We start from the raw sequence: 72,089 nt of genomic DNA on the forward strand, positions 1-72,089 counted from the left end.
GAATGATTTTGGCCTGAATGGCCATTACTCATTCCACTAGCTATGTGAGCCCTTCAAACAACACCATTATTCATAAGAATTTCGCTTTGGCCTGGGCAAAGACACAGTTGTTTTTGTTTATCATTGCACCAACATCCTGTAGGCACATAAAAACTTGGCATAGACGTTTTTTATGCTGGTTTAATGACTGTGAAGAGACTAAAATGTTGTCCATATAACAAAATAAACAGTTGAGTCTACAGAGTACCTGGTGAATGAAATGCTGCCTCATTAGTGCATTACATGCATTGTAGAACTTATGTCCACAAAATTAATTTACACATTATATACTCTGATCTTCTGTACCTTGCACATAGAGTCTTGATTATTTGAGGTTGTTTTATAGGGTGTGCACCTCAAGTCTTAATCATGTTGCCCATAACATGAAACATGAACTACCCCATCCCACCCACCCATAGCTGACTCTACTACCAGTCTTAGTTTGCTGTATGAGACAGAGGTAGTCAGTATGAATTTCTTTAGTCAGCACACTTATTTTGGTGGTAGCTAAAGATGCGCAAGTGCTCTGTCTGAATATTGTTACTCTAATCTTAATGAAATTTGTTATTAAAATGACATCTGAAGTGACTGGATGGTATCTTATTACTGAGAGAGTATTTAGCTTGATAGACAATTAGATCTGAGTTGTGCTTCATAAAATATTAGTAAATGAAAATTACAGATTTTTTTGAGCTGGCTCCCATGCTGATAGCCAGTCTGATTATCCTCCTCCTAAACTGGTAGAATTTCTCACAGAATTGGTACCCTCTGTACCATCTGTCATTTGCCTCTCACTCCACTTCCTACATTACCCATCAGCTAAAACAGTCTCAACCAATCTAGAAATGAAGCCTGAGTTGGAATATCATGGCTTCTAAAGCCATCACAAGGATCAGTTCAAACAGGGATGGCCTCAGCTGACAACACCTGGAAAGAAGACCATATTTTGCTAGGTATAAGTATGTGTGGAAATTTGGAGCAATGACTTGGTGGATGCAACAGTAAACTGGGCTGGCTCTAGGGTTGGTGAATTGTGCCACTGCCCACGGTGACAGGTTTTTGGGAACGCAAAATCTTAAATTTTAATATGGCTCCAAAAGAATGAATTAAACAGAACAATGAAAGTTTTGCATAGAAATAGAATTGTGAGAATAACTTGTAAATACATATAATTCATAAGATCTAGTGTCTCACTGAACATTATCTACAGTATTCTGAAACAGATGACTGATGAAGTGCTGAAGTTGGTCACTTTGGCAAGATAGCAAAGGTCACTAGGGGCAGTGTTGCCAACTCATTTTGTACCAAGTGCCTAAACAATACTTCAGGTGTACCTAATGTCAGCCTTAAAACCCTTACAGCACAAGGAACTTAATAATAAAGAAATAAAGATAAATACCAGCATATGATGGAGTAACAGTTCCTATACAGCAATCCCAAACACTTATAGCAATATTGCTAAGAACAACATTCTGTAACAAATAAATAAATAATAAATTAAATATGAAGTGCACATCACATGCCATAGAGTTTTGAACTCAGACATTGTGAACAAATGCTGTTTACACACAAATATCCATGGTACCTTTTCCCCACCACCCCGTCGTCTTTGTATCTGGCTTTAATACAGTTCATACTCTTCTTCTTATCGTTGCACTCTTATAAATTAATTTTTTCTGCTTTGTCTGTAAGTTCTTTTAAGTTTTTCCTCATTGCCTTTTTCTTTCTTGGTGTTGAAGCCATAATAAACATATATTAATATTAAGATCATATGGAAAAAAACCTATCAAACCTTATTTTGTGGCTGAAGCAACTAAACTGCACTGCACAAGGTGTTTATCCAGTTTTGTCACGTGTCAAACTGTTTTCATTCCAGCTACTTTGTTTCGGATGTAATTACTATTTTTTGCATCAAAAATGAAAGGGCTTTCAAAGCTGCTTGTTTTGAGGCATAAGTGATGGTCATGGCATGTTGGAAAGCATACCTTTTCAATATCTGACTATAGCCAATTTTCCTTTATGTGCTACAGACACACTAAATATGCTCTGTCAATTTATACACTTTTTTCAGCAAATAAAGCAATTACATGTAAGTCCACTCACTTTCCATTTCATACAGAAGGAGTGCCAACAATACCACTGACAATGCAATGCTGTGCTGGTTGCTACAGGTCTCAAGCACAACTGCTGTCTTGGTACTCTCACTCTGTCCACACTGAGGCATTACAAACTCTCCTCGCCCGATTGACAGTAGCCAATGGTTGGCAGTTTCAAAGTAGAGAAACAGTTTTTGAATGCTATATTTGTTAATCCTCCCCCCATGAACCATGGACCTTCCTGTTGGTGGGGAGGCTTGTGTGCCTCAACGATACAGATGGCCGTACCGTAGGTGCAACCACAACGGAGGGGTATCTGTTGAGAGCCCAGACAAACATGTGGTTCCTGAAGAGGGGCAGAAGCCTTTTCAGTAGTTGCAGGGGCAACAGTCTGGATGATTGACTGATCTGACCTTGTAACACTAACCAAAATGGCCTTGCTGTGCTGGTACTGTGAACGGCTGAAAGCAAAGGGAAACTACGGCCGTAATTTTTCAAGAGGACATGCAGCTTTACTGTATGGTTAAATGATGATGGCATCCTCTTGGGTAAAATATTCTGGAGGTAAAATAGTCCCCCATTCAGATCTCCGGGCGGGGACTACTCAAGAGGATGTCATTATCAGGAAAAAGAAAACTGGCGTTCAACGGATCGGAGCATGGAATGTCAGATCCCTTAATCAGGCAGGTAGGTTAGACAATTTAAAAAGGGAAATGGATAGGTTAAAGTTGGATAGAGTGGGAATTAGTGAAGTAAGGTGTCAGGAGGAACAAGACTTTTTGTCAGGTGAATACAGGGTTATAAATACAAAATCAAATAGGGGTAATGCAGGAGTAGATTTAATAATGAATAAAAAAAATAGGTGTGCGGGTAAGCTACTACAAACAGCACAGTGAACACATTATTGTGGTCAAGATAGACACAAAGACCACGCCTGCTACAGTAGTACAAGTTTATATCCCAACTAGCTCTGCAGATGACGAAGAAATTGATGAAATGTATGATGAGATAAAAGAAATTATTCAGATGGTGAAGGGATACGAAAATTTAATAGTCATGGGTGACTGGAATTTGAGAGTAGGAAAAGGGAGAGAAGGAAACATAGCAGGAGAATACGGATTGGAGGTAAGAAATGAAAGAGGAAGCCGCCTGGTAGAGTTTTGCACAGAGCATAACTTAATCATAGCTAACACTTTGTTCAAGAATCATGAAAGAAGGTTGTATACATGGAAAAATCCTGGGAATACTAGAAGGTATCAGATAGATTATATAGTGGTAAGACAGAGATTTAGGAACCAGGTATTAAATTGTAAGACATTTCCAGGGGCAGATGTGGACTCTGACCACAACCTATTGGTTATGAACTGAAGATTAAAACTGAAGAAACTGCAAAAAGGCGGGAATTTAAGAAGACAGGACCTGGATAAATTGACTAAACCAGAGGTTGTACAGAGTTTCAGGGAGAGCATAAGAGAACAATTGACAGGAATGGGGGAAAGAAGTACAATAGAAGAAGAATGGGTAGCTTTGAGGGACGAAGTAGTGAAGGCAGCAGAGGATCAAGTAGGTAAAAAGACGAGGGCTAGTAGAAATCCTTGGGTAACAGAAGAAATATTGAATTTAATTGATGAAAGGAGAAAATATAAAAATGCAGTAAATGAAGTAGACAAAAAGGAATACAAACGTCTCAAAAAAGAGATCGACAGGAAGTGCAAAATGGCTAAGCAGGGATGGCTAGTGGACAAATGTAAGGATGTAGAGGCTTATCTCACTAGGGGTCAGATAGATACTGTCTACAGGAAAATTAAAGAGACCTTTCGAGAAAAGAGAACCACTTGTACGAATATCAAGAGCTCAGATGGAAACCCAGTTCTAAGCAAAGAAGGGAAAGCAGAAAGGTGGAAGGAGTATATAGAGGGTCTATACAAGGGCAATGTACTTGAGGACAATATTATGGAAATGGAAGAGGATGTAGATGAAGATCAAACGTGAGATACGATACTGCGTGAAGAATTTGACAGAGCACTGAAAGACCTGAGTCGAAACAAGGCCCCAGGAGTAGACAACATTCCATTAGAACTACTGATGGCCTTGGGATCACCAGTCCTGACAAACCTCTACCATCTGGTGAGCAAGATGTATGAGACAGGCGAAATACCCTCAGACTTCAAGAAGAATTTAATAATGCCAATCCCAAAGAAAGCAGGTGTTGACAGATGTGGAAATTAGCGAACTATCAGTTTAATAAGTCACAGCTGCAAAACACTTAACATGAATTCTTTACAGATGAATGGAAAAACTGGTAGAAGCCGACCTTGGGGAAGATCAGTTTGGATTCCGTAGAAATATTGGAACACGTGAGGCAATACTGACCTTACGACTTATCTTAGAAGAAAGATTAAGGAAAGGAAAACCTACATTTCTAACATTTGTAGACTTAGAGGAAGATTTTGACAATGTTGACTGGAATACTCCCTTTCAAATTCTAAAGGTGGCAGGGGTAAAATACAGAGAGCAAAAGGCTATTTACAATTTGTAGAGAAACCAGATGGCAGTAATAAGAATCGAGGGGCATAAAAGGGAAGCAGTGGTTGGGAAGGGAGTGAGACAGGGTTGTAGCCTTTCCCTGATGTTATTCAATCTGTATATTGAGCAAGCAGTAAAGAAAACTAAAGAAAAATTCGGAGTAGGTTTTAACATCCATGGAAAAGAAATAAAAACTTTGAGGTTCGCCGATGACAATGTAATTCTATCAGAGACAGCAAAGGACTTGGAAGAGCAATTGAATGGAATGGACAGTGTCTTGAAAGGAGGATATAAGATGAACATCAACAAAAGTAAAACTAGGATAATGGAATGTAGTCGAATTAAGTTGGGTGATGCTGAGGGAATTAGATTCGGAAATGAGACACTTAAAGTAGTTAAGGAGTTTTGCTATTTGGGGAGCAAAATAACTGAAGGTGGTCAAAGTAGAGAAGATATAAAATGTAGACTTGCAATGGCAAGGAAAGCGTTTCTGAAGAAGAAAAATTTGTTAACATCGAGTATAGATTTAAGTGTCAGGAAGTCGTTTCTGAAAGTATTTGTATGGAGTGTAGCCATGTATGGAAGTGAAACATGGACGATAATTAGTTTAGACAAGAAGAGAATAGAAGTTTTCGAAATGTGGTGCTACAGAAGAATGCTGAAGATTAGATGGGTAGATCACATAACTAATGATGAAGTATTGAACAGAATTGGGGAGAAGAGGAGTTTGTGGCACAGCTTGACAAAAAGAAGGGACCGGTTAGTAGGACATGTTCTGAGGCATCAAGGGATCACAAATTTAGCATTGAAGGGCAGTGTGGAGGGTAAAAATCATAGAGGGAGATCAAGAGATGAATACACTAAGCAGATTCAGAAGGATGTAGGTTGCAGTAAGTACTGGGAGATGAAGAAGCTTGCACAGGTTAGGGTAGCATGGAGAGCTGCATCAAACCAGTGTCAGGGCTGAAGACCACAACAACAACAACAACAACAACAACAACAACATGTTTGTTAATAGACTACAACTGATAGTTAAATAGAAAATGAAGTGTGCTATAGTGGTCAAACTGTGGTTTGTGTCACTAATATGGGTCTGTGAGTGCTGTGCTTGTTAGAAACATATTTCATTTTCCACACACAATTTATTTTTATTTACTAACTTTCAATAGTAATCATGTAGGTGAAGAAGATTTTTTCACTGGTCTTATCACTCCTGTTGTAGGCTGTCCAGTGAAGATGGCAGTAATGATTGTGTCAAAAGTTAATATGTATACGTTCAGCTGATAATATCAATGGATTATTGGTTTAATGTAAAAAAGTGTTTCTCACTGTAATTTGACATATTTTAATTTACGCTATGTTGTGAATGTTATAAGCTCTTACAATCCCTGATGGCAGAAAGGGCCTCAGTATAAGACAAGGTGAGCTGAAAGGGAAAATATACATGGAAAATTGAAATTTTCATTAGATACATTTTTTAAATCTAGAGAAGGTTTTGATCAAGATGATGCATGCATGAATGCAGATACAGACATACAATGATGTGACAAAAGTCATGGGAAAGTGATATGCATTTATACAGATGGCAGTAGTATTGCGCACACAAGATATAAATGGACAGTGCATTGATGGAACAGTAACTTGTACTCAGGTGATTCATGTGAGATGGTTTATGACATGATTATGGCTGCAGAATGGGGATTAACAGATTTTGAACACAGAATGGTAGTTGGAACTGTACACATGGCACAGTCCATTTCAGAAATTGTAGGGAATTAAATACTCTGAGATCCACAGTGTCCAGAGTGTGCTGAGAATACCAGAATTCAGTTATTACCTCTTACCATGTACAATGCAGTGGCTGACAGCCTCACTTAATGACTGATAGCAGCAGCATTTGTGTAGAGATGTCAGTACTAACAGACAAGTAAAACTACATGAAATAACCACAGAAATCTGTGTGGGCCATATGATGGCTATGACAGTAGATGACCGATGCAACTGTCTTTACTAACAGCATGACATCACCTGTAGAGCCTCCCCTAGGCTCATAACCATATTGGTTGAACCCTAGATGACTGGAAAACCATGGCCTGGTCAGATGAGTCCTGATTTCCATTGGTAAGAGCCGAAGGTGGGGTTAAAGTGTGGTGCAGACCCCATGAAGCCACGAAGCCAAGTGGCACTGTGCAAGCTGGTGGTGGTTCCATAATGGTGTGTTCTGTGTTTACTTGGAATTGACTGGGTCCTCTGGTCCAACTGAACAAATCATTGGCTGGAAGTGGTTATGTTCAGCTACTTTGAGGCCATTTGCAGCCATGTTTGGACTTCATATTCCCAAACAATGGTGGAATTTTTATGGATGACAACGTGCCATGTCACTGTACCACAGATGTTCATGACTGCTTTGAAGAACATTCTTGACAATTCAAGAGAAAGATTAGATCACCCTTCAAACATTTATGGGACACAATCTAGAGGTCAGTTCATTCACAAAATCTTGCACCAGCAACACTTTCACTGTGAGGATGGCTATAGAGGAAGCATGGCTCAATATGTATGCAAGGGACTTCCAGTGAATTGTTTAGTCCATGTCACGTCAAGATGCTGTACTACCTGACACAAAAGGAGGTCTAATATGATGTTAGGAGATATCCCATGACTTTTGTCACCTCAGTGGAAATTAGGGTAAGCCTTCAGTAGATGAATTTGTACCTTCAGTGTCATAAGGTAAGTTGGACATTGTGTGCAAGCTCTGTAATGAATGTGAAATGGTTTCAGCTCAGTCTAGCAACTGCATATCTCACACTCAAATTAAAAGTTATGTAGCTGATTCAGATCCCACAAAATGGCCCAGCAAAATAGACAATTTTATTAGGACAATCTTAGCCAAAAGACACCCTCCAGAACAAATAACTGAATTTGACAGCTGTGCTAGAGATGATTCTTATCTTCATTTTACTTCTAAAAATTACAATGAGACTTTATACTATGGTGAAATTGTTCGGAGAAATGGTTAGTTTATTCAAAAAGTGAAGATTTTTTGGTGCAAATTCTTTTCTACTTTTAAAATATTACTCACTTTAGGTGTTGGCAGTAACTGGTGGCACATTTCTGAGACATTACCTAGCCACAGTAGGTCCAAAGAGCACTAAAAATTGCACCAGAAGTGAACAGAGCTCTCCAGAAGATTAAAATGTGGCAGTCTTGTCGATACAGTTGCTCTGCAGGTATTAAATTCAGGAACCTGGAAATGGAAAGGTGTAATCGAACACCTTATAGCAGTTATTCATTTTTTTGCTAGTTAGTATCTTCCTTTAAGAGGAAGTTCAGATAAACCTTTTACTCACAACAAAAAGTGAATTTCTTACAGTTTGTCAACTTATTTGGAAAGTTTCAAGGAGAACGTAAAATTTTGGACTGGTGTTGAGAAAATGACAGTGATAGTGCATTTCATTAATGTGAATTCTGCTGATGTTGACATTTGTCATGCAAATACTTGTAGACATTTTCTTGACTTTGTGATTATAAGATATACATCTGGTTTGGGGCTTACAGAGGTAATGTTAAAACAGTAAAAGGGAATGAAAATACCTTCGGAGGACATGAGGGGGCAAGGCTATGATAATTGTTTGAATATGAAAGGCAAGAATTTAGGATAGTCAAAGCAGATTTTAAATATAAATCCTAAGGCATTTTATAAGGTAAATGGATAGAAAAATATCTACTCTCCAAGTGGCAGTAGGGAAACACACACACGAAAGGATTTAACTTTTACAGGCTTTCAGAGCCAGTGGCTCCTTCTTCTGTCAGAAGAGTTGAACGGCAAGGAAGAGGAGTGAAGGAAAAGGACTTGAGAGGTTTAGGGAAAGAGGAATAGTTCAGAAAAGTCACCCAGAACTCTGGGTCTGGGGAGACTTATCGAACAGGATGAGAAGAAAAGACTAATTGTTGGGGACTGCACCGGATGAGATTTGAAAACCTGAGAGCTTAAAGTTGGAAGACAGGGTAATATACAAGACAAGATTACTACTAAAACATCATGCATGAGTTAATAAGAGTGAAAATCTAAGTGCATTGTATGTAACAGAGGTGGGATGTGGGATGGCGAAAAATAGACAAGTCAGAAATAGAACATGTAGGAAACTAAAATGGAGTGCAGAAAGGAGTAGTTACTGTGGAGAAATGCTGTGATTGAAGGAATTGAAGTAAATTAAGGCCAGGTGGGTGACAAGAACTGAGTACATGCCGTAGTGCTAGTTCCCACCTCTGGAGTTCTGAGAAACTGGTGACTGGGGAAAGAATCATGATGGCGTGCGTGGTGGAACAGGCATCAAGATACAGCATGCTCTGCAATAGGATATTGTATTTTGCCTGTATACACCCTCTGCCTACACCCATTCATCCTCACTGATAACTGGGTGGTACTAATGCCAATGTAAAAGGCTGGTGTATGACGTTTCATTTCACAGATGGCTCTCCCTATCACAGTATATCTTTTGCCAGTTGTTTGCTGTCTTCCACCTTTAATCTCTCAGGTTTTCAAACATCATCTAGTGCAACCCCAGCAATTAGTCTTTCCTTCTCATCCCATCTGGTAAGTCTTCCCAGGCTCAGGGTTCTGGGTGACTTTTCCAAAATACATCCCTTTCCCTTCACCCCTCTTCCTTCCCCTTCGATTCTTCTGGCAGAAGAAGGAGTTACTGGCTCTGAAAGCTTATGGAAGCTAAATCCTTTTCTGCCTGTGTTCCCCTTCTGCTGCTTGGTTAGTAGATTTTTTTGTCTGTCCTTTTACATTATGTTATCAATAATTGGTTATTTTCATTGTTTTATTAGCCCCTAAGACATTTTATGTTTCATGCAGTAGTCCTTCCCAAATCTAGCTGTGAATGATGCTGAAAAGGCACATGAATATGCTGTTTCACTCTTTCATTTGGTAAGGAAAATTTATAATTTCTTTTCTGTATCCACACAACTCTGGGATGTCTTGAATAGTCACATATCTGCCCTAATAATGAAGCCACTGGATACAACAAAATGGGGAAGTAGGATTGACGCAGGAGAGGTCTGTTATTCACTGGCTGAAATAAGCGAAGTCAAAAATGTGGACAGAATGGTTGCACATGAGGCTGACAGCTTGGCAGACCTTGAATGTGGATTTAACACTCCTCTCTTCAGTGATGACATCATGTGATATATTACTCCACATTAATGCTGTCAGCAGAAACCTACAAAGTATTACTACAGATAAATGAAAAGCAACTGACTTACTGAAAAAGACAACAGAGTATTTCACAAACTGCATGGAGGACCTCACATTCCATGATTATCTACTAGAAGCTAAAGGACTGGCAACCCAGTTCAGTACATAAAAACCAAGGCAGGTATGAAAGCAGTCCTTGAAGAAGTAGTTCCAGTATAAGGGAGAAGATTAGAAAGTTGAAGATCCAGAAATGCAGTACAAAATAGATTCTTACTTTAAAGTACTGAATGTTATATGTGCTATCAGTGAGAGATTTCATCAGCTTAAAAGTCACTGTGTTCTTTTTGATTTTCTGTACAACATTAATATAATTAAAGACATTTTACCAGACATTGTTAGTGACATAGGTTCCAAGCTATGATCTCAAGGGTGGTAAAGCCTGGTGGCTTGCCAGTTGAAACAACGAAACTCATAGAAGTGTATCACTTTGTGCACAATGTAAGTGTAGCCTTAGTAATTTTGCTAACCCAATTGTTGACAGTGGCAAGTGGAGAAAGAAGTTCTTCATAGCTTAAACTGATTAAAATGTACCTGTGGTCAAAAATGGGTCAGGCATGACTGTGTGGGCTAGCAACAATGCTGACTGGGCATGAGCTAGCTGAATGTTCGGATTTCAACAAAGTCATACAGGCGTTTTCTGATACCAGTGCAAGAAAAATATCTGTAATATAAGTGTAAATGTATGTTTATAATGAATTGTAATTTTTATTTATTTGTGTACGTCATGTTTTTTCATTAATTTACTTAATTTGCTGCAGGGTAGGCCCACATTTGTTTTGTCTAACAGCCAAATAGTTTTCCACATATCATCCTCCTGTGAAAACCCATTGCTGGAGGTGCTGTGTCATGTACAATTGTCTACTTAATTTTTCTTTTTCCCTGAAACCCATAGTTCTGCTCGGAATTCATTAACTTGACATGAAATGTTTTGTGCCTTTTGCAACTTCTGCTAGTGCTTGCAGTCCACCATTGTTCAGTGTTGCCAGGAACAGACATTTGTTTTTTTGCCTTTGTGGATTGCTATGAATAAGTACCGCATATGAAGTAAATGTCTATGTAAATACACACTTTTACAAAATTTGTCTCTCCTACACAGCATTTTCACCAGAGTGAGCCATTGGTATGAAGCACAAACCATGAGCTTTTGAAGTACTGTGAGAACTCTGCAGCAGTTATGGTGCTCCTCCCTCCGCATTGGATGCTCCTCTCTGCTCAGTAAACAGGAAAAATTAAACAGATTCTAGTTATTATCTAGTTATTATTCTAGTTATTATCTATTAATTTTGTAATTATAACTCTAAATGCATTACACTGGAAACTTCTGAATTCTGTTTTACTGACTGGTGATCAATCTCTGGCTCTGGCCTTGAAGATGAATTCATATCAGAAAGACATATGAGTAAGCATGACATGTGAAAATAAGATGTCATGGGTGAATGACATTGTGAAAAATATTGACTATGTCTGAAAATGCAAGGGAGAGGAAGAGAGGTGCTTGAAATTTTAGCACTTCACAGGAAAACCCTGGCCCTGGCCCTGGCAGTAAAGCAGGCAAACAAGGCTATGCAGTAATCAAATATAAAGTCGTCTTATTTGCAATTGCCTCTCTGCTTAGGGAAGGCCCTTGCATCACTGGGAGGAAGAATGGTTGGAACTGAGGAATAGCCGCCTGCTGTGGCCGAGCGGTTCTAGGCGCTTCAGACAGGAACCGCACTGCTGCTATCGTCACAGGTTTGAATCCTGCCTCGGGCATGGATGTGTGTGATGTCCTTAGGTTAGTTAGGTTTAAGTAGTTCTAATTCTAGGGGACTGATGACCTCAGATATTAAGTCCCTTAGTGCTTAGAGCCACTTGAACCGAGCAATAACAAGCTGTTGTTGGTGATGTCTATTATCTGGCAGGAGGATAACTCTTCACAGACACTAAGGATAGGGCAGTCATTGTTTGGATGGGGATCTGCCCCCTTTTTAGGTTATTACTCTCAAAGTGTGACATGCCGAATATGTACTTGCTTCTTCTCTCACCTTTTATACAAAATGTAGGGTACTAAAACATAGTTTGATTGTTGGACATGTTTTAACCAATCAGATTTTCGCATTTAAAGGGTTTTGTTATTGACCGCAACATTTCATGTATCTCTCTTTCTAACATTTTTGCTAACTTATCTGTTATTATTTTTTATTTATCTGTTTTTTTATTTCTTGTTTTTTCCCCATGATATACTTCCTTGGTGACTTATTAATATGTTGTTTGCCTTTAACACAAGACAACAATAAATTACCTTCAAAGTCATCTTGTGGCATGTTTTTCAAGTAAATTGTTAAGCCAGTCTGCGACTTGTGAGCCACGTTGAGAATTTATATTGCTACAGGATTAGCACTCATAAACCAGTCCACATCTTGAGAACCACGGGTTTACCAAATACACTTCTGGAAATTGAAATAAGAACACCGTGAATTCATTGTCCCAGGAAGGGGAAACTTTATTGACACATTCCTGGGGTCAGATACATCACATGATCACACTGACAGAACCACAGGCACATAGACACAGGCAACAGAGCATGCACAATGTCGGCACTAGTACAGTGTGTATCCACCTTTCGCAGCAATGCAGGCTGCTATTCTCCCATGGAGACGATCGTAGAGATGCTGGATGTGGTCCTGTGGAACGGCTTGCCATGCCATTTCCACCTGGCGCCTCAGTTGGACCAGCGTTCGTGCTGGACGTGCAGACCGCGTGAGACGACGCTTCATCCAGTCCCAAACATGCTCAATGGGGGACAGATCCGGAGATCTTGCTGGCCAGGGTAGTTCACTTACACCTTCTAGAGCACGTTGGGTGGCACGGGATACATGCGGACGTGCATTGTCCTGTTGGAACAACAAGTTCCCTTGCTGGTCTAGGAATGGTAGAACGATAGGTTCGATGACGGTTTGGATGTACCGTGCACTATTCAGTGTCCCCTCGACGATCACCAGTGGTGTACGGCCAGTGTAGGAGATCGCTCCCCACACCATGATGCCGGGTGTTGGCCCTGTGTGCCTCGGTCGTATGCAGTCCTGATTGTGGCGCTCACCTGCATGGCGCCAAACACGCATACGACCACCATTGGCACCAAGGCAGAAGCGACTCTCATCGCTGAAGACGACATGTCTCCATTCGTCCCTCCATTCACGCCTGTCGCGACACCACTGGAGGCGGGCTGCACGATGTTGGGGCGTGAGCGGAAGACGGCCTAACGGTGTGCGGGACCGTAGCCCAGCTTCATGGAGACGGTTGCGAATGGTCCTCGCCGATACCCCAGGAGCAACAGTGTCCCTAATTTGCTGGGAAGTGGTGGTGCGGTCCCCTACGGCACTGCGTAGGATCCTACGGTCTTGGCGTGCATCCGTGCGTCGCTGCGGTCCGGTCCCAGGTCGACGGGCACGTGCACCTTCCGCCGACCACTGGCGACAACATCGATGTACTGTGGAGACCTCACGCCCCACGTGTTGAGCAATTCGGCGGTACGTCCACCCAGCCTCCCGCATGCCCACTATACGCCCTCGCTCAAAGTCTGTCAACTGCACATACGGTTCACGTCCACGCTGTCGCGGCATGCTACCAGTGTTAAAGACTGCGACGGAGCTCCGTATGCCACGGCAAACTGGCTGACACTGACGGCGGCGGTGCACAAATGCTGCGCAGCTAGCGCCACTCGATGGCCAACACCGCGGTTTCTGGTGTGTCCGCTGTGCCGTGCGTGTGATCATTGCTTGTACAGCCCTCTCGCAGTGTCCGGAGCAAGTATGGTGGGTCTGACACACCGGTGTCAATGTGTTCTTTTTTCCATTTCCAGGAGTGTATATACCAAAGCAGGACCAAGTTTCCCAAGTTGCCTGCACTGTATACATATGGAATGGTGTTGGAAACCTTATCTTGTGATGAATTGGTTAGAGTCTGAAACTTGTTTCTACTGAATGTTAGGCCAGCTCCTATTTCTCTAACAGAAATTATGTTATTTTATCCATGCTGGATCTTGTCAATTCTGTGACTGAGAATAATGTGTTGTTGTAAGGCATATTTTTATGTACATTTTTGTGAAGGATAGTTCTGACACCTACAGTATAGAATGGTGGCCTGTAGAAAATTTGTTAGGATTTTGTGGGTACTGCTGTACTTGTTAGTTACCACACTCTTTCACACTTTCATGATGAATCTGACGTCTGCTGTCTAGCAATTGCGCGTAGGTGAAACAAGGACCTATGTGGTACTAAATGCTTTGGTGTGGCCTTGTGGCTACTGTGTGGATTTTTATAGTGAATACTGAAGCAGGAGTTATATTCTAAGAAATGGTAGAAAGCAGATGAATGAGTAAGGGGGCTCATTGTAACACTGATGTTGCCTGGAATGCTCACTAGTAAATGCCCACTGGTCTGTAGGTGTTAATCCTGTAGCAATATAAATTCTCAAAATGGGGATGCAAAAAAGTCACCGGGGAATCTTATAGGAAGCAAAAATAATCATGAGGTAGTAAATATAAAAAGGGAACAAGGGTGAACACAGTATTTCAAAATCAATAAAAGAAAATTTAACACAATCACAAACTGATGGACCATTAATACATTTATTCAGCACCAGTAATCTCTCAGATGTTTATTTATATTCAAATTTTATACAAAATCAGTGAGTTCTCATATCATGACATTAAATGTAGATACTCTGCATATGACTCGGATATCTGGATCCATACTTATCCTCCAATAATGTAAGGACGACCACCAAACAATGCTTCAAACAATGGCACATAGGTTTGCACATACTACAAACAGAAAGAAACAATATATATACACATTACCAACTGATGATTCCATTCACACAATAAATCATTTCCAAAATTAAAAAAGGAAGTCATTTACCTGAGATGCGTTCACTGGCTGTGAGGGAAACACCAAGTAGCGACTCTGAAGCTGTAACAGATTTCTTGGTTTTAAACAACGAATAACAGAAGGCAAGTAATAAAGTTAACACAGTTCCTAGATGAATTTGTATGCTAATTTATTTTACCATGATTACAGTAATGATTCATCTTTGATGTACATCTAATGGACACGTGAGACATTATTATGTAGAATGATTATTCTATGCATCTACTTTTTTCACATTTCCATTATGGCAAACAAATTTATGGAGACTCAGTTACTTGGATAGAATGCTGCATTACACATAATGGACTCTAGGACTGATAGGGATTCTGAACATGTATGAAGAAGGATGACACGAATGGTCACAGGTTTGCTTGACTCATGGAAAGTGTGATGGAAATGTTAAAAAAGCTGGAGTGGTAGATGCTTGAAAACAGACACCAATTATCCCACAAAAGCCCACTTAAAAATATGCAAGAGCAAGTATTAAGTAAAAATTATGGAGATATTTTTCATCCTTCTTCATGTTAGTCCCTTAGGGACAGTGAAGATGAGGTTACATTAATTACTGCATGCACAAAGGCATTTCAGCAATACTTTTTTCCAGACCTTAGACATGATTGGAACAAGAAGAAACTGTAACATATAGTGCCATGTAAGTAACTTCTGACATTCACTTCTCAATGATTTTCTGAGTATGTATCTGTATGTAGAAAAGTGCTTGATTTATATGGCTACTGAGCAAATACAAATGGCTGGTCACTAACCTGCTCTGCAAACAGCATGGTGTATACTAGTCTGCTACCCACTAAATCAACTATATCAGTGTTGATGCAGACTAAGTAACTGTCAAGTGCAATGTTGTTGAAGACTTACTGGCTCTGCCGGAATCTGTCAGCTCATGAACTGGTCATGTCGATCCCAGACTATGAGATTAAAAGGTACTCAGATCTACTATGTTCATAGCTCTGCTAAGATGTAAACTCATGTGCCTCACCAATATTTTTAAGCCCTATTAAGTTAGTGCGCCATGCATAATGCTGTCATACACCCTATAATCATGTATAAGATCCTGTGACACTTGTGTTATGACCCAGGTGGAAGAATACTGAGAAGTAAAAATATTACACAAACTGAAGGAGTCTTAGACAGAACAGCAACATGTGTAACCCCAGCATGCTGGGTAATGTGGTACAGCAACTCATTTTAGATTATGATGCAAGAGGAGACAGCCAGAGTTGCAACTAAAATGGATGTTTATTTAGTTGATGATTGATTTCAGTTATGCGCATTCTCAAACTAACTAATGTTTGCAAAATAATGTGTCTGTCCAAAATAGCAGTAAATAAAGTGGGTACATATGTGTATGGTCCAACTAATGTTTGTTATTGACACTGCTTTAAGCAACACTTGGTAATAACATTGTTAGTTACAAATAACCAACTTCTCTAGTGACTCATTGCTTCAGTTGGTCAGCATACAAAGTGCTGCATGGCCACATGTAACTTGAATTATGGGATAGGTGTAATGAAATTCTGAAAATTTGTGTGTTCGCTAACACTATAGAAACTTTAACTTATCAACATTTTTAAGCTGATTTTTAAAACTATACTACTTGTTAAATTCTAAAGGGAAGAACAATATTAAGAATTGTGGGATAATATATTGTACTCTTGTGACACTGGGCTTTCTTATTTGCTTCTCTACGAAAATAATTAGTTTGTCTTTTTCGATAGTATAGAACACACTGTTTAAAGAAGAAAAATCAGACCATTTCATAGATATAAGTGGATAGAAGAGTCATAATTTTAAATTCCTTAAAAATTTTTGTACAGGAATTTGTAGATGCAGTCCCCTTTTGTTATTCTTATTGCACATTTTTGGATAGTGAATGAGCATTTTGCTGAGCTTGAATTACCCCAAAATAAGATACCATCTCACAACAGACTGTGCCTAAATGCGTAATACAAATACAAATGTTTTATTCCATCTTTGAGCATATTTACATGCAATTGGTGTCGTCAGTGTTAACACAATAATATTAATGATAATAATAATATAAACTTGGACACATCTCATTAACTACAATATACTATCCAAGATGGATATAATACAAATGTATGCAAATGTCAATAACAACAATAAGTTTCCTGACAGATCAGTTACAAGATAAATGAACCACATAGTTCAGTGAAAGACAAATAAATAATCAAATAGATAATTAACAAGAAGTCATGAAACAGTAATAAAAAAGTTGCACGGTGTAGCATATGTATAGTTTGCAGTTAATTTATTGTTCATTCTTAATAGGATAGTGGGTCATTTCACATTACTGTTTGTTCACTGCAGTAGTTTTTAAGCATTCTAAATACATAGGAGCCTTTAATTAGCTTTTTATGGAGTACTTCTTAATGTTTATCTCACTTTACATTCTCATGTAAACAAATTCCTAAAAATTTTGTGTTTGTAATTTGTAATTCTTCACAATTATATTGTGTTTTGTATTATTTTATATGTGGCTGATATTCATTCATTTTTTTCTCATTTAAAAATAAACAGTTACCCCTAAACTATTTATCTGCTTCTTCTGTTGTTTTTTCTATTTTTTGTGCAAGTCAGTCTCATTCTGAGCTTCAGTAAATGACTTGTCCTGTCAGCAAAAACTACAGTATCAGTTTTTATGAAATAGCTTGACAAGTCATTCATGAATATCGAGAACAATGTGAGTCCCAGCACCAACCCTTAGGGTACTAAGTAACTTTCTTATAACCAGAAAAATGAGTTACCATTGTGAACTATTTCTACTTTCTGGTATCCGCCAAATAAGTATGATGTAAACCGTGTGTGAGCAGTACCATGAACTACAGAGCAATAGTTGAGGAATATTTTATGATAAATAACATCAAATGCCTTGGATCAATCTAAAAACATCCACAGTTGATATTATTATGAACTATGGAATTTAGAACAACTTTTAGGAAATCATATGAGTAATGTAGTCCAAAAGAACAGATACCATCTTCATATAGTTAAGGCTAACTGGCCATTGACCTTCTTCTTGTGTACTGTACTGGATGCACACGTATTGCCTGAATTCTTACAGGACTCGGTAAGATTGCCTGCTGCGAGTAATGAGTGTAGTGGGCAGGGGCGCTACGAATGTAATGTGTGGACATTGTGTTGGGAATGTGGGTCTCACGGTGAGTGCACAAGGGATAAATCCCTGCAGTTGCACTATCCTCTGTGCTCTCCGTGGCTTAGATGTATAGAGCGTCTGCCATGTAAGCAGGAGATCCCGGGTTTGAGTCCTGGTTGGGGCACACATTTTCAATTTCCCCATTGATGTATATCAACACCTGTCGACAGCTTAGGGTCTTGAGTTAATTATCATTTCATTTTAGGAAATTGTGTATGGATTTTACAATTGATCTATTTTTTCTAAAGCCAGTTTGTTGACTGACAAATATTTTACCTGCGTTCAGGAAAGCAGAGTCTTTTGTTCATTACTCTAGCTAATTTTTGTGAAATAAGATAACATTGTATTTTTTTACATCCTAAGGATCACTGTTTTTATATAATGGTTCTATAACTGAAACCTTAAGTTTTCTAGGGAAAGTATCAGTGCTGAAAGAAGTATTAATTACATCTACAAGCAGAAAAGCAATACATTTGCTGTGTTTACTGACTCTATCTGGCAAGCCATCAGTGCCACCAAACAATTTATTCTTTAGTTTGCTGACTGTGTTTTCTACATCTTGTATGATTAAAGCATCTGAAAACATAGTTTTAAGATATGTAGAGATGTTATGATTAATTGTATTATGACTTTGCATTTCTATAAGTTTTTGTACTACACATTGTAGCGCGACTTTGAATTTCGCCGCGCTACATTCGTTCCCTCAGATAAAAATATCCCGTCGCAACGGTATGAGCGCTCGACGGCAGAGAGAAAATACTAAAATTGTTAACTCTTTTTTGTTTTTTATTCCGTTTCAATTGTCTCTTGATAGCGGTAGCTTAAGGCAGACGTGAGCTGATTAAGACGAAAAAACTTATTAATGTGTAGACATTGTGGAAGTTGTGAGAAATTCGGAGGATGGAGAGAAGCAACTAAAATAAATTGCATTTAATAGCAAGACGGTTTTGTGTACATTAGAAATTCCTGGACAATGAAACTTACTGCAAGATTTCAGAGCAGATTTTTCACGTTGAAATGAAGGAGATTTTTGAAGACCGGGACGCCGCCCGAAAGAAGATAACCTGGTAAAGGATGATCTCTCATCTACGCCATTTCCCCCTGTCAGTTACTTTTGTTGTTCTCTGTTCTTTTTCAAAAATTTGTGTAGTGGAAATTGGTTTAACTTTTGCTCAAAAACGCCACAAGGATCACCCCAACTATAGCTTTTCCGAATAACGAAGTCCGATAGCTTTTCTGTAATACAAAGTCCGATTTGCTTTTCATTCTTTCCCTTTTTCACGGTCTCTCTTCTCACATTTATCATTTTTTTATTAAACACTACAACTGGCGACCGTGACAGGACGCAATTTTCGGATGTGTCGTTTTTGAGCAAATTTGAAACTTTAATTTGTATTTTTTCCCAACAGAGAATAACCAAAAATCCTGAACTTTAAAGGGTAACTAAAACACCAACTTTATTGTACCTAAGCAAATGATACCACAATATTGTAAAGAATTTTTGTAACTAATTCAATCTGTTTTCTTTTCATGGCATATATTGATGCAAAACTGTTATTGTGAGACCTTTTGGTGATTATCCGATGGAGATGTATTAAGAAAATCCATATTTTGACGAATACGATTTACGCAGAAGTGATTGACCAGCCGCTGCAGGACAGAAAATTTAATGGTGAGTCACACAATTATGTTTCATTCAAGCATTCAATAGCCAACTGCAGAATCCATTTTTCCCTTTCCACACATCCTGTAGTTTTCTTCTTGATTTTTCCAAAATTATCTATCTCTATTGTAGTTTGTGGTAATTATAGTATTGTTGTAGCTGCATATGAAGATCGTGAATTTGACCGCCAAACAGTCATTTGTTACGACAAATTTTGTCCGCCCTGCTGCATCTTTCTCAACCATTGTTTGCAATAGAGCAATCATTTACATTGACGAGAAAATATTTCATCCTAAATTTGAGTCAAATCTTTATTAATCAGACTTATATTATTCCCTTTTTGACTTACAATTATACATTCTATTACAATGGAACGTGGTAAGGTAGAGAGAGTTTCGGCAGATGAGTTAAGTGAAGTAGATTCATCTTTCAACGAACAAGAAAGTCCGCGTTTCCCTCCATGGACGAGTTCACAGATTAATGCAATGATTTTGCCTCAAACTCGCAACATTTGTGATAATACACAGATGGCGACTTTAAATGACGAAATTTTGTAATGGACGCGAGACTAGACCGTCAGCGCCATTGTTAACATCAATGTCAGAACCGAATATGAGACAAATTCAGCAATGTGACACAAATCGGACACAGGAAACTGACAAACTGGACCGACTATTCGAGTTATTTGCAGACATGAAACGAGACGTTAGTCAGAAAATTGACGCAAAACTGGACGCACTTGGTCAGGACTTTAAACAAAGGCTAGATAAAAGCGACGAAAAATTTGAGGTATTAAACCGTACTATGACCGAAAATTTTGAACGAACGACAAAACAGATGACTGAATTAAATAACACCACTCAAAAGCTCAGCCAGCGATTTGAGACGTTGTCCGATCGAGTCACTAAACAGGAAGAAACTTTGGTTACATTCACACATGAAACAAAAAACAATATTGCCCGATGTGAGACTCAGTTAACTCAAATAGTTAATGTGCAGCAGGAAGTGAACACTCGTGTGGAAGAGTTAGCTCAGGCTCAAACTTCAGCTAGCTCCACCCAAGAAAACCTGACTGAAGAAGTGGGAAATATTACTCATCAGCTCACAATGGTAGTTCTTGAACAAACCCACCTCAAAGAAAAGATAGAAAAATTAGAAGATCGAGCGGACCTCGCGTCACTAAACAACGACACCAACATGGCCGAAAGAATCGTACATGAATGTAAATTGTGTGACGACTATCTGGACAAAAAACTTGAAACAATTACAGAAGACATACTTTCAAAAACAAAGACACATGTTAAAGATGAGACAAAACACATAGAAGACGAAGTGACAAAATTACGAGACAATGTTGTGCCGTGTTTGGCGATTGGTGCAAATGCATCGTCAGGGAACAACAAAACAGCTAAAACCATGGCTAATGACACAGACAGAACACCTATTGTGGAATCACCTATTTCCAATCAAAACTACAATGTGCCGCTTTCTTTTCCACCAAACGAGCAATATTACGGTACGACACCTAGAGTAGCAAGTGACACAAACTACGTCAATACAGTTATGCCAACCGGCATGGCCGATGACACGTTTGTAAGACATGGGTATTTCCAGACATTTTCCAGTGAGGACAAGCACAAAGTCCACCCTATTGTGTTTATTAGATCATTTGACGGTGTTTTTCCACGTAGTTGGTCAGAAGTCGATAAAATCAGATACGTCACCAATCTCATGAGAGGACGAGCAGCTAAGTGGGGTGCCGCTATGAAACGGCGGTGCCTTACGTTTGATCAGTTCGAACAAGCCTTCTTGGACGAATTCTGGTCCGAGAATGAGCAACAGAGTCTAAGGAGAGAAGTGTGCAACCCCAAGACCTATGACCCTAAAAAAGAGACGTTAAGACAATACTTTGAGAGGTACCTAGACAAGACACTGTACTGGTCCAAACCAGCCGACTTGCCAGCTATAATTGACACTTTAAAGAGCCACTTACCCTTTCCATACCGAGACAAATTAATAGGAGTACCGGAGAATGACGTTAAGACTTTCTTAAACTTCTTAGATCAAATGGACGTAGTTTACAGAGGCGATTCACGCCATTCAAATTTTACGCATATTAGTAAACAAAATCAGTACCCACCCCAAAGGAATCGTAGTGACGGTGGTTGGTGGAACCATCCGTCTGCGCCGCGACACAATACGATGCCTGCGCGCGAAACATACTCAAATGGAAACGTGTATGACAGTAGGAACAACCGCAGATATTCGTGGAATAATAACAATAACAATAATTATCACCCATATCAAAATGGTAACTACATGCAAAATGAAAATCACAGACAGTACAACAACAACAGCAATAGGAGACGTGAGAATAACAGGTTCAACCCGGGCTACTTTGACAGGAACATGACATATAACAGACATAATTACCACCAAAACAATAACAATCCCAACAATCACCGACAGAATATGTGGAACACACAAAATTCACGCATGACAAATCATAACCCTCCACGGAATCCGCCGCCGTTCCCCAGTACAGTTATGAACTCCCCGCCACAAAGTAGCAATAACAATTGCGCCGCGCCATCAGCTGACGCGTGGGCGCCAACCGGCTGGAATGTAAACATAGTGGAGCTGGTCAATGAACCCGGCCAAACACAGCAGACGATGGAAAACAGTCGACGACCGAGCTAAGCGCTCGTGATTCGGTCGTGAGGTGTTGTAAGAGCGCAACGGCTGAGACGATTTGTTTCCTCAGGTACGACGACAGAATGACAGCAGAACAGGAATTAACAAACCTATCAGGTTGATGACCTTGTTCTTTTGCGTTCACATCCCAAGTCTACAAAGTTAAAACAACTGAACAGAAAATGGCAGCTATTATATTCAGGACCTTTCAGAATAGCAAGCATACCTCACCCAGGTTGTTACTCCCTCGAATATCCGTTATCTCACAAGCCGAGGGGGCTGCATCCCCACAGACATTTGAAACACTTTGTGCACTAAATCAACATAATATAATGATAACTAAGTTGAACATGAGCAAGTTGCTGTGAAAACGAGATCGTAAATATTTGTATTGAATACACGAACATTAAGTTAAACAGCCTAAGAACACAAACGTTAATTTATGGAAATTATATACTGCAGTTACACTTGTACACATAATTATGAAGAGAATGTAAACTCAAGTGAGTACACTTACTGAATGAGAAAAGATATTCATATGGGAATGAGATCTACACAGGTTACATTTGTTGTTAATTGTAAATTATAAGGTGAATCAACAATTAGTTAGTTATTTCAAGGCACTCTAATGACGGGAGATAATAGCTATTGAGATCAGTAATGACGTTGGTATGTAACAGAATGAATGAGGACGTAAGAATGAATGATCAGTATGAATGAGTTAATATTTAGGTTAATATAAGAAGGTAAGTTACTGTGAAGTAGTCGATGGAGACAAGAGATTATTTGAGGAAGATGATATTGGAGTTTTATGAGAATGGAAGTGCCAGATGGCCCACATATGTGATATATTAATGTTTGATGAGGAATATGTTTAATGTATAAGAATATATATATTATGATGAAATTGTGAGTAAGGAATGAGTGAGAATGTTTTGGTAATATTGTGCTACATAGAGAAGTGAGTAAACAGTCAACATCTTTAAGATTACGTAAGAATTTCAGTTGGAAAGAAAACATTGGTGATGAGTTAGAACACGTGAGTACAAGACGTTAAATGTGAATCTATTTACAGTGCCCTTGAAAATGAATGAATGCAAGAAAAGCAGAGTGAACATAATGATGATTACAGCTGTGGAGATAAGTGTGATAAGAACGTAGCTTGGAAACACATTAGCTTTAATTTATTGCAGAAGTGTAACTTGGTAACCTTTTGTTAAGTTTTGTTAAGCTACTGTGTGGAAGAAAACATTTATAGTTTGTGTTCAGACAGGAGAATGATATTTTAAGGAACTTAAAAGTTGAAATATAGTTTTTACACAGCCCTCATGTGAATACATTTGTATAGAAAAAAATTTTTTTTACACAAGACAGAAAACCCTGAGGAAGCAAAAGATAGAGTTATTAAGGCCGTTTTGCGATTCGTACAACACCTCCACTTTAACGAACAGATGACAAAATTACATCTACAATGAAGACATTTGACTTTTCAGGCTATGCAAGGTAAGTGCAAAGGAGCAGTGACCATCCGTGCAGCCGACATTGAGCAACGGACACTGAGAAAGAGACATTTTACTGTCAATTATAATACTATGTTCTTTATTTGTGTTTTATACAAAGAAATGATATATATACACCACATACATGATGTTTAACCTTCACTAAAGTAGAAGAAAGTTCATGGTTGAACTCTTAAAGGAAATTTGATATGTTATTATGTAATACACATTATGAGAGAAACAATCTCTGTGAGATATATTTTCCATTTGTATAGACGGTATCCACAAGAAGTGGAGATATCGAGGAAGTACTGAGCAGCTATGTGATTTACTCATGCAAGGATTTGTTAATGTATAATACACTTAGTCTTATGAACAGTCAGAACACAAACACAGAATCTGTCATGATGTTACACTACACAGACTTGACCAACGGACACTTACATTTACCCATGATTTGGTAAATTGTAAGCACCTCCTTTCATACACCCTATGAAGGTGATCCAAATGTTATAATGTATTATGTTCTCTTTTATGTAGTAGCTGTAGGATTTGGTAGTTTATAGGTAGTGAATAGTTTCTTCCAGTCTATCTTTATTTCTTTCTCCGTTATCCTACCACCTCCTGCAGCTGGGTATTGTTTGTTTATGGAATGTAAGAATATAATGTATGACAGTAAACTTTCAGGTATGAATAAAAAGACATGAATATTAATGGCATTACAAGCCTGGTTAACCACTAGCCAGCCAAGATATGGAATCAAAAGAAAGAAAGAAATAATAAATGAAGGAAAGCCCGTGCTTTAAACATTAAGTCTTATATCCCTTGGCAAGTGAAAACCTTAATAAAGAAAATCAAAATGACCATAAACCCCAATAAAAGAAAGCCAATGGGACTTAGTATAATTTTTTAGTGTAAATATTTCACGTGTATATTCTTGTAAATTTATATGTATTTGTATATGTGTTAAAACTTTGCATATTGTCAACATATTTTGAAATGTGAGCACGAAATGTAAGTTTTCATAATTAACGATGTAAACATGCTTGGACAAAGTGAACTGTTAAAATGTAAATATTGCAAAAAAGTGTTGCAAACTGTGAACGTTATAAACGATGAATTTTGTGTTGTTTGTGAAACTTATGGTGCATAAACCAAATAACTGTTTGTAAATCAATATAAACTGCAATTTACTTCGACGATAATGAGGATTTTCACACTGTAAATGAACGTTTGTTGGCAAGTGTAAACAACGTGGTGAAACACCTACCTTTGCGAACATCGACGCCGTTGTTCCTGGCCGGCCTTCAGATGCTTTAGAGACAATAAACTCAGCACCTGTCGTAGGCGATGTGGAGGCTAAAAAACTACATCGACCATATATGCCCCGGGAACAAGAGTCATGAAAACGCACAAGGACCTGGAGTGTTGTGTCGTAACAGAAGACATGGACGTTGCTTCAGATCACGCACACGCTCAATCTTATGGTGTCACCGGACTTAACACGCCAATTATGCTGGAATAACAACTTGTAATGAACACTATGTGAAAGTGAATACTGTGCAAGATTGTCATAACACAGCGATTTTGAAACTGCCGCACGCGAAATTCAGTAATGCTATTGCGCATGCGCAAAGACTACGTGCTGCCAGAGATGCATTGGGAAACCAACGCTGGAAGCGCACAACATGAACTGCACAATGGCGAACAGCTTGTTCAAACAAACTGTATGTAAATATATATTAATTGTGTAAAAAGGATCAAAACTGTAACAATTGAATGTAGTATATAGATTTAGAAACCAAGTATTGACAAATATAATCCTCTAAGTATGCACGTGGCGTTTCCTGGGAACATATGTATAATAGACATTTAGGTGTATCTATTCTATTGTTTGCTAGCCTGCCACGCTAAATGTTTTAGCGTGACAGTCGAGGGGGCGATGTAGCGGGACTTAGAATTTCGCCGCGCTACATTCGTTCCCTCAGATAAAAATATCCCGTCGCAGCGGTATGAGCGCTCGACGGCAGAGAGAAAATACTAAAATTGTTAACTCTTTTTTGTTTTTTATTCCGTTTCAATTGTCTCTTGATAGCGGTAGCTTAAGGCAGACGTGAGCTGATTAAGACGAAAAAACTTATTAATGTGTAGACATTGTGGAAGTTGTGAGAAATTCGGAGGATGGAGAGAAGCAACTAAAATAAATTGCATTTAATAGCAAGACGGTTTTGTGTACATTAGAAATTCCTGGACAATGAAACTTACTGCAAGATTTCGGAGCAGATTTTTCACGCTGAAATGAAGGAGATTTTTGAAGACCGGGACGCCGCCCGAAAGAAGATAACCTGGTAAAGGATGATCTCTCATCTACGCCATTTCCCGCTGTCAGTTACATTTTGTTGTTCTCTGTTCTTTTTCAAAAATTTGTGTAGTGGAAATTGGTTTAACTTTTGCTCAAAAACGCCACAAGGATCACCCCAACTATAGCTTTTCCGAATAACGAAGTCCGATAGCTTTTCTGTAATACAAAGTCCGATTTGCTTTTCATTCTTTCCCTTTTTCACGGTCTCTCTTCTCACATTTATCATTTTTTTATTAAACACTACAACATGTATAATAACAGTTGAATATATTGGTAATCTGTAAAGGAACCTTAATAATTTTTTTTGCCCTAACTATTAATAACTGTGCTTTTGTTTTTATTTTGATTTTAGTTAGATTTATACTGACTACTTTCTAAACTGATTTCATTTTTTGTTACCCTTGTTTCCACTAATATATGAATCATTCTTTAACTTTTTTTGCTGTAGTAATTACTTTCTTGTACAATTTCCTGTAACAGTGAACATTCTGTTTCAGAGCTAGATTTAGCTTTGCTAAATTACCTAACTTTCTGTCACTCTCTAAATTTTATTATCCTCAAGGTTATCTTTGTCTTAGTTCTGCTTTTAGTTTCATTTTCTTAAGATGGAATTCAGTTTTACAGTTATATTTGTAACAAGTTAAAATTACCTCGAACTTGGTTTATACATTGTCATGTTTATTCAAACCCAGTTTAAATTTTTCAATAAAGAATTAAAAATTCTAATGTTGTCCTCATTAATACATTTCCTGTCAATGTATTTCTCATTTTGTACTGAATATATTATTTCTACTAAGTTTTAAACGTTTTATTGCTTTGTGATCTGTGAATCCAGTGTCAATAACTTCTATAACATAATCTACTTTTTTCCAAATCAAGAACTATTTGATCAATTATGGTTCCAGAGCTCTTTCCATGTCTACATTCATACACATGTACATCTTATTCCTCTGAAACACAATAGAGAAAGTTTGTTTATGCAGATTATCTTGCTTTGACCACTCAACACAGAAGTACTGAAGCTGGTGAAGGAATAGTATCTGAAGATCTAAGTAAAATGCATGGATATTTCAAAAGTGGAGATTAACACCAAATCCAACAAAGGCTGAAGTTAGCCACTTTCATCTTAACAATAGAATGGCCAATGCAAAGTTACATGCCACCATTAACAGTCAAGTCTTCCACCACCAAGATTTCCCAAAGTATCTAGGAATAGCTCTTGACAGAACTTTGTTGTACAAGAAACACATAGAAAACACCACAGCAAATCTGAGATCATGCAGTAAAATCAAATAACAGTTTAATGGTACTTGATGGGGTGCAAGTGCTACAATACTAAGATGTTCTTCCTTAGGATTCATCTACTCTGCTGCTGAATGCTGTGTCTTAATAGTTCACATCTGACAAAAATCAATGTTTGGCTAAATGTGGCAATGAGGACAATAACAAGTGCATTAGATCTACTCCTCTTCACTGGTTACCAACTCTAAGCCACACAGCATTACCAGATCTTAAAGCCCTTCTCAAGGAGAATGAAAAATTAATTAAAATCCCACAGTTCCCAATCCACTCTGATGTGCCTGCACTTAAAATAAGTCAATTCAAATCCACTTGCCTATCATAGTGGCAGAATCAGTGCAAGTAGTGGATTTCAACTAGAGCAGCATTATATACATGGAATAATATTGCCCATGAGGAATATCAAATTCTCATAAGACATCACAAGACCAGCCAGCATGGAATTACCATGATGTGCTTGGAAAACAATTAATAGGGTTCATACAGGTATGACACCTGTGCAAAAAATCTCTGTCAATTGGCAAAGGCTTCACCTTCTCAATATGCCCGCAGTAATGAACATCAGACAATCAAACACATTGTAATAAGCTACAGCAGATGAACTTATGCTGGAAATCTAGAAGATTTCTTCAAAGTGACGAATATTAATTTGTAGATTTAATTGTTTAATTTTCTTTGTTTTGTAAAAGTGTGCGATTCTTGAATATTAGTTGCAGTTCCTTTTGTACTGCCATATGTTAAAAAAATAAATATAATGGGACCAGCTGAAAATGATAAGGGTGTTTAGTAAATGAAGGAGATATTTATGTCAAGTCGACAGCACATGTGATCTGTGGAGATGACAGATGGCACAGTAACTAACACAGCAAAATTGTCCTAGCATTCCAAGATTTCTCAGTTTTAGTTTAGTTCAAGATACGGATCAGGAACAAGGCAAGTAAATAACAAAAATAATGACAGTTTGGAATTAATGTCAGATGAGATATATTGGATTTCTCTCCTAAGAGCTGTTAAGTGCATTTCTCTGGCATTTTGGCTATATTTGGAATTTCATTTTTGCAATAGATAGCTGGTGTCAACCCAGACAAATACTACCCATTACATATGACATGCAATGCCCAGCATCAGTGGAAAAAGTCGATTTGTTTCTTGTACAAAAGAATTTTTTGAAATGGAATTTTATGTTCTGGACAACAGAGTAGTTTCTAAATACAGCAATATTTAGCTTAGTAGCAACAGCAAAACACAAGGAATAACCAGTAATACAACAACAGTTGAGTAGTACTACCACATTATGGCAGAAAAAGGGCAGCACTACAGTCAAGAGATCAGTCTACACTGACAAAATTCAACTCCCATATGACAGTAGCACTGGGATGGACAATTTTAAATTCAAGTCATTGATTACTTAATTCAATGAATCCTTCCTAACAGTAACTAAAAATACAGGGGAAAAAGGTATTATCAAAAGCAGATCTATTAGACTTCCTTAGACAAGCGAAGCATGCTCCACAACTGGACTTCAGTTTTGCCAAATCAGTTATTCAAGAAATCACAAAAATTATTAGGTCACTGGAAACCAGAGGCTCTTCAAAGCTACAATTGTATTTCAGTCAAACTGCTAAAATCTTGTGGTGACTTGGTGTTGCAATCTTTAGTGGCCCAAACCACTCACTGAGTCATATGTATTTCCAAAAAGAACCATTTATAAACGTGCAGGTAAGTGAGGCAATAAATGTCTGCACTTTCATTCTAATCATTTTTCAGTTGGCAGTATGGCTCAGTACACTCATCAGACACTAGATAGCATCATTCTATTTGGCTTTAGAACTGTCATATTAGTTTTCTCCGTGCTGTTGTTCCACCACTTCCAATTTGTACAGATGAAGAATAGCATTGTGTAATCCATTTTTTGTAAGCTCAGGATGTAGCAGCAGCTGACAGCCATAGAAGATTTTCAACACAATACAGGGACAATGTTGTATTATGGTGTAGTGTTTACTAATGGACTGAAGAATTAAAAGATTGGCTAAGCAAATGTGAAGGGTAAGGAGATAGCAGAACATTCAGACTCATTCACTACTGATGCCACCACTGAGCAAACCTGTGACCTGATTTTGATTAACTGATATGTGATTGTTGATAAAGTGGCAAACCAATTGTGTATAAATAATGGTTCCGCATATAACATTGTCCATAAAGGCATCAATTTTCAGGAGTCAAGAGTCCACCCTTTGTAGGAAAAATGATTCTCACAGTTTTTTGGGTTGCACAAGGGCTAATTCTGGAATATTTCCTAGGCGTAAATGTTTGGGTGATATGCTTTGCAACAAGATGGAGCCTGCAATTCAAAACAAACACTAAAGTCTGTTGTCAACCAGTGTTCGTGTTTTGGATGACAACACATGTCTACATAATGCTGCCCACATCATTCAGATCATTCAGAAGGTAGAAGATGAGGTAATGGTGGGAGTAAAGCTTGAGGACAGGTTCTGAGTTATGTTTGGGTAGCTCAGTCATAAAGCACTTGCTCATGGAAGAGTAAGATCATGAGTTTGAGTCTTGGCCCAGCAAACAGTTTTTATCTACCATGAAGTTTCATATCAGCAAACATTCCACTGCAGAGTGAAAATTTCATTATGTTAAAGTTTGTTCAATATCACAAAGTGCTCTCATTATCAAATGCTAGATGAGTATATACTGGGTAATTTGTGCTCCTGTGCAAGTACAAGTTAGTTTTTCATGCATCTTGATGTTTATGACATCATGTTTCCTGAACTGCATGACATAATTTTGCAGGTTCATTAGATGGTATACATGGACACTGTGTACAAGACGTGTTGTGAATAGAGTTAGGAGCAAAGAAGTAAGAAATTAAAATGTAATTCTTGGAGTTGAAGTTTTACTACATGAACAATGAAAATGTAGTAAGAAAATAACCTTTATCCTTTTTAACAATGTAGAAAAAAAAAAGATTGCAATTACCGCAAAGAAGACACGTCAAGTGCAGACAGGCACAATTAAAAGATACTCACATATAGCTTTTGGCTAGAGTCCTTATGAGTAAAGAAGAGAGAGACACACACAGCATGCATACATACAATCAAGGAAGCACATCCCATGCATGTACGACTGCCAGTTCCAGCATTTCTTTTTGTTATTATGTGGGGATGACAGTGAGAGAAAATTATGTAAAAGTTTGAAATAGCATGTAAAGTTTGTTGAAAGTTGCTAAATGTTCTTATTCTCAATTATAGTCTGAGTAATTTGTTTGCTGTGAGATACACTGCCTCAAGATATATACACAGATTCTATCTGTAGTATGTGTCTAACTGTGTTAAGTCTTTAATAGAAGATTATGCACCTCAATGAGTTGACTATTACAGCATTTTAGTTTTTCAAATTCGATCAGTATTATATGCAATATGGACAACCAAATATTTGTTCCCCTGTAAGCCATTAGATAGGGACCATGCATCAAGAACCATGAACTGGGTTGGCCATTTAGTAATGCAGATTGCAGACAAGTGAACATTCAGAAACATTATTGATATCTCTGCTACATCAGAGCTCCGTTTCCATGGAACTTAAACATACCGTTGCCTTTGTAAAGGCTTTTATGGAGTCATTCCTGCCACCTGGAATCTTCTTATTTGGTAATTACTCATAATGTGTTCTGCTGTTTGCCACATTGTGACACAATCACATTGTGGGCTGCATACAATGAATCAATTAAAAATGGATACTTTGCAATCTATGATGCCTGCTCCTGATGTGCTTGAGGTAGTTCAAGATGTTTCTTGTCAACTGAATACCTTTGTATAGGTACAGTTGGGTCAGTCTTATTCTCCAGCCCTTCTCCAACAAACAGTGTCATTTTGTTCTCCAGTGCTTCTATGGTCCAAGGAGTAGGTCAGTGGACACTTGTTGAGAACCCATATATGCCTTCTAGATTAAAGCTTGATATGTGGAAAGCTAAAAAGAATTTTGTTGATTGGAAGGTTACTAGAAAGTGATTTGTCATGTGCATTACTCTATTCTTGACCCATCTGCAATCTGAGATCAGCTGGTACTATGTCAGATAAGACGTGAAGGCAGGAAACTAATGTTGATTTCAGTGTGCCAGTGATAATTCCTATTTTGTCATTGGAATGAGTTGACACCAGAGATTAGAAGTTTAAAATAGTACACATGTACTAAATCATAGTGCAACTATAATTTGCTGCTGCTGCACTGGCACCAGTGAACGTGGCAATGAGTGACTAATGTGAACTGTTAGGGAGGGGCATGGGGCAAGATACTCAATGTGTGTGTGTGTGTGTGTGTGTGTGAGTGTGTGTGTGTGTGTTTTAGTGTTTGCACACCCAGAATACTCCAGGTAAGTTCAAGTTCACCAAGCAGTTACAGTGCAACTGTTTGAATCTTGCTGCTGGCGGCAGTTGGAAACATGATGTCATAGTCACAAAGACTACAGAGTTGTGGTGATATGTATCAAGTGGAATTAGGGAGAGAAGTGACACTGCTACAGAGACAGATGGTAGCAGCTGTTGTTTATATTATATATTGTGGTTTAATTGTTGTAATTACAAAAAATTGTGCTTTAAAATTTTTTAGAAATTAAGCACTTACTGACATTTTCCTACTGTGACACTTATGAATAAATTTTAACATACTATCCAGTAATTCAGTGGCTCTAGCACAGCATATAGTACATTTCAGCGTAAGCAGTCATACATTTCATTGTCCAGTATGCTGAAGTAAAATCAATGAAAATGACATAAGTTTTCTGGCTTCTTTGGAAGCCTATTTCAATAAATGGAATTAGACCTCCACATACCATGGACCGTGCCAATGTGGAATGGCTTTTCCTCTCTAATGACAGAGTAATTGTACCAAATGTGCAACCACATCAGAAGCATGTATGTGGAGAGGTCACACTAGCATGTAGTTCCTGAAAAAGGGCAACAACTTTTTCAGCAGTTGCTGGGGCAGCAGACTGGATGCCTGTGTGGCCTTATAATATTAGCCCTTATGGCCTTAATATGTTGGTATTGCAAATAGCTGAAAGCGAAGAGGAAACTAATGTAGTTATACACACATCAAAAAAAGTTTTTCATCACCTCGGTTCTGAGATTTCCGGAACCTGTACAGAAAATTGGAATAGAGATCAACAAAAGCATCGCTTCACCCTTTCTATTGCTCATGGAAACCACACACTGTATGTTGTGCCACCATACAGCAAGACCTTCAGAGGTGGTGTTTCTGATTGATGTACACACCTGTACCTCTAATACCCAGTAGCATGTCCTCTTGCATTGATGCATGCCTGTATTCATTGTGGCATACTATCCACAAGTTCATCAAGGCACTGTTGGTCCAGATTGTCCCACTCCTCAATGGCAGTTCAGCATAGATCCCTCGGAGTGGTTGCTGGGTCAACTCCTCCGCAAACAGCTCTTTTCAATCTATCCCTGGCAAGTTTGACAGGGTTTGTGCTGGCCACTCTAGTTGAGCGATGTCATTATCCTGAAGGAAGTCATTCACAAGATGTGCACAGTGGGGGTGCAAATTGTTGTCCATGAAGACAAATGTCTTGCCAATATGCTGTCGATACAGTTACACTATAGGTTGGAGAATGGCATTCACATATCGTACAGCCATTATGGTGCCTTCCATGACCACCAGTGGCGTACGTCGGCCCCACATAATGTCACCCAAAAGCAGCATGGAACCTCCACCTCACTGGACAGTGTGTCTAAGGCATTCAGCCAGACCATGTTGCCTCCAAACACGTCTCCAACGATTGTCTGGTTGAAGGCATATGCAACATTCATTGGTGAAGAGAATGTGATGCCAATCCTGAGCAGTCCATTTGGCATGTTGTTGGGCCCATCTGTACTGCACTGCATGGTGTTGTGATTGCAAAGATGGACTTGCCATGAACGTTGGGAGTGAAGTTGTGCACCATGCAGCCTGTTGCAAACAGTTTGAGTTGTGACATGATGTCCTGTGGCTGCATGAAAAGCATTATTCAACACGGTGGCATTGCTGTCAGGGTTCCTCCAAGCCATAATCTGTAGGTAGTGGTTATCCACTTAAGTAGTAGCCCTTGGGCAACCTGAGCAAGGCAGGTCATCGACAATTCCCTCCTCTCTGTATCTCCTTCATGTTCGAACAAAATCACTTTGGTTCACTCCGAGGTGCCTGGACACTTCCTTTGTTGAGAGCCCTTCCTGGCACAAACTAACAATGCGGACATGATTGAACTGTGGTATTGACCATCTAGGCATGGTTGAACCACAGACAACATGTGCCATGTACCTCCTTCCTGGTGGAATGACTGGATCTGATCGGCTGTCGGATCCCCTTCCTCTAATAGGCGCTGCTCATGCATGGTTATTTACATCTTTGGGTGGGTTTAGCAACATCTCTGAACATTCAAAGGAACTGTGTCTGTGATACAATATCCACAGTCAACGTCTATCTTCAGGAATTCTGGGAACTGGGGTGATGCAAAACTTATTTTGGTGTGTCTTTTTTCCAAAGACATACAGGTCTACTATACAGTTTAATTGTGATGTCATACTCTTTGGTGAAAAATTCCAAAGATAATAAAGCTTCTCATTTGGATCTCCAAGCAGGGACTACTCAGAAGGATGTTGCCATCGCGAAAAACAAAACTAATGTTCTGAGAATCAGACCACAGAATGGTAACCCCTTAATTGGGTGTGTAGGTTAGAGAATGTGAAAAGAGCAGAGGTTAGGCTATTTTTTTCTGAATTATTGCAAAACACAATGGATTTCCTTTTTGTTTACCCAGACTTGTTTTGACACCAATGTGTCAGATTCTGTGTGCATCAGTTTATTTCTGTAAAATATCGTATGAAGTTTATAATTGTTTTTCCATTTCAGATCAAAAACTATAGTATATATGTTTTGTGTAATTTGTTTTGATTGCTCACCTAAAATTACACTACTTTTGAAAATGGAAATTTGTCTTTTGTGTAAGTTGGAGTTTAAAAAAACAATTTTAATTTGCAAACATGGAAAAAACATCAACAGGTAGTTCCAATGTAAGAAAGAGAATAGATGAAGTTAAAAATATCTTAAATTAGTCAAGTATCAAGGCAGGAAGAACAGGACTTCTTGTTATGTGAGTACATGGTTACAAATACAAAAACAATTAACAATTAAGGGTAGAGCAAAAGTAGATCTAATAATGAATAAAAGAACAGGAAAAAATGAAGGCGAGTTCTATGAACAGCATAGTGAAAGCATTATCACAGTGAAAACAGACACAAAGCAACAACCACCAAGCTAGTACAAATTTGAAACTTCCTGGCAGATTAAAACTGTGTGCCCGACCGGGACTCGAACTCGGGACCTTTGCCTTTCGCGGGCAAGGTTCGCAGGAGAGCTTCTGTAAAGTTTCGAATGTAGGAGACGAGGTACTGGCAGAAGTAAAGCTGTGGGTACCGGGCGTGAGTCGTGCTTCGGTAGCTCAGTTGGTAGAGCACTTGCCCACGAAAGGCAAAGGTCCCGAGTTCGAGTCTCGGTCGGGCACACAGTTTTAATCTGCCAGGAAGTTTCATATCAGTGCACACTCCGCTGCAGAGTGAAAATCTCATTCTAGTACAAATTTGTATACCTACTAGCTACACAAATGATCAAGAGACTGGAAGAGTCTTTGATTAAAGAAATTATTAAGATAGTTAAGGTTACAAAAAAGTAATTGTTCTGGTGAACTGGAATACCTCAGCAAGAAAAGGAGGAGAAGGAAACATAGTGGAACACAGACTTGCAGAAAAGTATGAAGTGGGAACCCACATGGAACAATTTTGTACAGAGCATAATTTAATCACTGATAACATTTGGTTTCAGAATGTTAACAAGGCTTGCATGCGGGGAAGAGAATTGAAAGGTTTCAGATAGATTATATAATGGTAAGAAATAACTTTTGAAACCAGATTTTAAATTGCAAAACATTTCTTGGGCCAGATCTGGACACTGACCATAATTTATTAGTTTTGAACTGGAGATTAAAGCAGAGGAAATTTGCAAACATAGGAAATTAAGGAGATGGAAACTATACAAGTAAAATAAACAGAGAGGATTGAGTGTTTCAAAAGGGACATTAGTCAATGATTGACTGAAATAGGTGAAAGGTATACAGTGCAGGATGAATGGATAGCTTTGAAAATGAGATAGTGGATGTAAGAGAGGATCAAATAAGAAAAAGATTAGGCCACATGTAACTCTTTAACATATGAAATATTGCATTTAATTGATGAGAGGAGAAATTGAAAAAATTGACGTACAAAAAATTAGATTGCAGAAATTGCAAAATTTCATAGCAGGAATGGCTAGAGGAGAAATCAAAGGCAAGAATATAACTGATGCTGTGAGGTCCCTTCACTGCGATAAAACACACAGAGATTCTGGAAAAGGAATTTTGTTTATATTGAATATAAATTTAAAAGTATGAAGTCTTTTCTGTAAGTACTTTCTTGCCATGTAGCTTTGTGTAGATATGGAACATGGCTGATGAACAGTTCACTCAAGAAGAGAATAGAAACTTTTGAAATGTGAAGCTATAGAAGGATACTGAAGATCACATGAGTAGATCAAACAAATGTGGATTTCAGAGTCAATTAGGAAAAAATGACATTTCTGACAGAACTTGTGAAAAAGAAGGTTAAGGTTGCTAGGACATATCCTAGAGTAGGGGGAATCATGGGGTTTGTGTTAGAAGAAAGTGACTGGGGAGGGGGGATAATATTTGTAGAGAGAGACATTGCAGCAGTTTTCTAGAATGAAGAGGTTTGCACAAGATAGACTAGTGTGGAGAGCTGCATCAAGTCAGTCTCTGGACAGAAGAACACAACAATAACAGATCTAAGATCTGGGCTGCAGTCAAATTGCAATGCTGGCACAGTTTATTCAGCTGGGACAATGTAGCCATGGAGGTATATGTGTATGCTTATTCTATAGGCCTGAAGAAGAATTTGTCCAAATGTTACCAAGGCTCTCGGATGTACACACTAAGACTGTTGATTTTTCCATTGAGATGAAATATGGATTTATCATTAAAGGTGACACAATGAAGAAATCTGATTAAAATATTTCTGGGTGTGCTGTCATGCCATCTTATAAAGTAACTTAAAATGCTTAGATACTAAAATGGCTGACATTTCAGATATATTGCTGAGACCTTCCTCAGAGACCTTGGGTTGATACATTACATTTCCGACAGCACCACGAGACCACTATCATTAAACTGATTAGTTTTTATTAGGTCTAAAATACCACTAGCTGTGGTATTCTATATATGGGTTACGCAGCTATCTGGTAACTGATAGCCCACTAAAAATGGATGACAAGCTTGTACGGGACATGTGTTGCTGCTGTCAGTTGTGCAAAAATTATGCTATTTTGCATGTGCTGTTTGTATGTCTGTCTGGTCACCTACAGCAGTGTCCTGTGAGGTCCCTTCCCTCTGATAAAACACACAGAGGTTATCAATAAACAGGACACTGGGAGCCTGTAGCTATCCTCTCTAGTTATGTTAATAAGCTGCTTCAGGATTTTAGTTGCCAACCTGTGTGCATACACAGCTGTTTTGTTAGTACCATGCTTCCTGAAACTCAACAGGTAGTCCACAGTCATGATGGTGGTACACTAATGCCAATCTGTTGTGCTGGCCTAGTTAAACGTAGTGCTCATGCAGTGTGCAGGTGCTAACAATTTTCCCAATGTAGTTGCCACAGTACACACAATAATGATGTGAGGTAAGTGCACCATCAGCAGTTCTTCTTTTATTTCATTTTTTGAGTCAAACTTCCTGTCACATTTTGTTGCTTTTCTTTTTGTTTTACTGTTGTGTACATTGGATCAGAAGACATTACATAGGTATTTTAATTTGTGTTTGATATTGTCTGTATTGCTGATGCAGTGGGGTCTGATTGTGTGTCAGGGACTGAGCTCTGCTGAGCTGGATGATGTTATAGTTTTGCATGTACGTACTAAATGATGTGGGCTAGTCTCTGGTAATGCTTCAAATGACATTGAAGTAACAGTAAGCTAATACATGTACAATTAATCTGACATATTTGTTGAATTGTTAATGATCATGACATACTGTATAAAAGGCAGGGTAAACAAATAATGATATGCATAATGATAATATAAATTCACTCTAACTGAACAAGTGGGTGGGTGGGGCGAAGGAGGGTGGCGGGGGGCGGGGGAGGGGTGTAGGAAGGGGAGGATCTGTACTATTTGAGGGATGAGTCCTTATAATACTTCCTCAGCTTTTCTTCTTTTGTTAAATTATTTACAAAAAATAAAAGCAATTTATCTGTATTTATGATTCACCACTTCAACAAAGGAATAGCCACAGTGTTTTGTAGGAAAATCTTGTTAAACTTCTGAAATTTCAACCTAGCCATATGAGAAATGTCATTCAGTAATACAGGTAAGCAAACTTGCAAAATATCCCATTGAATCAATTATGGGCAATCAAATACATTTAATAAGGTTTAAATGCTTGAAAAAAAAGTTTAGCTTACTCCTCTTGGCTTGAAATGTAATATTAGATTCAAAATTTTCCTTGGTACATTATTATTTCCTCTGAGCTATTAAAATGGTTTTGTTTTACAGTTATGTTTCCACTTTTGGATTTTGCAACTCTTTAATAATTGTGCAAGCAGATGTCAGATCCCAAAGATATGGCAGAAGAGCCAAGGGATTGTTTTGCTGAAATCTGGTAAAGAAAGGAAAATAATTTTAAACCAGTTTCATTACTCTGTCATTTATACAAACTGCCAGAAAAAATAATTTTAAATCACCTCCTAGCTGTAGTTGACACCCTGCTAAGACCTCAACAAGCTGAATTTTGTCCTGGTAGAAGCTGCACTGGACAACTGTTGAATCTCAATTAGTTCCTAGAAGATTGGTTTGAAGCTTGTAAAGTGGCAAGGGGTGGTGTTTGTTGACTTATCAGCAGCCTATGACACTGTCAGCTACCAGCTACTACTACTGAAGGTACACAATATGATCAAGGATTTTAGCCTAACTAGGTTCATCACAGTAATTCTGAAAAACCACAGATTGATTTTCAAGGGCAGTGCAGTCAATGGAGACTACAGAAAAACAGTTTTTCCCAAGGAAGGTGGCTGGTTTCAAACCTGTTCAATATGTATACAAATGACCAACTTATGACCCCAACATATGCTGATGACCTCGCTCTTTCCACTCAGAGCTTAGACATTGAATCAGTGGAGAACACCCTCATGAATTCCCTTCAATATCTATCAAGATAATGTAGCTTAAACCACACCCTTCTGAGACACAGTAGTGGGTAGATGAAGGTTTAATCTGGCAAGATTGGGCAACAGCAAAGAAAACAATACTGAGTGTGATTTTGGAGAAGTCCAGATTGTTCAGCACATGTTTCAGTGTTGACTCTCCAGCCTCTTGTACTGCAGAAGACCTCCATCAAGTGGCCAAAGAGTATGTAACATGTTAATCATGCATCTATGTATGTTTTTGACATCAGAATAATAATAATTCTACACTCTCCTGTAGTTTCAGTTCCCCATTTTGTCTATATATTTTATGGATTTGTTGAATTTCTCTCTGCATTTTGTTGTGTGCCACAAAGGTGCAGTCTCATGAGAGTAAGTAACTTTTTATGTATGTCATAGATTTAATAATAAAAGTTTGAAAGCTAAAGTTTGTCTGAATGTTGCTCATTGCTTCTTTTATACAGTGAGTGCCTAAATTTTCTGTCACAGTTATTTGTTAATACAAAATCAAAAATATTCAACAACAATTAGTTCATTTTATTCATTATGAACTGGCCTTTGATTTATTAAGAAACTGTCTGATAGCATTCTTAATGTAAGTATGATAATACACTAAACAGTTGTATAACATTTTAAACAGAAACAGTGCAGTTATTTTATAGGATGTTGCTCTTCCTGCATCGAATAAAAATAACTACCTGTGCTTCTAGAAAATTTTATAACATCAATATGGAAGATCATAATTTTATTTAAAATATATGTGGTCATCTACTTCTTTATCCGAGATGAAAAATGTTAAATGCAGTAACTTTCTAACATCATACACAACAAACATAATATTTTTTCTTTATTGTGTACAGTACTCTTCACTGTCTGAACATTTCAGTTTTCATTGCTACCAGAATCTTTTAATATGTTTGGCCAAGTTCTCTCATGTTTTCTTTTAGAAGAGTTAAATTAATGAACATGAGAATGAACATCTTGAAATAGAATGAACTTACCTCATCATCTGCTGGAAAGGCAAAGCACATGCATGCCATTACTAGAAAAAAGAACAACACTTGTAACTTCATTCTTGCCTATGGTTCAGGACAGATACCGATATGATGAACAAATCAACTGGTCTGGTGAGCTAGTGTCAGGATGGGTATTTATACCCAGAACAGATAGTGTGTATGCTACTGAAAGAATTGCATCTAGTTCTCTCTCTCTCTCTCTCTCTCTAACACACACACACACACACACACACATATATATGGTATTAGCGTGCTGTGTGATACACATTTCATTGTGCTAGCATAGAATAGACATGTAGTAGACAAACGTATTTGTTTCCTTCAGGTGTGTCGGGCAACAGCTGTGTTGATAATGGGAACAAGGCTCCTGCCATTCTTCTCACAAGGCCATCCCTTCCCTGTCTGTGGCTGTTACAGTTGTGTGTCTGCAACAGTTCTTCAGACCTTATACATCAGCAATGTTTAACACTCAAATACTAAAAAAAATTCATTGTTTCCCTCAGCTCAGCTGTTTCATTATAACAAATAGTCCTTTACATTGTGATGACAGAAACAAAAACAAATGTCAGTAGTATTCTGAGAATGAATGGTAACAGTTAGGATTTTTAATCTGCGCACCCCTATGCAAATACCAGTACCTGTTTCTTCCCTTCTCTGTTTATATGAAAGTCAGGCAATGTGAATTTATTTCTATTCAGACAATATTTCAAAAATTTCAGTGATTCTCCTTTTGTTTGCATTTCTTAATTCACTGATTGTCTATGTCACACAGTGTGTCCCAAGAGGAATGGTAAATATACAGGAATTAACAGGAATGGTCATTCCAAGCAAATTTTGGGAGGAGATAGTATGGACCAAGACAAGAAAAAATTGTCCAGCAAGCATAGGCTCTAAAATGCATACCCTAAGAGTTTTGAGCACTGGTTCATTGGAGGAGATTTGTTCCACAGTAGTGATAGTTCTTGTTGTTATTGTGGTCTTCAGTCCTGAGACTGGTTTGATGCAGCTCTCCATGTTACTCTATCCCGTGCAAGCTTCTTCATCTCCCAGCACCTACCGCAACCTACATCCTTCTGAATCTGCTTAGTGTATTCATCTCTTGGTCTCCCTCTATGATTTTTACCCTCCACGCTGCCCTCCAACACTAAATTGGTGATCCCTTGATGCCTCAGAACATGTCCTACCAACCGATCCCTTCTTCTAGTCAAGTTGTGCCACAAACGCCTCTTCTCCCCAATCCTATTCAATACTTCATCATTAGTTATGTGATCTACCCATCTGATCTTCAGCATTTTTCTGTAGCACCACATTTCAAAAGCTTATATTCTCTTCTTGTCCAAACTAATTATCGTCCATGTTTCACTTCCATACATGGCTGCACTCCATACAAATACTTTCAAAAATGACTTCCTGCCGCTTAAATCTATACTCGATGTTAACAAATTTCTCTTCTTCAGAAATGCTTTCCTTGCCATTGCCAGACTACATTTTATATCCTCTCTACTTCGACCATCTCAGTTATTTTGCTCCCCAAATAGCAAAACTCCTTTACTACTTTAAGTGTCTCATTTCCTAATCTAATTCCCTCAGCATCACCCGACTTAATTCGACTACATTCCATTATCCTCGTTTTGCTTTTGATGATGTTCATCTTATATCCTCCTTTCAAGACACTATCCATTCCGTTCAACTGCTCTTCCAAGTCCTTTGCTGTCTCTGACAGAACTACAGTGTCATCAGTGAACCTCAAAGTTTTTATTTCTTCTCCATGGATTTTAATACCTACTCCGAATTTTTCTTTTGTTTCCTTCACTGCTTGCTCAATATACAGATTGAATAACATCGGGGAGTGACTACAACCCTGTCTCACTCCCTTCCCAACCACTGCTTCCCTTTCATGTCCCTCGACTCTTATAACTGCCATCTGGTTTCTGTACAAATTGTAAATAGCCTTTCGCTCTCTGTATTTTACCCATGCCACCTTCAGAATTTGAAAGAGAGTATTCCAGTCAACATTGTCAAAAGCTTTCTCTAAGTCTACAAATGCTAGAAATGTAGGTTTGCCCTTCCTTAATCTAGCTTCTAAGATAAGTCATAGCGTCAGTATTGCCTCACGTGTTCCAACATTTCTACGGAATCCAAACTGATCTTCCCCAAGGTCGGCTTCTACTAGTTTTTCCATTCATCTGTAAAGAATTTGTGTTAGTATTTTGCAGCTGTGACTTATTAAACTGATAGTTTGGTAATTTTCACCTCTGTCAACACCTGCTTTCTTTAGGATTGGAATTATTATATTCTTCTTGAAGTCTGAGGGTATTTCACCTGTCTCATACATCTTGCTCACCAGATGGTAGAGTTTTGTCAGGATTGGCTCTCCCAAGGCCGTCAGTAGTTCTAATGGAATGTTGTCTACTCCTGGGACCTTGTTTCGGCTCAGGTCTTTCAGTGCTGTGTCAAACTCTTCACGCAGTATCGTATCTCCCATTTCATCTTCATCTACACCCTCTTCCATTTCCATAATATTGTCCTCAAGTACATTGCCCTTGTATAGACCCTCTATATACTTCTTCCACCTTTCTGCTTTCCCTTCTTTGCTTAGAACTGGGTTTCCATCTGAACTCTTGATGTTCATGCAAGTAGTTCTCTTGTCTGCTTAGGTCTCTTTAATTTTCCTGTAGGCAGTATCTATCTTACCCCTAGTGATACTCGCTTCTGCATCCTTACATTTGTCCTCTAGCCATCCCTGCTTAGCAATTTTGCACTTCCTGTCAATCTCATTTTTGAGATGTTTGTATTCCTTTTTGCCTGCTTCATTTACTGCATTTTTATATTTTCTCCTTTCATCAATTAGATTCAATATTTCTTCTGTTACCCAAGGATTTGTACTAGCCCTCGTCTTTTTACCTACTCGATCCTCTGCTGCCTTCACTACTTCATCCTTCAGAGCAGAGCTACCCATTCTTCTTCTACTGTATTTCTTTCCCCGATTCCTGTGAATTGTTTCCTTACGCTCCCCCTGAAACTCTGTACAACCTCTGGTTTAGTCAGTTTATCCAGGTCCCATCTCCTTAAATTCCCACCTTTTTGCAGTTTCTTCAGTTTTAATCTACAGTTCATAACCAATAGATTGTGGTCAGAGTCCACATCTGCCCCTGGAAATGTCTTACAATTTAAAATCTGGTTCCTAAATCTCTGTCTTACCATTATATAATCTATCTGATACCTTTTAGTATCTCCAGGATTCTTCCATGTATACAACCTTCTTTTATGATTCTTGAACCAAGTGTTAGCTATGATTAAGTTATGCTCTGTGCAAAATTCTACCAGGCGGCTTCCTCTTTCATTTCTTAGCCCCAATCCATATTCACCTACTACATTTCCTTCTCTCCCTTTTCCTACTACCGAATTCCAGTCATCCATGACTATTAAATTTTCGTCTCCCTTCACTACCTGAATAATTTCTTTTATTTCATCATACATTTCTTCAATTTCTTCGTCATCTGCAGAGCTAGTTGGCATATAAACTTGTACTACTGTAGTAGGCGTGGGCTTCGTATCTATCTTTTCCACAATAATGCATTCACTATGCTGTTTGTAGTAGCTTACCCGCATTCCTATTTTCCTATTCATTATTAAACCTACTCCTGCATTACCCCTATTTGATTTTGTGTTTATAACCCTGTAGTCACCCGACCAGAAGTCTTGTTCCTCCTGCCACCGAACTTCACTAATTCCCACTATATCTAACTTTAACCTATCCATTTCCCTTTTTAAATTTTCTAACCAACCTGCTTATTAAGGGATCTGACATTCCACGCTCCGATCCGTAGAATGCCAGTTTTCTTTCTCCTGATAACGACATCCTCTTGAGTAGTCCCCGCCCAGAGATCCGAATGGGGGACTATTTTACCTCCGGAATATTTTACCCAAGAGGACGCCATCATCATTTAACCATACAGTAAAGCTGCATGCCCCCGGGAAAAATTACGGCCGTAGTTTCCCTTTGCTTTCAGCCGTTAGCAGTATCAGCACAGCAAGGCCATTTTAGTTAGTGTTACAAGGCCAGATCTGTCAATCATCCAGACTGTTGCCCCTGCAACTACCGAAAAGGCTGCTGCCCCTCTTCAGGAACCACACGTTTGTCTGGCCTGTCAACAGATACCCCTCCGTTGTGTTGCACCTACGGTACGGCTATCTGTATCGCTGGGGCACGCAAGCCTCCCCACCAACGGCAAGGTCCATGTTTCATGGGGGGGGGGGGGGGGGGGTAATAGTTCTTTAGGTATGCAATTTAGAGCCCATGTTTACCAGATATTTTTTGTTATTTTTGTCCTCACTACCACCTCTCAAAATATGGAAAACTAAGAGCCCACAGTACAAGAGATTTGCTTTATGGTACTGAAAATGAAGGGTGCTCATAACTCTTCAGGTATGCATTTTACATCCAATGTTCACTAGATATCTCTGCTTTGAATGATCATTCCCGTCACACCCTTGAATACTGACCATTACTCCTGGGACACACTGTATAATGTGATACAGTTGTTGCTGACCTATCAATTGTCAGTGCCACTGTGAGACAGAGGGCATGCATGCAATATGAAAATGCCTTCTTAAGCCATGCACAAGCATGATTAGATTAGATTTACTTTCATTACAAGTGATCCGTAGTGAGGAGGTCCTCCAGGATGTAGAACATATCAGAAAAACAATAATACATTACAAATATTTACAACTAAAACAAATAAGCTTTAGTCTAACCTTGGTTAGTTTTAGAGGAAAACAGCGTTAAAATAAGGTAAGCACTTTATTAGCAAAAGTTTTTTTTTTTTTTTAACTGAGAAATTCATCAATGGAGTAGAATGGAGTAGAAGGAGCTGGCCACAAAGCCACTAAGAAATCCTTTAGGCTTTTTATAAACTGAATTCCATTGGTTGTTATGCTTTTTATGGCTGCTGGCAAGTTATTGAAAATGTGCGTTTCTGAATAATGCACACCTTTTTGTGCAGGAGTAAGGGACTTTAAATCCTTGTGACGATTATTCTTATTTCTAGTATTGATTCCATGAACTGAGCTGTTGGTTTGAAAAAGTGATATATTTTTAATGACAAATTGTGTGTCATGTAGCTGGGTTCTGAGTTACAGCAGAAGTCTGCAGAGAGAGAGAGAGGATGTGAGTGATGTTTGCTGAGCAGCTTGCATGTCAGACATGTGAGCTGACATCTGGGGCAGGGTAGCAAGAGTTGGAGCTGTCAACTAAAAAGGAAGGACCTGTTGGTATTGTCACCATGGGAAGTGCACTGTAGTACACAGCAACTGGTGCCTGGATTCAGGAAGGTGTGGGCCTGGGAGTGGTGATTGCATCAACCTGAGCATCATGAGCTTAACAGCTTTCTGCTGATCCATAATGGGTGAGCATCATCTAGCTTTTCTGGTTGCTATGAAGACAGTGTTGCTATGGCCTATTTAGCTGCACTGCCAATATAAAGTAACTCAAGTGCCATCTCGAGGACTGTATTTAAAAAACCCTGAGCAATAGCTGCATAGTCAACCTTACTGTTACTGAAGTCTAAATTTGCATAAGCAAAGTAGGAAAATCAGTTTGCATTTAAAGTGAAATGATTTAATTACTAATTTTCTAGTTTCACATTTGTACAATCAGTGACTACAGCCATCAGTTATCTCATTATTGAATTGTGCATAACTGTTTTCCTAACTGATACCACTGAATTAATTTACAGTTCATTCACCTGTCAGCTTGAGTAACACTGAAAAAAAGAAAGAAAGAATAAAAAGGAAAAAAAACAGAAGAGAGAGACTTTGTTACACATGTTACTAGCACTGTGTAATTTATTGTGGTTTTCTTATAGTGGTTAGCTTGAGTATGTCTGCATTGTAAAGTGCCCTGGCACAGGGCATGGCTTACCATCATATTTTCCTGTGCATGTGACTTCAGTTTGCTATGCTGCAACCACAAGCAAGGGGCCTCCCTCCATTTTCATTAGCGGTTGTTAAGTAATGTGGTAATTGCAAATCCCATATTTAAGTGTAGATGTTTAGGTCTGGCCAGATCATGAAGATTATAATGCTAAATTTTGAGCAGTGACCTGGGTAAGCTGTCAGTTATTTTGGATTGAGTCAGTTTGTCTGTTATTAAAATTAAAGTTTTGTAAAACATTTCTAGCCAAGTCAATTGCTGCTAAATTTTTTTCATTGTAATTGTCAATGGTAGGGCCAAGTTTTAATTAACTCATTCAAAAGTCTACAATGATTAGTGTTAAGTTTTTTTATTTATTTGTTCTTAGGTCTTAAAATATTTGTTGCTGATAAAGGTTTAGAAGTTCATTTTTTCTATCTAATTTGAAAACTTTACTGGTCTCAACTCTTCAAAGATTTCTGATGAATTTTATTAGTTTATTATGTCAAAATTTATAACTGCAGTTGTTGTATTTGTTTTAAAAATTTGGTCAAATTAATTCTTGATGTGTGCTGTTCAAATGCCAATGTACACAAGTATTTTCTGTGACATCTAATAAATGATTAAAAGTGAAAATCTTAATGAAAAGGCCCTGTGGCTTGTCACCTAAAGATCCCTGTACACAAGTCATCCTGTACAGCCACACTTAGTGCATTCCAGTTGGTAGTACAGAGCATGGTTTGGGTGCATACCTTGCTACTGGATAACTATTAGCTTCTGGTTAGTGTGTTCTGGTAGGGTGTGCCTTTTTTTTTTTAATAAAATTGTTGTTATATCTTCAAGTGTGTTTGCAGAAGGTGTCAACCGTGTGGCCACAATTAGTCTTAGGACCATCTGGCATACCAATAATACATCCACAGTGAGAGGGAGGAGGGCAGCATCACAGAACTATGTCAGTGGCTGCGAGTCACGTTGAGCAGCCCAATGAACATCACCACAGAAACTGTTGGGGAGGTGAGTACCGCTTGCACTGCAAGTTGTTCCTTGTTAACCACACTTCAGGAAGGTATAATGTTGTTATAAGGAACCTCTTCCATGCATGATAAAATGTCAAGATTACATGCTCCTGCAGACCACCTAGTTAATAGGATTTCCAATGTGGGTTTGATTAATGAAGATCCAAAATTCGATCCTGATATATAGGCATTGTGAGATGAGTTTTTGCTAGTACAGCAGTGCATATCTTCCCTCAAGTAGCAGGAGGCTAGTGAACCAAGTGAAAGTCAAAGTTTAGATAATCAGGAGAATTTTAGTGTACAGAGGAAGAAGAAGAATGTGTGGAGTCAGTTTAGTAAACTTTTGAATGCCCTTCTTCCTATCATTTGGGGTTTCATGTCCTACAAATTAACAATGTCAATCAAACTATGGAAGTGTTATGGCTAATAGTAAAACTAGAGAATTAGGCCAACACCTCATAAATTGCCTACAGTGCTGTGTGCCAAGTAATAATTCTTTTAGTAGAAGGATGTTTGAATAGATTTAATGGAAGTTTTGCAGGACAGTAGCTCACCTACTATCCTCAGTGAGAACATATTGTTTGAATGCCTAGGGGCATGTGCACATAGGGATTTGATCAATAAATATTTTTATAAAGTGTAAGGGAAGATGAATCTTTGACTATCTATATTGAGCATGTACAAATGGCAATGACTGCCTTGTTGGTTAACATTTCTGAGTGTGTAGCTGTGCTTAATATTTCAGAATGAATTTAGCTACAGGACTGATGCTGGGTGCTATTTTTGAATAATCCACAGTCATTTCCCAATCTAGACGAGATGGTTGTCAGTACTGAAAACATGAGGTATGGTGATGAGAAAAGGGATAGCGAAGTGTTGACCTTTAAGAACAAGGTTACTACCATTGATGGCCTGGTTCACACTCAGCTTGTATGTTTCCAGTGTAAAAGTGAAGGATAACTCATTAGAGACTGTAAGGTGCCATGTGAATGGCAGTTGGATAGTTGATGCCAGCAGGCAGTGCCAAGGCAAAAAGTGTTTTTGCCAAAGTGCTGCTGTAGGCAGGTGTGTGCTGTGCATGTTGCATGCCTGCCCTTCATGTGTGCTACTCTTGAGTCAGAATCAGTCTGTGTCCTGACTGACTCTGGCAATAGCATGTCCTTGATTGGCCACACATGGTACTCCAAGCCTGGATTATGAGTGACTGAGGAGGGCTGTTAGGGCTGTTGCTCTGTTTCTAGACAAATGCAGGAATTTGTTGGGCAAGTATGCTGCACACTCTGAATTGATAATGTTAATAGGCCATTATAATTTTTGGTTGTCAAAGGACTTACCGTGTTATGGGCTGACTTCTTGGTTAGTACACATTGCATACTAGATTATGGGGAAAAGGGATTACATTTTAAGTTTTGTACTGGTAGGGAGATTGGGTTTTGTAACCAGGGGGAGGGTTGACTGTGTGTAATGTTCTATCTGATGACTCGATGTTTGGTGTAGGACATTTAAACCAACCTGAGTGAGCTCAAGTCTTGGAATTATTGGGACATTTTCCAGAGGCTTGACAGGGAGATTGGGGGTTACCAACAAAATTCAGTTTGAAATTAAGCTAACTGATCAAGTTCCAGTGAGGCTGGTTCTCTACCATCTTTCGCCTCCTAAGGTGAAACAGCTCAGGAACATCATGGACCGTTTGCTTGAAGAAGAAGTTATAAGGCCATCTGTGTCTCTGTACGCAGCACCCATCTTCCTTGTGCTGAAGCCCAACAATATGGGTTTTAGACCGGATATCAATTATCGAATATTAAACCAGAAGGTAGTATTAGAAATGGTGCCTCTGCCTGACCTGCATAATTGTTTTGCTTGGTTCGCTGGGGCACACATCTTCACTGTGCTCAACCTGAACCAGGCTTACTATCAGATACCATTTAGAGGGAGTTCCAAGCCACTGACTACCTCCTGTATGACCTACAACCTATTTGAATTTCGTATGGTACCCTTCGGGGTGTACACCAGGGCGGCAGATTTATCTCGGCTTCCGAATTCTGTAATCAATGACTTGCAATTTAAATGTGTCCATAATTATCTGGACAATGTAGTAATCGACAGTGCAAATTTTCAAGAGTGTGTCAAGCACCTCGGACTGGTTTGACTGTCAAACCTATTAAGGTCACATTGGCCCAGTCACAGTTATCATTTTTGAGGCATATTGTCTCTGCTGACGGGGTGGCTGTGGACCAGTTACAAACTTGTACTATTTAAAAATTCCCAGTGTCACATAACAATGAAGACATAGCTAGTTTTGCCAGCATTGTAAATTTTTGTTAGGAAATTTGCACCTAATTTTTCCTGGCTTGCTGTGCCCCTTTATCAGCAACGGTGCAAGGGAGAGACATTTAGGTGCAAGCTTTCTTTGTTGCATTAAAAGGTGCTGTAAGTAATGAAATAATGCTGGAGTCCCTTGTTTTAACAGATTGTTCATGGTCCAGACTTATGCTTCCAATTCGGGGATCATGGCTGTCCTGCTTCCGGAGCAGGAGGAGGAGCATTGTTCCCTTGTGTATGCATGGCGTGTGCTGTCTGGACCCAAACTTCACTCCTCTGTATATGAAATTGACACTCTGGCTGTATTGCTTGCTTTAGAAAAACACAGATTTTATGTAGAACACAGATGATTTAAACTGGAGTTAGATAATCAGGATCTGAGTTGGCTTTTAGCAAGTTCATGCAAGACTTGTTGCATAGCACGCTGGTCTTGAGAATTTCTGCATACCAATTAGATGTGGATTATATAAGGGGAACACAAAAATTAGGTGGCAGATACACTTAGTGATATGCTCAGTGATGAAGAGGAAGATGTGGTAGATGAGGAACAAGAAATGTTGGACTCTGGCAGAGGAACTCAGCTTGCAGATGATTGCCACCATTTGGTTGAGATTTTCGCCTTGTTTAACAGTCTTGAAGAGGAGCAACAGAAGGTTAACCAGTTATGGAGGATCTATCAGTATCTGGAACAGGTTATTCCTTAGAGTAGGGCGTGTGATGTTACCGCATACGATACGATGGAAAGATTAAGATCTACTTTCCTAAGAACTTGATACAGGCAGTCTTCAGCTATTCCCATCAGTCTTTTTTCAATGGGTACTTGGGTTATGAAAAACGAAGGGCAAAATCAATGAACACCTAACTTGGAACGGCATGGGAACCAAGATATGGAGGCTGGTTGGGAGTTTTCATGAGTATAAATTGGGGAAGTCAGATGCCAGCACTAACATGGGTTTCCTGCAGTCCACTTGGGAGTTCAGACCATTCAACAAATTGTTTTTGAACTATTTGCGACCCTTGCCTCATACCTGGAGCGGTACTCATTTTGTCTTTGTGATTATCTGTGCTTTTACCAAGATTTGTGTGGCTTATAATGAGTAGGGAAACCACCAGTGCATTAAGTATTCAGCATCTGTCCAGCATCTTCACCAGTTTTGAAGCACCAAAGGTGTTGGTCAATCATAATACAGCTGCATTTATTTCATGTGAGATGCAAAGATTTCATTTCATTAATGGCATTTGCCATGTTATGACCACTGCCTACTACTCTCAACCATCATTTGCCAAGCAGAGTCTCAAAAAGATGTGACAGTTTGCTAGCTGGTTGAGTCTGGCATTTAATACTGAATGTAATGAATCATGTAGAATCGCTCCACCTAAGCTCATGTTTTCTTTTGATGTCACTTCCCCTTTAAGTAATCTTTAGGCATTGAGTGACTTGTTGCCAGGGTATGTTGACCTGCAGGAGTTACAAGCTAAATGGGAACCTACAAGGAGACATATCATCCTTCCTCATCAAAGGAAGCCCAGAGATACAACAAGGGGTGATGTGCAGGGAATTACGGGGAAAATGCTGCCATTATTTGTGGGTCCATGAAAGGTTATTAAGGTTTCAGCTCCAGTCACATTTGTGGTCCAGGATATGCAAGAAAACACACAGAGAGATCTGGGCCCATATGGGTCAACTTAAAAGTTGATATGGAGGCTCAGTAGTAAACAACCTCCCTCCCTCCACCAACTGTTTGCTTTTAGAGGGGGAGGTTGATGCAGTCGTTGCTGACCTATTGATTGTCAATGCTGCTGAGAGTTTTTGGACTGTGGTCAGAGGGTGCGCTCATGCAGTGTGAATATGGCTTCTTAACCCATGAACAAGTATGGAGCTTGGGTATGGGTTACAGCAGAAGCTGGCAGAAAGAGAGGGTGTCAGTGCTTTTGCCAAGTGGCTCGTGTGCCAGACATGTGAGCTTCCTGGATGAGGGCAATGAGATTTGGAGCCATCGGCTGAGAAGGAAGGAGCTGTTGCCATCGTTGCAATGGAAATGCACTGTAGTACACAGCATCCAACACCTGAAAGAAGAAAGGCATGCACCTGGGAGTGGTGGCTGCATCAACCTTAGCACTGTAATCTTAATAGCTTTCTGCTGATCCATAAAATGTGAGCATCGTCTAGGTTTTCAGGTTCCTACAAAGACAGTGTTGTTATGGCATATTTAGTTACACTGCCAAGATACACTAATTCAAGTGCTGTTTTGAGGATTGTGTTTCAAAACTTTGAGCAGAAGCTGCACGGTTGACCCAACTCTTACTGAAATTTAAATTTGTGTCAGGAAAGTAGGAACTCAGCTCACATTTAAAGTGAAGTGGCTTAATGACTGCTTTTCTAGTTTCACGACTGTGTGCCAGTTGTTGTAGCTGTCAGTTATCTTGGTATTAAATTGTGTATTACTGTTTTCCAAATTGAATTAATTTACAGTTCATGTGGCTGTCACTGCACACTGTATTGCTATACAGTTGCCTTACTAGTGCTGTGTAAGTTATTGTGGTTTCCTCTGTTATAGTGGTTATCTTGTGTGTCTGTGTTGTAAGGCGCCCTGCCACAGGGCGTGGCTCACCAGCATATTTTCCTGTGCATGTGAGTTCCGTTTGACATGCAACTGCCAAGAGCAAGGGGCCTCCATATGTTTTCATTAGCAGTTATCAAAGTAACATGGTAATTGCAAAGCATGTATTTGGGGATTTTGGGAGGGGGGGGGGGGGGGGGGTTGGGTCTGGACAGATCATGAAGGTTACAATGTTACATTTTGCACTGTGACCTGGGTAATGTCAGTTGTTTTGAACTGAGTCATTTTGTCAGTTATTGAAATGAAAGTTCCATAAAACATTTCTAACAAAGTCAATTATTGCTAAAAGTTTTTTTTATCTGCGACTGTCAGTGATGTGGTCAAGTTTTAATTAACTCATTCAAAAGTTTACAATAGTTAATGTTAAGTTTCTTTTAACTAATTTGTTCTTTGGTCTTAAAATATTTGTTGCTGATTAAGTTTTAGAAGTTCATTCATTCTATCTAAATTGAAAATTCTTCTGGTGTCAACTGTTCAAAGGTTTCCGACAAATTTTAGTGGTTTATTAAGTCAAGATTTATAACTGCACTTGCTGCATTATATGTGCTCAATTTCATAATAGTTTCAGTCAGTTAATTATCTTTCTCTTTGGTTCCATAAATAGATAATCATAGCTGATCTAACACACAAAGTTTTTACAGATTATTATGAGAGATACTGATAATGTCCTTGACCATTGTTGTATTCACCAAATGTGCTTGGTGCCAAACATAAATAAGATAGTTAGAGAACCCCCTACCACAGAAATTATTTTTTGTTCTTGAGGTGTCATGCTTGCATGCAAGAACTATGCAGCCTCATCATAGGGCCAAATAGGGTTAACCAAACTATGACAAAACTGAAAGCAACACAAATTCTTAGCAGTTTTGTTAAAAATTTAATTGCAGTGATTTAACTTTGAACACTGATCTAGTCCTAAACCCAGTGAATGATGACTACTAGTATAACTAGCAGATTGTCCACTTGGGCTCCTCTGGGCAACATTGGTAGATCAGTGCTGATGCTGTCTTGAGGCATGGTGTTGATACTATCAAACCGATTGTAGATACACTGTATGTGAGGAGAGCAATTGTCCTCTTGTACCTGTATTTGGTGGATGGATGTATACTTGAGATTTGCTTATGTGATGTATGTTGGAAGCATAACATAGTTTGTGTTGTGTGCACCCATTATGGTGTCTGATCAAACTAAGTTTCATCTCTCTGCAAGCTGGCCTTGCCATATGGTGCCCTCTCTGTACATGGCTGTGCCTCATATCTTCTGGAGGGCACAGAAACCATAAAGGCACAAAATTTAATGTTTCAATGCAAGTTACTGTAGCATTAAGAGTACCTTGCTTTCAGTGTGACAGTATTAATATTTAGCAGAAAACATAGAGTCATATTAACAAATGTTTCATCACGAGCAAAACTGACTCCAGTATGAAAGAAAATCACATATTAAATCCTACAAGCATTGCATTTGGTCTTCCCCTGTTTTTGACATAAATAAATTTTCTGCTAATGTTTTTTAAAAAATGATGATACTCTCAGTAGTTGTACTGGTTAGATTCACTAAAACTTCATGGTATTTTGGCAGTACACCTGCTCATCATCTTGAGGTGAAGACTTCAGCAGTGTGGTCATTTCTGTAATGAAGTATGTAATGCACAGTTTCTGAAAGAAGGCTTCTGGGTCTATGAATGAATGAATGATAACATACCATAGTTAAATGTTGTTTTATCTCGGATGGTCACAACAGTTATTCATAGACTAGGAAGCAGGGACAGACTAGAATAGCTGGGCACACTACAGAATGACAATGGACAGTGCAATAACTGAGTAATCAAATACATTTACCTATCTTATGAGATGTACTCATGTAGAACATACAAACATTTCCGATCTCTGAATAAAGTCTTTTTCAACTCAACAGCAAACTGTCTTTCTAGCTGCTCTGGTTCTCACAGACATAACAACTTTGATGTCGGCAGCTGCTGACCCATAAAATTGAGCTATTGAATTCAGGAAATGATCAGTACTGTGAGGTGTAAGTTCTGTGTCACTGTCTGTGTTGAAATCATGTCGACTTGTAATGCAACATGTCATGTTGAGCATGGTAGAGTGGACGTAACTAGTTATAAGTCAGCCATCAATGTTGTATGTATCTGATTCATCAATGGGCAGGCTGAATATGGGCCTGCAAAGTGGCAAGAGACTATATGGTTTCTACAGTTAAAGAGTTGGTCACATGAAGCATCAGATTTCCTAGCTGCAATGAAAGCTGTGAGTATAGTAATGGTGTATTAAGTTTCACAATAAGAATGGCAGAAAATCAGTAATATCTAGAATTTGTTGAACTGTGATAAAACCAAGTACACTATATGAAAAGAAATTTCAAGGAAAAATTGCTTGTGTGAAGGACTAATAGGACAATATATTTAGATCCAACATTGTTTTTTTTTATTTTTTTAACGTAGGTCAATGTTCATATATCTTGTCCACATAACCCATGTATAAGAGATGTATGGAGGCAGAAAGGAATACCAGTGTATGTGTGTTATGAGGATAATCTGTGTTATTTTATTGGTAGTGAATCTGTAAATGTTAGCTAGACTTACTGTAACTCCTGGTTGTGAACTGTAAAGTGCTAAATATATAATTTATATGCTTAGTAAATTTCTGGTTTAATGTCACAGGATTGGTAAGATTTGCTGTGAGTTATAATTTGTGGATTTAAGAGTTTGCAGTAGTGTAGGCTATTCTGTGCCGAATGTCAGTTCTGCAGTTTCAGTTTTCTAGATGGCAGGAGGTTGCACTTTCTTCAGGTTGGCTGTATGTGTTTTGTAATTTTAACTTAACTATTTCATATTGTAAAGCTGAATGTGAGATGTTTGGGAATTCTGTTAATAATTTATGTAATACTGTATTTTGTTTTATAATTAGAGGTTGCACAATGACTGTAATAATTGTGTGTTTATTCATATGATAAATGAAAATGTGCAAATAGCCTCAGTTGTGAGTGGTGGTCATTGTTTCAATATTTGTGGATATGCATAACATCACAGACAGCATCTACGAGCAAGCTAGAGCATGCAAATGAGCTTTTGTCTTCAGTCTTTTGCCAGTAACCTTCATTAGAAATTTTCACCTTTTGTGAGTGGTACTGTATTGGCTGATGTGCATCCACAAGAACTTTAACTTTGTTTGTGGGACTTGAGGTAATGACAGATGAGAACTTTTAACTATTTTGCTAGGTTATTATTGAGACTTATGTGCTGGTTTTCACAGTGACATTTTATGTCACAATTGATAGTGAGAAACAGTGCGGTCAGTTGTTGAATGTTTGCTTTGGAATATCATGCTTAACAGGCTATTGAACAAAATTTCTCTCATGTGTTCTAGTTTAAATTACTCTAATAAACTCTAGTTTAAATTATCTTTGTTTTCATTTGAATTTACAGTTGTGTAAAGCCACTGTTTACAAATGTGTGTATTATGTGTAATAAATAGTTATTGGATATAAATGATAATTCTTCTGTTTCAACATTATTAATCCCACAAAATGTATTTATGTAGTTTCTTTATTTATAATTTATTTTGCTTACTGCCTACTATATTATAGTGATTGAAGTGTCAGTCCTTTATTAAATGGATGGACTATGACATTGACGCTAGTCTAGGCTCTTACGAAGAGTGGAATTATGAAATCATGGTGCAGTTGTAAACTCAGGTAGCTGTATATTGTAAATTTTAGGAATATGTTATGACATTGTATGGTCACCCCCTGTCAATCAGTGAATCATTGCTAATCTCATTGAACACACATTGTTCAAGTTACCACTACTCAAATCAATAGGGCATTGATTGATACAGGGTGAAATATTTTACAACATGTCAGCACACTGTTAACAACATAGGATAAATGATTTCAGATTTGACGGCCAGACAGATAACCTATTAGGTCACTTTCCAACAGAAGGAAGACATTGAAGCAATTCAGAGGTGGGCTGCTAGATTTGTTACCAGTAGGTTTGAACAACATGTAAGTGTTACGGAGATGCTTTGGGAACTCAGATGTGAATCCCTGGAGGGAACGTGACTTTCTTTTTGAGAAACACTATTGAGAAAATTTAGAGAACTGGCATTTGAAGCTGATTGATGAATGATTCTACTGCCACCAACATACATTGCGTGTAAGGACCATGAAGATAAGATACAAGAAATTAGAGCTCACACAGAGACATAAAGACAGTTGTTTTTCCCTTGCTCTATTTGTGAGTGGAAAAGGAAGGGAAATGATAAATAGTGGCACAGGGTATCATCTGCCATGCACAGTATGGTGGCTTGCAGAGTACCTATGTAGATGTAGATATAGAAGTAGAACTCGTTGATACCTGACACCACTGTGAAGTCTGTTGACCACTGAAAGTGGTTCTGGGGTTCATACACTAGCCTTGTCTTCAAAAAGAGCAGAATTCAAACAGAGATTTGTATAAGTTGTAGAAGCTGGGGTGAGTGACTGCTGCAGTGGGAGCACAGGATAGCTGTGATAGGTCAGGATGAACACATTTCACCATCCTGGGTGTTACTGCAGTATTGTGGTGGCAGGTGGTAGGTTGTGATCTGTTATGCAAACAGTACTGGTAGAATATTTCCATTTATTTCATAACAACTACAGCAGTGAATACTGTACTGGAAACACAGCCAGTGTTGTCCATGATGTAAGCTGACATCAGTTGGCAAAGTGTGCTGGTGTCAGTAGTGGCTGAGCAGACAGACAGCACATGGTGCCTTCCTTCAGGCAATGGCAACAACTGTCAAGGTGATGCCATCTGCATGGCAGCTGTACTGCTGATTCAGGTACAGCTCAGAGTGGCATCCATTGGAGAGTGTATGTTGCCTGCAGCACCTGGCCCACTTAGTACAACATGTCAAACTGCAGCCCCCAGCATGGATGATGGTGGTGGCACGTGCATGGTGAACAGCTTGTGCCTGCATGGGACGATAAATAGTGGCAGTGTTTGCCCACTTGGACAGTGACAGCTGGGCAGCTAGATGGCCTAGGCGCAAACACTGGTCCACCAGGAAGGTGGCCAACAGCAGATGAGAGTCACTCAACTGGTGGTCTCTTTGTGAAAAGATGCAGAGTTGGTAGCATCCGAACTTAGCACAGGCTGTGGGCTCTGGCTAGTGAAGAAGGAATCTGGCAGTGCCCACCTGGTGACTCATCTTAGCCTGAAGATCACCATGGGCCTCCCATCATGCCCAGTAGCTGGCGATGACTGCATAATGCTTATTTAAACTGGATGGTATATATGCAAGCCTGATCTGCAAGTGTTTCTGAGATGGCAACATTCCTGGTTTCTAAGCTACAACATGCTGGAAGTGCTGGATGTAATTGTTGGGCAACTGTGACATCACTGGCCTAGCTTTCCCACACGTCAGTGCCTCCAGAAGCACTGTCAGTGGTATAATGTGTGGCAACTCCTCCTTACAGAGGTCCTGATTGTCATATTTTGCCCTGTCAGCTTACTAAATAATTTTTACTTATGTCACTGTGCCTAGTTACTTAGGTGTATTGTGACACTCTCATGTGATGTCATTTTGCTGAGTTGGTCACAGCAGCCATCTGCTTTGTCAGATGAAACCATGGTGCAAAAAAGCATTTTAGTAGTTCTGTTGTATTTCTTTCCCACCTGTATTTATTATGAAGTTATAATTCCAAGAAGTTAACACTGTCAGTCTCTCTTATCTGCATGCCCTCACATTTTATGCACGTGAAATCCTTGTCCTGAACTGTGTATAGCGATCTTTTTCAGTTTAATGACAGTGATTGGCTAGAAAACATCTATTAATGCCCATGTAAAATTAATTTGCAGCTATTTTGATAACTATACTTGTTTTGCTGATTGTTATCCAGACTGTTAATTATCAGAAACAACAGGGGTCTTGAAATATGATTCCAAAGATTTATTTTATCTTCCCTGCTATCTACAATATCTTGGGAGTGGGTTGATCTCTCTTCCTGGGCTTTATCAGATTGGGTGCACAGAAGTGCCTCTAGTAGGCAGTGCTCTAAATTTCAACGTCTTTGTCGTCAACACTTTATATCATGAAATGATACTTTTCAATGGACTGTGATTAATCTTACATGTAAGGAACTGGATGATGCCATGGTTTCAGTGTTGGAAAAACATTTAAAATTTGCACCCACACCTAGACGCATTCCCACCATGGAATTCATTTCTTCTGTTGAACAAGCTGTGTTTCGTCTTCCGGAAGAACAGGTGAAAGAGATTAGACAGGAGGTTTCTCACCTTTTGCGTCAGGTTTTGTCGTCCTATTGTTGCTAATTTGGGTGCACCAACTTATGACTTGTCAAAATGTTTAGCGTCAGCTCTCAGCCCTCATGTCAGTAAATGTGAACATAATATTTTCCATTCCGTGGATTTTATTCAGCGTTTAAAGTTGCTTCATCTTGGTCCCTCTGATTTACTTGTTAGTTTTGATGTGGTGTCACTTTTCACTCGGGTCCCTCTAGAAGAGTCACTCATTTTAATTCATGAAAAACTTGACATGAAAATGACAAAGCTCTGCTGCCATGTTCTGATGTCCACCTATTTGTGATTTGATCACAAATATTTTGAACAAACTGATGGTGTGACTATGGGAAGTCCTTTATCCCCCATAGTCACCAATCTTTTTATGGAGGACTTTGAGGATATGGCCCTGAATACATTTTTTTAAGCCTTCATGTTTTCTGAGGTATGTTGATGATATGTTTCTTGTTTGGCCCCATGGAATCGACTCTTTGCACTGGTCATTGGACCATTTTAACTGTCTTCATCTGAGCATCAAATTCACAATGGAAATTGAAAAGGAGGGAAAGTTATCTTTTTTGGATGTACTAGTTTATAGAAAAGAAGACGGAACTCTTGGACATAGTGTTTACAGAAAATTGACTCAAACTGACAGGTATTTACATGCTACCAGTTGCCATCCACCTTTTCAATGTATAGGAGTCCTTTGGACTTTGATTAAATGAGCATATGCTGTCTCAGATGCTGAGAATTTACTCCAGGAGCTGCAACATCTTAAGGACATGTTCAATAATAACGGCTATATGGACCAACAAATTCGACATGCTTTTGAGTTTGGACCTCTACCTGAACCTTCTGAAGACACATTTAGGTCTGTGTCTTTTCTTCCGTATGCTGGGAATGTGTCTGCCAAGATAGGTAGACTTTTGAAGAAATATGAGATCAGATATGTTTTTCATCTGCCAGCTAAGATTTGAGCACTTCTTGGCTCGGTTAAAGATGATTTAGGTTTGAGGATGTCTGGCGTTTACAAAATACCATGTGAGTGTGGGGAAATTTACGTTGGTCAAACTATTAGTACCATCAACGACAGGTGTATTGAACATCATCACCATATGCAATTATTACAGCTAGATAAATCTGTGGTGGCTGAGCATTGCCTTACAGAGGGACACAGGATGCTATACAATGAGATGCAAGTAGTTGCAAATTGCTTCATGGTACTGGGATTGTGTTTTAAAAGAATCTGTCGAAATCAGACTAGCAGCTAACATCATTGATCGTGGTAATGGATACCCGCTAAGTGACACCTGGAATCCTGCTCTATCAAATATGAAGAAACAACGGCATCTGAATCAGCCGGCTATGAACAATCATTTGTAATGATATATTGTTTTCTACAGTATTCACCACCACAGGCACTGAACTCTTTTTGCGCCAGAGGGCAGCCGGAATGATTGAGCGTGTGCGTACTGTATCTAGCACATGAGCTGTTGTACTTCTGATGCATATAAAGGTGCAGTCATTTGCGATTGGAATCAGTTATCAATGAGAGCAGCGTAGCTTTTCTCACCTGATGATGGCGGCCAGGCGATCGCTGAAATATTGTGTTCAGATGACAGTTTGGTCTGGAAGGAAACCCAACAAGAGTTTGATAAACAGAACCACTGCTACAGTTTAAAATTAGTTTAAAGCAGCATACCTATGCATCAGTCATGAAAAAATATAGGCTCTAGATACTGCATGGAATCTTAAAGTGCTAATTGGACCAATGTTGGTAATGTTAATTTCTTTTTGATAAAAACTGATTCTTAACTGTCTTGAGATATAGAAAAATGATTTATAAAATCAGTAAGGGAATATTTGATATAAGGGAATTTTGCTTATTTCTTACTATTTCAGTGCTCAGTTGAGTATTGTGCTTTGACTGTAGAGAGCAAGCAATTCATATTTTTCAGTTACAAAAGAAGGCTATGAGAGAATAATATGCTGCAATAGCTTGTTGTAGGCACAGCTTTGGACACACACACACACACACACACACACACACACGCATTCTCTCTCTCTTTTTTAAAAAAGTTATTTGTGGATTTTAACCTACAATAAAACTGAAAAATTAAAGAATTTAAGATGTAACATAGTACAATAAATAAAAGTGGATCGCTGATCACTCTCTAAAAAAGAATGATTAAGGCACTTGTCAATATGTAGAAGCCTCCTGCTAGCTTTGGCCAGAGTCCAATACTATATAAATTTTTTGAATTTTTACTACTTGTCTCTTTGGCAGTTAAAATAGAAAGCATATCCTCGTGTATTGATTGCTTCTGATCTCCCATCAAAATATAAGATAAACTCAGTGAAAATGTCACACAGAGTGATTCATGTGCCACAGGCACCACAAATGGAGTGGTCCTCCTTCTGGAACATGGAGCAATGTTTAAAAGGACAGTGTCATATTTGAAGGAAAATCAAAATGTTTTCATCCTACTGGAGAGGACAGTGAGAGGTACATCACACTGGATAGCTGGTTTTACCAACCCAAATTTATTGTCCCTCAGTGCTTGTCTTTCTACTTTCCATATTTGCATGGCTCTTTGACTCAGTAATTTGATGACGGAAGAAGGATCTGGAAGGTAGCAATTTTATGCTTTTCTATACATTTACATCTGCTGTTGCTTCCTTGGGTAGATTTTTCTTTACTAAAAATCCTCGCAACACTAATTACTTTCATCGATATTTTCTTTTTTTGCGTAAGTTTTGCCTGTCACTAACTCTTATCATTAGTTTTCTGTCAGTGAAAGCCTCAGTGGATTTTGACTACTCTTTTGTTTTTAGGTGAGTGCAATACTTATAAGTCTCTCAAAATATTATTGCTCAAACATTACAGTGTCTTGTCTTAAAATTCCATGAAATGAGTAATTTCTTTTTCTACATTTTTTGAGTTTTTTACTTAATAATAATTACTTTTAAATGGAATTACTTACTTAAATTGTTTTATACTCTTTACTATGAAACACAGTGGAAGAATAAATGAATGAATTAAAGAGTGCACTATCTACAGTTTTGACTGAAATATTTTCACAGTCAGAATAACATGTATACTTGCATTGTATGTGTCAAAGTTATACAAAATTTATGCAAAGTGCATAACATTCTTCTAAAGCCTCATCCTTAGATAAGTCAATGGTAAGTAAATTTATTTTCTCTTTTAGTGTCTACTGATATCAGCTATAAGTCCCAATATTTCAGAAATATTGTGTTCACACTTGTCTCTAAATTTCTTGATTTAATGATTAAGATAAAAATATTCTTCTTCTGAAGAGAAGTAATGTAACTGCACAGTGTGGCCCCAACATGGCTTGTTGCTTAACACTGCTTGAAGTTCATCAAACAGTACCTATCTTATCTTGAGGTTTACATTTTACCTGACAGCATAAGTATGCAGCATTCTTCAGACAATCTCATTCACCTCACAGCAAGTTAGTTGTGCTTCATGAGTGTTAACTTAGTGTATTTGAAAGCCACAGCATCTATCTATACCTGACAAAAATGCATGCATGTCATTGATTGTAGAGTTTCAACATTTTAACCACTTTTAAAGACTGAAAGGAGGCATAGAAGGGGGGACTCTTCACTCCTCAAATTATTTAAACAAGTAAAATTCTTTTTAAAAAGTGCATCTCAATCCTACACAGCATGTCAGCAGGGCACAGTGCAGTGAAGCAGTTGTTGTCACTGTAAGTTAAATCTAACTAAATGTAGAAACCAAAACATTCACTTATATTTTATTTCTTTGGTGCCCATCTGCTTAGAACAACTGAATTTCACATGATAAACTGATGTATATGTATGTGCTTTGATTGTAATACACATAACATTTAAAAGACTTTATAAGACTGTATTCTAGACCTTTTTTTTAGCTTCATACCTTAGTTCTGGTAAAGTGACAGAGAAATCTCTGTTGCTGTTGTGAGACATGAAATGTTCTAGAAGGCTTAATTGATATCACAACACTCCATTCTTTGACAGAAAGTGTTCATATTTATATGAAGGCAACACTAAGGCAACATAAAATTCCATCAGGATAACTGTTCTTGGTCATCTATGCACGAATACATCTACAGTGTCAAATATACTTTCCTAAGAATCTTAAAAAAATCCACACTGGAAGTTGATTATAAATTAGTTCTAGTATCTGAATAATACTATATACTTGCTCTGTTGTTTCCTTAATACACAATAATGGCTTGTCATTGCTGGTCCATAAGCCTGTATTCCTGGTGACACTAATGTCAGATCACTCATTATAAATGCATCCACCAAAAATTCAGTATAAGAATTTAAAAGAAAAACAGACAGTGCAGTGCACACTATAAGAGTATATGAATATTACAAAACTGTATTAAAATGCAATATACTTCATCTCTCACAAATAATATATTATAATACTTACCCTACTATTTCATAATGAGCAAGTATTAAGTGGCTGAATAGTTCAGATTCTTCTAAATTATGAGAGGCAGGACATTACACTAAAAGTCAGAGTTCCAAAATCACCTACATCAGCTTAATAATGCTATTTTCTGTCAAACAATGTCTCAAGTCAGTGACTGTAGCACGTAAAATTGTACACTTTACATTTTCCTTTTACTAATTTTAGACAATAACTTATTCAATCTTAATTATGGTACTTCACATAGGACATATTTAACATCAAAGCAAGACACAGGACCACTGCATGGTATTCGTCCATGGTTTCAGAATACAGTCTTAGCAGATTTGGCACTGTTACACTAGTACAAACACTATCATGTTATTTGTGACCAAAAACAGTTATTCTATGTTTATTTAGAAAATTGAGGAAAAACAGTGGAAGATTTTCACTTTGCTGCTGCTTCTCTCCATATCCATCTCCCTCTTCCTCTTCATCCCCCTGTTTATACACATTCCATGAACAGCAGTTCTGGCACAACAGTAACAGAAATTTGTCTGTCACCTTACCATGAGAGTAAAATTAACTGCAGTATGAAGAGAAGTTTAGAGTGTAATGTTTCATCACCAGCAAGAACTCTGAAAATGAAACACTAGCCTAAGTGGCCAAGGACAGGAAATCAGCCATTTCATTATTGATGCAACTATTCCAGAAGTTGCTGGAAGTGGTTTACAGAAACCACAGAAAACCTAAATTAGGTTAATTGAATAGGAATTTTAATCATAGTTCTTTCTAAATAGCAATTCAGTGTTAAACTCTGCCCCACCTTACTAAGTAAAACAGGGTAATGGAAAACAGCAGGTGAGGTGCCTCATCCTTGACTACTTTTAGTTTCAGTTACATAACTGATTCCCTAAATATGTTAAAATTCATTTTTAAAACTGTAATGATGACTTTTGTATAATGACCACTGAGTAAACTCAAGTATATCATAGTCAGACATGATAGTAAGCATAGAGGCTTATAACTAATTCACAATTATCTAGGCTTCAGAATGGACTTTTATTTTGTGATGCAAAAGTCTGTAGCTGACTATCAGTAGACATCAGGTAAGACATTGGAAGTCCCAGACATTCAGAAACAATGTAAAAGAACACTTAATTAACCACTCCTTCTACAATTATCATTACTTTAAGTTCTAAGTCATATAATATAATTATTGTTCAGTATTAAACTAAGTATATGGACTTATGAATGTAAATTCTGCATAACTCTAATTTTGTATTAAACAGGTTTTGACTTTTCCAGCATATTGACAACTGATAGTCTTTTGAGTGAAGTTATGTAAATACTTTGTTTGAAGTATCAGAACTAAAGTACATTTAACCCTTTATGTAGAGTTTTCTTGCTCATAGTACTGATTTTGTGAACTGAGCTGTTTGTAGGAAAAGAGATGTATTGAACTGAAATGTTCTGTTGTGGCATGCTACATATGGATCATTATAAAGTGGCTGGAAAGGTTTTTGAATAGTGTTGTGTTCATCAAAAATCTGTTTGCATGACTGTAAGCTATAGAAAATGAACTCTCTTTGCATAGAATGTTCTTTTGAAACAATTGGGCAGGCTTACAAATCTGTGAGCATAGATACTGTGCAAAGTCTGAGGCTGCAGTATTATTATTTTACATGTGATGAAGAACTCTCCAGGCAGTTGAATTGTCTTTTCATACACTAATATTAAGATCTAGTAAGACAGTAGAGGGGCTGCAAGTCCAATGCACTGCAGCATGGCATCCAGGTGTTAAACTGTTGGTAGAACTATTCCAAGGGCAACACGATTGTAGGAACAGTTTCAAATTCAGTTCATGACAAGTAATGCTGAAACTGATTTAAAGAGGTATAGCTTGAACTGTTTGTCTTTTTTCATATTACTGGAGAGGGGATGCCAATGTGGGCAATCCACTCACCAAAGAAGTAGGGTTTGGTAATTATGGTGTGTTTATTGTTGTAATTTGACTCCAATGGCAGTTGATGATGCATCCACCATAACTGAAAGAGTTGTGTCAGGATGACAGGATGAGGATGAACTAATGACGCAGCCTCTGAAATAGCAGCTTTCACTCTGATGACAGATGTTTTCTGTTTATCAGTTCCCTTCAAAGTGTCTCCACGTTTACATGAACCTTTCAGCATTTTGTGGGGAGCCAGTACCAACAAAGCATGATTGTGCACAAAATGTCAATAAAAATTCGGCAAGCCCAAGAAACTGTGTAATTCACCTATTAAAGTTACAGACAATGTACAATGTAGCTCTTTACATACAATGCACTTAGCTTTTCACTCCTCTTAACTAATTTACAATGTTTTAATAGTAATCTCTGTCTTCCATATTATCCTGTCTTCCACCTTTAAGCTCTCAGGTTTTCAAATCTCATCCAGTGCAGTCCCAACAATCAGCCTTTCCTTTTCATCCCATCCAGAAAGTTTTCCCTGACCCGGGACTCTGGGTGACTTTTCTGAATTGTACCCCTTTCCCTAAACCTCTCCAGTCCTTTTCCTTCGCTCCTCTTCCTTTCCCTTCAACTCTTTTGCCAGAAGAAGGAGCCACTGGCTCTGAAAGCTTGTAAAAGTTAAATCCCTTTGTGTGTGTGTTCCCCTCCTGCCTCTTTGTGGATAGATTTTACATCTATCTATTTAAATTTCATTATTTCATTTGTTTTGTACACATACATTCATTAATTCATCATGTTATACATACCTCATCATGAAGAAGAACCTTGAGGGATGAATAATGAATCAAGGAAAATTATCTGAGGGAAGCATTTATCAGAAACATTTGATTAGATACACTATTATTCACTAAAATGCCATACTCATTTAGGTTTTCCTAAATAATTTCAGGCAATTGCTAGGATGATTCCTTCAGAACGTTCATGGGTGGCTACCTGTCCTATCATTGCAAAAACATACTTATATAATCCATGCATACCTTTATCGCTATTGTGTGAGTAGACTGCTGTGACATGTAGGAAGTTTGGGACATTGAAATCCACTTACCATCCTTAAAGAACAACGCTAATGACACATCTGACCTGTTAAACACCCATGGCATTACATCTGTGTGTGGAAAGACTGGTAAAGACACATAATGTAGCACTGCATCGATCATTGCTGACACAAAGTAAAGCAATTCAGCATGACGATGCTGCAAATAGGGAGACATGATGGTCCACTGACAACAAAGAGTTCAGTAACAGAGTTTAGCAGAGCCATGCATCATGTGAGACAGCCTCTTCCAGCCAGCCACTGGACACATTATTTGGGGTCCAAGGACTGATGCTACTGCATTACCCAAGGAATCCTAGGAGCCTATAGCAGGTTGCTGCTGGCTATTGTAACTGCAGTCCACCTGCATGAACACTACACTAGCTTCAGTTGGCCACTGCGAGCACTACTCAGTGCTTTGCCAATGTGCTGCCTCCCAGCAGCATGCAATGCCTTCAGGGATGGCTGCCACCACCACACCCACAAGAAGATGCTGTAAATCAATGCCAGGCTGTACTGGCGAAATGAGGGTGTGCATCTGTATCTTACCTGGATTGATAAAGCAATAAAGAGTTTTCCTGGACTCCATCTATTTTGCTATGGCTATCCTTATCTTTGACAGGTGCCTGTCTGTCTTGCCTGCCAATTAAACCCACAGTGCCTAGGTTGGAGAGCAGCTATGATATCCGGACACCAGAAAGTATGGCTCCCCATCCCTCAGTACCAATCATATAACAGATGATCATTAGAATATACTGAACTATCAGGATTCATTGTATTTTAATGACAAATGCCTATCATTGTGAGATAATCTCTGGATGAATAAATAAATACTAACAATTTGGCTGTGATACAAGTGCTTCAACTGAAACTTTCACTTAATTAATTAAATATATGCTCTTTATTAATGAAATAGTATAAAATTAATTTAGTTTCACTTTGTATGAGTTTCCTTGAAATTTAACACTATGTATTCTGTTTTTATTTCTGTTTGTCATATTTTACTTCATGGTGTTCAACAATTGCAACATTCTTTTTGTGTATAACTTGAAATGTGTTATTTCATCGATAAGACTGGCACTTGTATTCTTTTTGTTCTAGGAAGCCACAGGATTACTCAAACAAGAATCTACTGAGTCCTTTGATTTAGCTTGGTACAACATCAATGTCAAATACAAGAAAGATATTGCTGACAGTAAGACATACATTAAAAATCTAATCCCCTGGAGGAAGAGCATAAATGATTATACTTGTGTGTTGAATAATGGTGAGGCACATATATGTGATTTTATTTCATATCTTTATTACACTACTGAAAAGTCTTTGGTGGACTGTAAATAATGGCTGAGATAATACACCACACTCATCTTGTAGGCATGACAGCAAACATCACATAAGCACATAACAACCAGTGATAGATTGGAATCTCTTTTCTTCAGACCAGAGACCACTTTTATACATACATACTGTTTGATGCTGTGGTGTAGCTGTATTATTACACTCCAGCATTAATTCATTATGTTACATAGGTCCAACCACAAAGGAAACTCTCCAGGGAAAGGGAACGAATCAAAATGTACGTTAACATGGAACATGTTTTTCTTATGCTCCTTCTAGAAATTATTTGAATACCTAGATCCAGGGACTGAAAGTTTCTGTTACCCACATGGAAAGTAACAATATTTGTTGTAAAGCTAGGTGACAGGTAATAACATACTATAAATGGGATCCATTATTTATGGCAAAAGTGTGCACAGAATAAAGTACTCTAGTGATAGCTTATTGTTAATATTGTGTACAGACTTAATTTCTATGATATCTATGTCTTATGTTAACATATAACTTGAGTTGTTCCATATCTCTAAAGATTCTCCTTCTTAAGGGGATCTGTGGGAATACAATGAGTGAATAAATAAAAAGAGGTACACAGTAAGGAGGATCACTAATTGACTGTCCCCTTTGGATTAAGTATGTATTATTAGTTCATAACCAACTTTAAAAAGTGGGTGAACTAGGTGACATGTAGTAGTTCTTACTATTCAGAGAAAATAGTCACAAATGAAATAACTAGCTCAAAAACTAGAGCAAAATTAACAGTGTAGTCAGGATCTGTTCCTACACATATGTACAGTGTTTTGAATAATATAATTGATAATTTTCTAGGGGCAGCTGATGAACCACAAAATGACCTACGACTAGAAAATTCACCTTGCAATCAAAGTGGCTCACGAAAACGAGGAAGATGTTATTTATGTGGTCCTAAAACTGACAGCAAACAATTACAAAAACGTAACAGATGTCTTAAATTCATCTGTAAACGACATGCAGAAAAAGAGTGTTGTGTACCAAGTGCTATTCTAAGTTCAGGTACTGATATAGATAACATTTGGACACTTCCAAGTTTCGTTGTCATTATTTTTGTTCCTGAGTGATGGCACAAAGAATCCTTATTTATATTAAGGGGAAGTTATGAGAAACCCCATGCTATATCTAGGTATTTAATCTAAGCCTTTTTTGTAATCATGTAGCATTCCAAAGTAAGGTACTAAAAATTCTTGTAAAATATGAGGCGTAGCACTTAAAGATTAAAAAATAATACTATGAGAAAGTTTTGCTCAATAATATTTGATTTATGTTTGAAACAAAACTTATTTTACTACAATCATTACATATGAATTATATCTTTTATGAGGATTACGTTGAATTTTTATTCAAGGGTTCATTTGGACCCGCAATTCCAGTTATGTTTGTCAAAATAACGATTCTGGTTAAAGGTTAAAAGTTCTGTGCACCACCCACATTTCCAATCATTTGATGACTGTCTTGTTTTTATTACAGCACAAACGTTTCTTGACAGTATAAGTCAGCTGAGGGAGATGACTTTTAAAGGAGTTGTGTTCAAAAACTTCTTACATTCTGCAGAAAAGTCAAGAAGTCCTCACCTTTCATCATTATTACATTATTACGCCTTACATTCTTAGCACTTATAATTACACTCCTGGAAATGGAAAAAAGAACACATTGACACTGGTGTGTCAGACCCACCATACTTGCTCCGGACACTGCGAGAGGGCTGTACAAGCAATGATCACACGCACGGCACAGCGGAAACACCAGGAACCGCGGTGTTGGCCGTCGAATTGCCCTAGCTGCACAGCGTTTGTGCACCGCCGCCGTCGGTATCAGCCAGTTTGCCGTGGCATACGGAGCTCCATCGCAGTCTTTAACACTGGTAGCATGCCGCGACAGCGTGGACGTGAACCGTATGTGCAGTTGACGGACTTTGAGCGAGGGCGTATAGTGGGCATGCGGGAGGCCGGGTGGACGTACCGCCGAATTGCTCAACACGTGGGGCGTGAGGTCTCCACAGTACATCGATGTTGTCGCCAGTGGTCAGCGGAAGGTGCACGTGCCCGTCGACCTGAGACCGGACCGCAGCGACGCACGGATGCACGCCAAGACCGTAGGATCCTACGCAGTGCCGTAGGGGACCACACCGCCACTTCCCAGCAAATTAGGGACACTGTTGCTCCTGGGGTATCGGCGAGGACCATTCGCAACCATCTCCATGAAGCTGGGCTACGGTCCCGCACACCGTTAGGCCGTCTTCCGCTCACGCCCCAACATCGTGCAGCCCGCCTCCAGTGGTGTCGCGACAGGCGTGAATGGAGGGACGAATGGAGACGTGTCGTCTTCAGCGATGAGAGTCGCTTCTGCCTTGGTGCCAATGATGGTCGTATGTGTGTTTGGCGCCGTGCAGGTGAACGCCACAATCAGGACTGCATACGACCGAGGCACACAGGGCCAACACCCGGCATCATGGTGTGGGGAGCGATCTCCTACACTGGCCGTACACCACTGGTGATCGTCGAGGGGACACTGAATAGTGCACGGTACATCCAAACCGTCATCGAACCCATCGTTCTACCATTCCTAGACGGGCAAGGGAACTTGCTGTTCCAACAGGACAATGCACGTCCGCATGTATCCCGTGCCACCCAACGTGCTCTAGAAGGTGTAAGTCAACTACCCTGGCCAGCAAGATCTCCGGATCTGTCCCCCATTGAGCATGTTTGGGACTGGATGAAGCATCGTCTCACGCGGTCTGCACGTCCAGCACGAACGCTGGTCCAACTGAGGCGCCAGGTGGAAATGGCATGGCAAGCCGTTCCACAGGACTACATCCAGCATCTCTACGATCGTCTCCATGGGAGAATAGCAGCCTGCATTGCTGCGAAAGGTGGATATACACTGTACTAGTGCCGACATTGTGCATGCTCTGTTGCCTGTGTCTATGTGCCTGTGGTTCTGTCAGTGTGATCATGTGATGTATCTGACCCCAGGAATGTGTCAATAAAGTTTCCCCTTCCTGGGACAATGAATTCACGGTGTTCTTATTTCAATTTCCAGGAGTGTATTTCTCGTGCTACCTCTTCCGAAATCCTAGCCTTGCATCTCTTTTCTTAATAATGCTGAATTTCCAATTCCAAGGCAGGTAGGAACGTCTTAAAACTAGAAATTTCAAATCCACAGAATCAAAATAGTTCTTTCCAGTAAGGTAAATCTGGAGAATTCCAATCATACGATACTTATTCTGCCCTGCATAGCTGTCGCTCCATATTTGTAAATATAGTTTGGCGGTGATGAAAGATGACAGTACTTCCACAACACAACACGGGACCTCATTTCCATCATGATCAGCAATGATTTCATGCTAAGAGCATATAAAACCTTGTGACATTCGAGTAACGTATAGGCAAACGTTGTAATTTGTAGCTGGCTGCTATAAAACATATTTGCGTAAGTCAATGTGGGGGGAAAAATTACATTTTTATAAGTCAATGCAAACAGTACGATTTGTACTTGATGGAATACGTGATATCCTGTTATCATTGTTGATAATGGTTGTTGCTTTTTCAATCTTTCGCGGATTAAACTCTTCATTTTAGCAATAATGCGCAATTTGTTGATGCCGACTATGCAGTTTATTTGATTTGTCAAATGGTCGCGTACTGTATGTGTGTCAGCACGAGCTCAGTGGAATGACAACTTAGGACACTCTATCTTAAACAACCTCCTGTAGAATCGATGATATATTTAAGTGTCATGGTGCAACATTTTAAACGCCCAGAAGATTCTGTGAATCTGTTGCAGAATTTAGGGGAAAAACTTATTTTACTGTTTATAATTAATTAAAAAACGAAGACATAATAACAATGTATTAATTACATATAATTTGAATAAATAAACTTTAGATTCCAGTTTGTTTCATATTTGTGGGTGGAGAAAATCAGTTTCAAAATGATGGGTCTAGTTTTCAAGTAGAAATGGAACTTATCACATGATTTGTTGATGTTAGCCTTGAAATCAAAACGGCTTTTAACACTACGGCACGTAAATCTGTTTTGTCACTTGTCCATAACTAGGAGAAAAAATTAGTTCTATAGGTGCGTTACTCCCAGGCAAACACGAACGAAAATTCAATAATTATTCGAAATTTTGTACAGTTCAGATTGTTGTCACGGAAATGTGTGAACAACTTCATCCAACGGTCTTCAGTAGCAACACTATTAGCGTTCGAGCCTTATATTTTTCATTTGCGAAGTACCGGTAGTTGGAAATAAGTGAATACTCATCGAATACGTCAATACCTTGGTCGCTGCTGCGAAATCTTCCCTCTTAGGCTAGGGTGAGCAAACGTCCCGAAAAACCGGGATTGTCCCGGTTTTCATCCCTGTGTTCCGGTATCCCGAAAGTTTGTTTCGGGACGCTCAAAAGTCCCGGAATTCAGTTTTTAAATACTTTTCGTGAATCTTTCTCAAATTTTTGGGGTTCCGCTATACTAAAGGAAATACGACGCAAGAAATTAATGTATTTTAGCTTATTTGTCTAAAACCTCCATTGTCCCATACTAGTAATCACAGTATCAGTATTGATACAATCAGGCACTAATTTACTTTGAGTGGTACTTTGGCAAACAAGTAATAAGTTGTGTTATTGTAACAGAGCTATGAAACCATCCGATTGTCGCGCCACTTACACACTCATTGTCAGAACAGTGTAGTAGTTGATGTTTTGTTAGACAAACTGCAATAGTTTTTTCTCATATTAGGGGTATTATTGCTGCAGTACTGTGAAACGAAATACCGAAACATGTCTGCATGTTCAGTGACTGTTAGTCCAAGGAATAGAATTTAATTAAGAAAGGTCGTTTTGATTACGAAGCAGAGTGTTCTGTATGTAACTGTTCTATTAGTATAAGTAATGGTGGACGTTCCGATATAGTTGATCACATCAGGTCAAAGAAACGCATTAACAAATACAGTGCACCGAGCTGCAGTAAAACTCTACAAAAGTATTTTGTGAAACATCAGTCAAGTGAAGAGACGAAAGTTCGAGTAGCCGAGCTTACACTAGCCTACCACACGGTAAAACATCACCAAACTTATAGATCTAGTGATTGTACTAATTAGCGTAACAGCATTATGTTTGATGATTCTTCCATTGCCAAAAAGTTTAGTTCAGCAAGAACTAAAGTGTCAGCCTTAGTGAAAGGAGTTATCGCTCCCC

The 72,089-nt window shown here is 38.6% G+C and overlaps 1 long non-coding RNA gene across 1 annotated transcript; it reads right to left on the minus strand.

The window, feature by feature from the left end:
* Window positions 1-14,519: 14,519 nt before the first annotated feature.
* Window positions 14,520-40,008, minus strand: LOC126259260 (uncharacterized). The gene is made up of 3 exons (XR_007546492.1): window positions 39,852-40,008; window positions 14,826-14,876; window positions 14,520-14,728 (listed from the first exon to the last, which is right to left on the minus strand). It is a non-coding gene; the product is annotated as an uncharacterized LOC126259260 (long non-coding RNA).
* Window positions 40,009-72,089: the final 32,081 nt, after the last annotated feature.

Source organism: Schistocerca nitens, chromosome 5 (assembly GCF_023898315.1).
Source record: "Schistocerca nitens isolate TAMUIC-IGC-003100 chromosome 5, iqSchNite1.1, whole genome shotgun sequence".
Taxonomy (NCBI): Eukaryota; Metazoa; Arthropoda; class Insecta; order Orthoptera; family Acrididae; genus Schistocerca; species Schistocerca nitens.